Source organism: Hyperoodon ampullatus (assembly GCF_949752795.1).
Source record: "Hyperoodon ampullatus genome assembly, chromosome: 14".
Lineage (NCBI taxonomy): Eukaryota > Metazoa > Chordata > Mammalia > Artiodactyla > Ziphiidae > Hyperoodon > Hyperoodon ampullatus.
The window spans coordinates 23881578-23942525 of record NC_136927.1 but is presented as its reverse complement, the minus strand read 5'-3'; the positions used below and the strand labels follow the sequence as shown (position 1 = coordinate 23942525).

At 54.0% G+C, this 60948-nt stretch overlaps 4 protein-coding genes across 4 annotated transcripts in view; all 4 read right to left on the bottom strand.

Annotated features, from left to right (window-relative positions):
- Window positions 1–3965: 3965 nt before the first annotated feature.
- On the bottom strand, window positions 3966–8238 carry ELOB (elongin B). The gene is made up of 4 exons (XM_079718353.1): window positions 8181–8238; window positions 7925–8059; window positions 6525–6630; window positions 3966–4125 (listed from the first exon to the last, which is right to left on the bottom strand). The coding sequence occupies exons 1-4, from the start codon at window positions 8181–8183 to the stop codon at window positions 4013–4015; spliced, it is 357 nt and encodes a 118-aa protein (XP_079574479.1). The 5' UTR covers window positions 8184–8238; the 3' UTR covers window positions 3966–4012.
- A 6135-nt stretch (window positions 8239–14373) lies between these two features.
- On the bottom strand, window positions 14374–17538 carry PRSS33 (serine protease 33; the record flags this gene model as incomplete). Its single annotated transcript, XM_079718983.1, is given in 11 exon segments — window positions 14374–14532; window positions 14733–14902; window positions 15094–15112; window positions 15116–15184; window positions 15188–15235; window positions 15239–15362; window positions 15590–15678; window positions 15682–15717; window positions 15719–15753; window positions 16184–16287; window positions 17528–17538. Coding segments are annotated over 11 exon segments (864 nt in total).
- Window positions 17539–21210: 3672 nt separating this feature from the next.
- On the bottom strand, window positions 21211–32011 carry LOC307063014 (testisin-like; the record flags this gene model as incomplete). The annotated part of the gene is given in 7 exon segments (XM_079718982.1): window positions 21211–21488; window positions 30322–30502; window positions 30506–30605; window positions 31322–31487; window positions 31702–31728; window positions 31817–31833; window positions 31896–32011. Coding segments are annotated over 7 exon segments (885 nt in total).
- Window positions 32012–57112: 25101 nt separating this feature from the next.
- Window positions 57113–60948, bottom strand: part of PRSS22 (serine protease 22) — a gene marked incomplete at its 5' end in the record, with an annotated part of 4124 nt that continues 288 nt past the window's right edge. Inside the window, 5 exons of the mRNA XM_079719609.1 lie at window positions 57113–57575; window positions 58163–58320; window positions 59394–59671; window positions 59915–60086; window positions 60496–60522. Of these exons, the coding sequence (XP_079575735.1) occupies window positions 57315–57575; window positions 58163–58320; window positions 59394–59671; window positions 59915–60086; window positions 60496–60522 (896 nt within the window). The 3' untranslated portion in view covers window positions 57113–57314. The remainder of the gene's footprint in view (window positions 57576–58162; window positions 58321–59393; window positions 59672–59914; window positions 60087–60495; window positions 60523–60948) is intronic.

Here is a 60948-nt window from a genome sequence, read left to right as displayed (position 1 = left end):
CTGACCAGTCCCGATCTTTGCTTGCCCAGACCACCCCTGTAGCAGGGTCTCAGTCCCTTTCCTCTGGAACGGTGGCAAAGACCACATCCTCTGCTGGTGACCACGATGGCATGCTCTCTGGCCCCGTCCCTGGGGTGTTCCACCCAGAGGGTGGGGAACCAACTGCCTCTATGGAGGCCCAGCAGCCTTCTGCTTTGGCTGCCCTGCAGCCAGCAAAGGAGCGGCGGAGTTCGTCCTCCTCGTCCTCCTCTAGCTCCTCCTCTTCATCGTCGTCGTCATCGTCGTCGTCCTCCTCCTCCTCTGGCTCCAGTTCTAGCGACTCGGAGGGCTCCAGCCTTCCCACTCAACCTGAGGTAGCACTGAAGAGGTGAGGGGACTTTTAGAACTCTTCTACGGGGAAGGTTTTGGGGATGGTTGGTGGGGGTGGGGAGGGAGAAGCCCTATCCAGAGGTTCTTGGCTCTTTGAGGAGGTATGGGGACCATGATCCTTAAGCTGGGGGTAGAAGAGAATGCCGGGGTGGGGGTTAACTGGGGGGAGGAATGGGACAGGTAAAAGTCTCCGAAGGTTAATTCTCTAGAGGATAATGATAAGTTTTCCGTCTCTACAGAGGACAGAACTAGAGGAAATGGACTTAATTTTACAGCAGGAGGGATGGCAGTTAGACCTCAAGAGGAACTCCCTGGGCTGGAAGGATCTTCAGAGGTCATCCTATCCCTCTCCCTGCCTCCAGGCAGGACGGCCCCTCCCCCCAGCCAACCCACACACACAGAGGCCTCCCCACGCTGTGGCTCTCCTCTCTGAGGACGGAGAGGACGGAGACCACCCAGCCTGGCTTCCACACCTGAGCCCAGGGACCTTATTCCTCCGTCAGGGACATTCTTGAGGTTTAACCTTGATCCCTTTTGCTGTGGGCCCCAGCCTGTTGCTTGTGTTAGCAGAGGTTGGGTCAGTTGGGGCCACTGCTCTCCAGAGAATGCACTCACTGGCTCTCGGCTTGGAGAGCTCCCAGGACCTTTCTCAGGCACCCCTCCCCCACTGCCGTTCCTCCAGGCCAAGGAAGGTAGGGTTGGGGCTGGGGCAGCTTGTCTCCTTGTGACGCCCTCTTCTCCCACAGGGTCCCCAGCCCCGCCCCAGCCCCAAAGGAGGCTGTTCGAGAGGGCCGTCCTCAGGAACCGACCCCAGCCAAGCGGAAGAGGCGTTCTAGCAGCTCCAGTTCCAGCAGCTCCTCCTCTTCTTCATCGTCCTCTTCTTCCTCCTCTTCTTCCTCCTCCTCCTCTTCTTCCTCTTCTTCGTCTTCCTCTTCTTCCTCTACTTCTTCCTCCCCCTCCCCTGCTAAGCCTGGCCCTCAGGCCTTGCCCAAACCTGCAAGCCCCAAGAAGCCACCCCCTGGCGAGCGGAGGTGAGTGCTTGCCTTGCTTGAGAAGAAAGGGGTGGGGTGTGACCCTGGGTTGTGAGATCCCTTCTGGACTGTGGTGTCTGCTTGTACAGTAGGAGTTGGGCTCTCCTCTCCCTGCTTACTCTGTTGTGCCCTGTTCTGGCAGAGGGCTGTCATCCAAGTGGGTGCTCAAGCCAGAATTGGGGAGTCCTAGGTTCCTTCCTCTCCTTGCCCCTGACATGCAGCCTGGTCCCAGGTTCCAGGGATTCTAGCTTTTAAGTCTCCCCGTTGCTACTGCCAGGGTCTGGCCACCGTCATCTTCTCCCGACTCTATCCACAGCCTCTTCCCTGTCTCCCTGCCTCCACGCCATTCTCTTCCACACGTAGCCAGAGGGATCTTTCTAAAACGCACATCTGGTTACTCCCTTCACTCCACAAATCCTTCCGGGACGCCCTGTGGCCTGCAGGATAAAGCCCCACCTCTGCGGGAATGGCGTGTGAGGCTCTTCACCAACTGGCCTTGCCTGCCCTGTGTTCTCCTCTCCTGCCCGCCCCCACACATGCCCTGTGCTCCAGCCACACTCAGCAGCGCCTTGCAGTCTAAGGAGAACCCCATGCCTTTGGACATGCTGTTCCTCCTGCCTGGAATTCCCTTGTCCGCCTGGTGAACTCCTCGTTCTGCAAGACTCCGCTCAAACAGCACCTTCAAGAAGACTACCCTGCCCCTTCCCTGCCCTGCCCCATGTCTCCCTCCCCTGGGTCCCCAGACCCCATGTACATCCGTCCTGCGGGGCTGCGTCCCACACGTGGGGCCAAGCGAGCCTCCCTTGGCCTTCCTTCACCATCAGACTGAGCCCCTCCAAGGGCAGGGACTGTCTTTATCTTTGCCTCCCCCGCTGCACCCCGTGCCCCGCCTGTTGGGGTACTCGGTGGATGGTGTGCGGGCGGATGGGTGAGTGAGCGGATGAAGGTGGGTCTGAGGTTGGCCCTGCGTGGTATGAGGTTTGGTGGTCAGGACCTGGGGCGGGGTGGGGGTGGTCCTGAGTGCTGGTTTGTGGGTTTGAAAGAGTGTGGCACTATGGGGACCTACTCTGATCCCCAGGTCCCGCAGCCCCCGGAAGCCAATAGACTCCCTCCGGGACTCCCGGTCCCTCAGCTACTCGCCTGCGGAGCGCCGCCGCCCCTCACCCCAGCCCTCACCGCGGGACCAGCAGAGGTAGGGTTGCCAGTGCTGTCCTGCCAGTAGCCCAGTCTGGCCGCCACTGATTTCTGCAAAATAAGTTCTAAGGCTCCAAGGCACCAAGGGTTGGTGGTGTCCTGTGTGTGGTCTCACGCCTGTCCTTCATTGTAGCAGCAGTGAACGAGGTTCCCGGAGAAGCCAGCGTGGGGACAGCCACTCCCCGGGCCACAAGCGCAGGAGGGAAACACCCAGCCCCCGCTCCGTGCGGCACCGTTCCTCCAGGTATGTGTCTTTGTTACACTCTAGGGCTGGGCTCACTTCTGAGAGCTCCAGGGCTGGCTGGGGCCTCTGCATTGATTATTCTCTTCCATTTCAGGTCTCCGTGAATCTTTTTTGGGGAATTCCACCATACCCCAAGTTCTGGAGCCACAGGACGTGCCCCCTTTCTCCCCAACAGAGCCGTGGGAGGGGGTCTTCGTCTGCCCTCCCCCCCAACCCTGGCAGCATCCTGGGGGGAGGGCTCCCTTCTTTCCCTCCCTCTTCCTTTTTTTTTTTTCTTCTGTAAAATGTTAATCTCTGTGAGTTTTTCCTGGTTCACGTGTTTTGGGGGGTTTGGGGTGGGTGGGAATGAGAATGGGAGTTGCGGGAGGGGAGCATACAGTTTGGTACTCCCAGGTCTTGACTCAGCAAGGATCTGGGAGGCACTGCCCCCCTTTTAGCCCCGAGTTCTTGGGGGGATGATGGTTTGGTACTTGCGGACCTGTGTGAGGTATACCCGGAAAAAAGGGGCAGTTGAAATTAGTTGGCTCCTCCTGGCCTCCCAGTGAGGTTGTGGCCCCCTCCCCCCCAACTTTTCTTCACGTTTCTTAAAGGCATTTTGGTTTTTTAAAATCTGTACAGCAAGAGCAACTTTTTCTGTCAAATAAAGATGAGAAATGCAGGAATTGGGTCTATAGATTGTTTATTATGGGTGGGAAGAGTTACTTAGGAGAGGAGCTGCCCTTATTCTGTGGCTGCATCCCCCTTGCAAGGGGCATACCTTGGAGGAGCCTCATGGGGTGGCTCTAGGCTGTGGATCCCCCACAGAACCCACTCTCAAACCAACATGCTCGTTCCAACTGGGAGCCAGCATGCTCATGCTAGGAGGGGGCCGGCCACTCTGAAGAAACAAAGCCTCTAAACCTTTTGTCCCCAGGCTGAGCAGAAGGCTGGCCTGGGGGCCCTGGGTTCCTCTCCCCATTATGGCTTTTTGAGGGGTAGGCTGGGCTGGGAGTTGGTAGCTGGACTCAGAGAGCTTGGGATGCAGCAGGCTGGCCTGGAAGAGGCTGAGGGTGGGCCGAGGTGGGGCACACCAGTGAGGTGATGCCTGAGTCGGGAGAAGGTGTGTAGAAAGAGGCAGCAACCAGGTGGACACCCAAATCTTTTATTGGGGGGGTAGGGCGGTTGGGGGGGCCTCTCACTGCACAGCTTGTTCATTGGCGCTGCTTCCTGAGTCCTGTGGCTTCATCACATCCGGCAGCTCAGGTGGGCTGGAGAAGGGCTCGATGCGCAGGGCCTCAAAGGCCTCATCTGGTGGAGAGGGGGTGGCCACTGCAAAGTGAGTCTCCCGCCCTTACAGAGCCAACCTGACCCTGCTCCCCTCCCCCAGCCTGGCCATGCTAGGGCCCTCAGCCTCTGGGATTGCATCCACCTACAATCTCCCCCATCGCCTTGTTCCCTTCATACCTCCTCTTGCTTCTCATCATACTTTGAATAAAATCTCATCGTGTCGTTATGTCTCTCCACATGTCTCCTTGTGGTCCCCATGTTCCCAGGTCAACCTCTTTCTTGCCTCAAGGTCTCTGCATTTGCCACTCCCTAGCTTGACACTTAGAGTGGCTGTCTGCCCTGTACAACCACCCACTGTACATGCCCAATGCCCTGTGCATCGCCCTGGGAACATGTAACCGCTAGTGCGAATGCCCTGTTTTTCTCTTGACCAGCTGCTTTTCTACTAGAACAGCAGCCTCAGGAAGATTTTCCCTGTCTCATTCCTGCTGTTACTACAGCACAGATCAAATGAACACAACTTTTTCTTCTACGTGGGAAACTTCTCTCCACCTGGCTCATCTCAACCAATTAGGCTCCCCAGGGGAAGTCAGTCACGTCTGCAAAGTTTTAACTTTGGGGGTTGAGAGGCTGCACCTGGCCTCTAGTGGGGAGAGGCCATCTTTCGTAAAAGCCAGAGATGCTAAACATCCTGCAATGCACAAGACAACCTCACCCAGAATCATCCAGCCCCAAATGTCAACAGCGCTGAGGTGAAGACACATGGCCCAGCTTAATAACGAATTCATCTTCCAAGCCACAAATCTGAGTGACAATTCTTGCCTTCATCACCTCTCCCCATTCTTTGGAAATAAAGTCTGGAAGATGCTATTTAACACCAGACACTATCATATCTCCCTAACTAAGCAAACCACTTTGGGGGTGGGGAGAGACTCGTCTCTCTGCACAAGGAAACAACTACCCACCCATAAGTGCGTTTTTGCAAGTGGAAGCAGACGGACTACAGTCCACAGCCCCTATCAAAACAGCAATGACACACCTGAGGTGGTGCCACCAAGGGTCCACAATCTATGCCATAAGTGGGGGTCATGGGGAAAAACCACCTCACTGTGCTGTGATTTTTTTCACCTGCAAGATGGTTGATTAGCTGCAAGTCTACAGCATGCCTTTGTTCAAATTAGAGGAAGAGATACTTTCTCTGGAAGAATGCAGCCTGGCCCTGGCTTAGGAAGAACAGATGTGCTTTCAGCCCTCCCTTACCTGCCTCAGGGAACAGCCTTGTATAGTACCCACCCTGTACAAAGTCTGCACCAGCCCCTCACCTGTCTCACTGTCACTGAGAGTTGAGGGAACCCACACAAAGGCCTGTAAGACTGCCTTTTCCTGAGCACTTGCAGGGCCTGGGGTGCACGGGGGCTCACACTGCCTTGCTGTGAGGCTGGTCCCAGTGTCATACTCCTTTATGGAGACAAACTCCAGTCTGGGAGGGGTGGGGCGTGAAGTAGCTGCCCGAAGACACAGCTGCTGAGGCCTCACATAGTTTATCCTTATGAAACTGAGAAGTGCAGCTAAGGCTATATGCTCCCTCCTGGGCCCTTGCTACATTTTCTTACAAGAAGCTAGAAAAATAACTCCCTGTAACTTCATCCAGATTTACCCAGTCATTCACACAGCCCCTGGGTCTGTCTGCAGCTGTGAAAACACCCTATAACCCCTGTTTAAATTTCCAGAGACAAAGGATAAAATTTAAATCCTTTTCTTGGCAAAAGGAGCAACATAAACCGCCCCCACCCCTCAGGTTTCTAAACTTTGGTCAGGGTGGAATATGGTTAAGGAGAGTACAGGCTCTGGGGCAAGAAAGGGCTGAACCTGATCTAACCTCCCCAGGCTTAGTTTACTCATCCTTAAAATGATCACAATACAACTCTGGCCTGTACAGAGATGCTGGGGGAGTAAGCAATGTACCACGGAGACACTGGCTGGCATGGTGCCCAGCTCAGACAAGGTCCTGGCAGCCTGCATCTGAACTGTGGCCTCCCACATGACTGCCAGCAAGCCTCGGCGTCCATGTCTCCCAAATGCGGATGGCAGTGCTTACCCCTCAGGGCTATCAAGAGGATTAGACGGGACAACAGAAATAAAATGCAGAGTGCAGGGCCAGGTGCACAGTGAGTTCTCTGTAAATGTAAGCTGGTACTGTGACTAAGAATCTTTGAATCCTCCATGAAATGGGCTTCAGTTTCTACAAGTATCTCATGTGCTTCTCATTGTTTTTAATGGGGAAGCAAACACTATTATAGGATATTGCCTGCATTTGGTGAACTGGGAGACATGGTCCAGGAGGCTTGGAGGAACAACTGCAGGCTCCCTGACCAACCCCCTTTCTTTGGCCATTTCCACCCTGTCGCTGCCCCTCTCACCTGCCCTGAAGGCTAGCCCCACAGTGGCTGGGGCCTGAGGCCGTGCTGTCTGGCTGGTGAAGCCACACTCGCCCAACGTCTTTCCGTCGTCCAGAAGCTGGTCGTCCTGAGGAGAGAGGCAGGCAGGGTCTCAGAAGAGGCCCCAGGAGGGGCAAGTCCCAAAGACTTCTCTGGTCAGCAACTACACTGAAAGTCAGAAGATGGAAAAGAAACAGCCCCAAGTAGGGCCCAGAACCACCCGAGTATATCAAACAGTTTCCAGGACTACACCCAAGACTTTCCAAATCAGAACCTCCCAGGGTAGGGTAGGGATCTGGAATCTACACCCCTGCAACTCCAGGTGAATCTAATTTCAAGTGTCAGTGACCCCATCTGGCCACAGGCAGACCTGGTTGAATCCCAGCTCTACCACCTTGCACAAGGTGGCTGATCTTTTTGATGTGAAGTTTCCTTATCTGTAAAATGGGAGTTATTGGAATTCCCAACTCATAGGGCAGCCAGAGGCTTCAATGAGCAAAGGACACACAGAAAGCACAGAGCACAGCAAGTGAAACAAGCTCAGGCAGTAGGAAGGGTCCTTATTACAGAAGCCCCAGCAGGTAACAAGAAGAAAAGGCCTTTAGAGACCAAGTGGGTGAAGGCTCAGCCTGGAGCAAAAGATCAGTTTCCCAGTTTCCACCCAGAATCAGATCAAGGAACTTAGGTGAGGGACCTCACGTGCCAGAAACTTGAAATGAGGGGCCAACAAACAGGACTCCCCAATGAAAACCCCAAATCCCACGACATCCTTGCTGGATAATTGCAATTGGTTTGTAAGGGGGAAAGGGGCGGGGGCTTTTGGAACATCAGCAGTAAGTTGGGGAGTAATAAACAGTTGTTGGGTGAAGAACTGGTGGGACCTGACTCATCTCAACACCCTCCATTTCTCCATTTTTTTGTATTAAGGCGTGTCTGGGGCGGGGGGCGTGTGAGAGGCCTGCACACGATTGAGCATCGGGGTTCAAATCCTGACTCTGCCAACAACCTTGGCCTCGTTAAGTGGCCACCTCCGAGCCTCAGTTTCCTTAACCGCAGAGCAGGGAAGTCAAGGGCCAGCACGTCGCGGGTGGGACCGCTGTAGGGATCAGATGTGACGCTGACCCTCGGCGCTCAGCATAGGGCCTGGCGCGCGACTTTCAAGCCATCCGAACGGAGACCCCCGGTGTAGCGAGCACTATCGGGGCTTCATCTCCCCGAGTTCGAGCAACGGCCCCACGTGGGAGAGTTCCGGCCCGCGGCAGCCGGTCGCTGATGTTTACATCAACGACGGGGCCGCCTTGCGCCCACGGCCAGGCTCGGGCGGCGGTTCCGAGCAGCACGCTCCCCCAGCCCCCGGCCGCCCGGAACCGACGGGACCGCACCTTGTACAGCCGCTGCTCGTCCGGCGGCCGCTTGAGGATGCCCTCGACGATGCGCTTTAGCTCGAACACAGTGCTCGACTCCTTGGCGTCCGTGAAGATGGTGGTCTTGTGGCGCCGGATCATGAGGAACACGTCCTGGGGGCGGCGGGCCGGGGTGAGCGCGGAGCCCGGGCCCCCCCGCACGGCCCACCGCCCTCACCGCCCCCGGCCCCGGCCCCGGCCCCGGCCAAGCGCCCCTCCCCCAGCGCCCGCTCACCATCGCGGCGGCTGCCTCTCCCCCTCGACGCGCCGGCGCGGCCGCGCTCCGCCCCGTTCCCGGCAGCCCGCGCGCTGGCCCCAGCGTGCCCCGCGCCCCGCGGCCCCGCCCCATGGCCGCCATTTTAAGTAATCCGCAAAGGGGGCGCTACGGCGGAGCCTCCGACTGCGGACTGGGCGCCGTGGCGCGGGGCGGGGCCGGTTGGCGGAGTGGCGGAGGTAGTGGGAGGCCGACAGGGACCGAGCACGGGAGGGACGCAGGGCGCGGTGTCGCCATCTTGGGTGTGGCAAACCGAGTTCCCCATGTTGATGCAGTTTAGGGGACTCTCGTCCTTCTTGTGGGGAATGTCAGGGACTAACTTCGCAAGCCTAGGGTGCCTCACAGCCTAATGAGAGTGAATGAATGATGTGTCTCGGTCATCAGGGCGGCAAGACATTCACATCTCAGCGAGACCTGGGCTGCCAGGTTTGGGAGTGTGACTCATGATTATGGGGCTTCCTGGCACCTGTTTTGAGGAGATGTTAAATTCTGGATCTTTCGGCCGCCGTATCAGGAAACAGCCCCATGTCCCTGCTCTAGCCTTGGTTGTAAGGATTATTTAAACCAGTTTACCGAGGCTTTAGGGCCTGTAAGGATCCTTGGAAGCTGCTTTTGGGGTTAGGGACTGTGTAAGCAGTTCTTTGCAGGAAACCGCCCTCAGCAGGAAGCCCCTTTTCTTGTCACTTTAGCAAAGCTATATTGTAACTAACTTTTTTTTTGGGTGGGGGGGCATACTGCTCACCACGTGGAACTTTAATTCCCCTGACTAGGGATCCAATCCCCTGCCCCTCTGCGTTGGAAGGTGGATTCTTAACCACTGGCCCACCAGGGAAGTGCCTGTAACTAACTTTTTTTTTTTTTTTTTTTTTTTTTTTTTGCGGTACGCGGGCCTCTCACTGTTGTGGCCTCTCCCGTTGCGGAGCACAGGCTCCGGATGCGCAGGCTCAGCGGCCATGGCTCACGGGCCCAGCCGCTCCGCGGCATATGGGATCCTCCCGGACCGGGACACGAACCCGTATCCCCTGCATCGGCAGGCGGACTCTCAACCACTGCGCCACCAGGGAGGCCCTGTAACTAACTTTTAAACCAGGCACTGCCCCTCCACCCACCCCATGTTCTACCCATCTCTGGCCCAAGCACACCTTTCAGATCTTTTAATTACACAATACCTTGCCAAACTAGTTGGTTCTTTAGAGAAGTGAGCAAGTATTTAACAGATGACCAGATCTCTTCCCTAGCTTTCCCTTCAGTAACCTGAACAAACTGTGTGACCAAACTGTGTGAACAAGATAACATCTAGAGGAAGAGCCCAAGAAGTTGACGAGCCTGCATTCAGTGGAGGGATGGCAATAATTCTGACCCACTGTCTCAAAAATTAACTGAGATTATTTCCCTTCTGCCCTTTAAAAGTTTCATGGCCGAGCACAATCTGTGGAGGTGGTTTTTGGGGGACGCTGAGTCCACCATCTCCCCAGATTGTTGGCATTCTGATTAAAAGCACCTTTCCTTTCCCACCAACATTTGTGAGTATGCAATTGATTGTGAGCAGCCAGCAGCAGGACCCCCATTTGATAACAAGGCCTGGCAAACATCCTCGGAAGAAGCAGCATGCATGGCCAAAGTTGGTGTTCACGCTTCCCAGGAGGAGGGTGCCCTGGGCAACTGCCCGCCTTTCTGCCCAGGTCCACTTAGGCTCCAGAAGGGCCTATGGACTTGGTTTCCCTCTCTGGTTGCCCTTCGTACCTACTGACAGCCTAGGCCTCCCTCCTTGGTAGTTGGATGCTCTCCTGTGTTGCCCCAAATTACAGTTATACTAGAGCAAGAGAAGGAGGCTTTTCTTTCAAGCTCTCCCAGGGAGAGGGAGAACCTCAGCTGAGTCATTGCTGGCATGTGCCAGAGAAGGCATGCCGTGGCACCCAATGAGAGATGAGCCAGTGGTGACCCTGGATGCTGAACAGCTCAGCAGTTGTTGAGGCCACAATTTGAGGATTCTTTGGAGTGGGTGGAATCTGAAGATGCTGCTGCCTTGGCCCTGAATCAAGCTGGTGGCTAGCCACGCAGGCTCTGGGCTCAGACCTGCTGGGATTCATATCCTTGCTCTGGCACTGAGTGTGCAGCCTTGGGCAGTTAACCTCACCAAGGCCCAGTTTCCCCCTCTCAGAGATTGGAGAATAACTGTTTGTAAAGTTTGAGGAGCCTTGCTGTAAGCAGATAGGGTGGTGGTGGGGGTCCCTGGAGAGAGAACCCAGCATGGTTTTGACAGAAGAGAAGCCATTTTTGGCCTAAGCCACTTTGTGATCTAAGCCTGGCCTCATTGCAAGCCCTTTTATGAATATGCATGTACCCTTAGCCTAAAATTCCCCCAGTTTTGCTGTTCGGGGAGACACTGCTTTGGGAAAGATCCCTGGTGTTCTCTTCACTTGCTGCAAGTAATAATAAATCCTTCCTTCTCCCGATCTTTGGCTTGGTTGTGTCTTTTCGCTTGGCACTCACCAAGAGGCAAACCCAGTTTGCAGGTAACATCACCAGGAGTTAGCACTCAGTAGATGTTTCCTAAACTATAGCTATAGTTATCACTTTTGACGTCTGGCCTCTGGCTCCTCAGGAGTCCTTTGAAGTCCCTTTCCTTCCTGGGACTCCTCCACACCTGTGCCTCAAGGCAGCCCTTTCCCTCAGATGGGATCTCTGTGCACCCCATTGTGCTATGGTGGGTGGGTCGGTTGCAGGAGGTAACTGCAGTCCTCGTGTCAGTGAGTACAGTGACACCTCCTGCAGTGGGAATGGGGTCAGGAGAAGTTTGAGGGAGGAGCAGGGGCTGAGCCCCCAGCCCCCCAGTTCTGTGGTCTAGCTGGGTGCAGGCCCTCCTTCCTGGGGGCCATGACAGACAAAATGGGAGTCTCAAGATGGTGGTGGGTGAGCCAGCTGGCCAGCTGCTCTTGCTTCTCTGCACAGGAAGTCCTCCTGGGCCCTTTCTGCCCCTGTGGCCTCAACCACCCAGCGCTCACAATAGAGACCCTCCCTGGCCTCCAAACTAAGCCTGTAGGATATCAGCCTGGTGGGCCTTCTCCTTTGGTCTACTTAAACTTTTTAAAGTGTTGATTAATAAACAGTAATTGTCAATCATCACTCGTTACTAGTGTGCCTCTAGTTGGGTCATACAACTGGTTTCATTTCTATGAGAGAAGTGACAATTCAGTGTGGAATTAGAGTCAGTCGCCCAGATTCAAATCTGGTTCCACCTCTTGCCCGCTGTGGGTCTTAGGTCATATTACCTAGCCTTTCTGGGCCTGTTTCCCCACTCGTGAAATGGGAACACCTCTCGGGTGTTCAGAGATCAGCTGAGAGCCCATCAGTGCCTGGCACAGACTGCGTGCTCACTGGGCAGAACTGAGTCATTTTGACTCTCCCAACAGCCATGATAGGGTTGGTGTTACCAGTTCAGATTGTAGATGGGGAAACTGAGGTTGAGTCAGTACTCCTGGGAGAGGCTGGGCCATCTGGTTGCAGCTCTACCAACTGGAGCCGGTGGGCAGCTAGAGAATGCTTGCTTGGACAGGAGCCTGATGTCCTGTCCCCAGTGGGTTCTGAGGACTATCCTCACCGCCCCAGGGGCTCCCTCCTGGCAGGTCAGGCAGCCGTTGTGAGGCCAGGGGCAGGATGCTACTGATGCAGGGCCGGGTCCATACTCCGCCGCCACCACCCCCCCCACCCCGCCCCAGCTCCAGGCCCAAAGACCTTGCTGACAGGCGGGATGCAGCAGCACAGGGTGCCGTGCCACTGAGCCTGCTGGACAGAGAAGAGCTGTAGCTTGTCCAGCCCTGTGAGGCTGCCACAACAGGAACGAGCAGAGAGGAGGCGGGCCTGGAGGCCACACTGTTGGAGTGGGAGGAAGTGGAGAGAACCAAGGCGGTAATACCCTCTTTACCACCCCCAGCTGCCTCCAGAATCAGACCACCTGGGTTCAAATCCCAGTCTACCGTCTACCAGCTGTATGCCTTTGGGTCTGTTTTCCCATCTGACAAATGGGGAAACCCCCCTCACAGAGTGTCTAGTGAGAATCTCATGAGATGGTGCAGCAGAGCTCTCCGCACCGTGTCTGGTGAGGGTTTAACGAGGAGCAGATTTCTGCTCATTCCCTTCCGTGGGCAGCCCACCCCCTCCACTTCTAGGACACTGCTGCTTAGCTCTCACCTTATGCTTCAGAAACACTTGGCTCTGGGACTTCTCTGGTGGTCCAGCAGTTAAGACTCCACGCTCCCAATGCAGAGGGCCCGGGTTCGATCCCCGGTCAGGGAACTAGATCCTGCATGTTGCAACTAAAGATCCCGCATGCTGCAACTAAAGATCCCGCATGCTGCAAAGAATATCCCGTGAGCCTTAACCAAGAACCAGCGCAGCCAAAGAAAGAAAGAAAAGAAACACTGGGCTCTGAAGGGGAACCATTACTCTAATCACGGCAGGTCCAAGACTGAGGCATCCTGGCTTTCAGTCCCTGGCTTGTTCTGGTCTCAGTACATTGGGAGGCATCTTGAGGAAGTTCTCTGGGCTGGCCCCCGGCTGAGGGCGGGATGGAAGGATGGCCAGCATTACCCAGCAGGGGCAGCCAGGGTCCCACCGCAGATGTGCCCACAGCCTTTTGCCTGGCCTGCCACAGCCATGCCCTGTTCTGGGTACCCTGGTCCCCAGTGACCCCACCAGGGGCAGCCAGTAGACGGCCCTCAGCCTAGGGGAGACAGCAGCCCGGAGCTCCCTCACTGCCCAGTCCACAGCCCCACCCTCCCAGCCTGGCTTGGCCCAGCAGTGACCACGTGCTGCAGCCACTATTTCCCCTGGGAGGAAAGAAGGGAGGGAGATGAGGCTCAGGCCTGTGTGGCAGCAGCTGCACTTGGTCCTGCCCAGCCAGGCTGCCCCTTCAGGGATAGCCTCCCCTGTCCCCCCTTTCCCCACTGCCCCGTCAGCTCCAAAGGGGGGCTTCGGAGTTTCCAGGTTTTGTTCCGGTTCTTGTTCTTTCTGCTGTTCTAGAAACTGAGCTCTGTCTATAGGGATGGATGATCCTTGGCCTGGGGATGAGGAGACGGCAGAGAGGGGATAGGACACCAGGTCCCAGCACATGAGGGTGGTCAGGGAGCTGGAAGGGCCTAGGCCGGTCTCCAGATGCAGGTGGGGGAAGGGGACGGTCCTGGGCCTGGGGGCCTGGCCAAGGCTAGGACACAGCCTCAGACTCATCCAGGGCATGGATGGGGGCAGTGGCAGCAAAAACAAGGATATCAGAAGCTATGGACAGGCCTATCTGGGGGCTCCTGTCTCCTCTTGGCAGAGGGCATGATGTCAGGTGCCCCAAACTCCTAAGACCCTAGAATTCATGGGAAGGCCAGGCCTGGTGGCTGGCGATCTGCCTCCTGGGGCACTTTCACTGAAGTGGGGCAAAATCTATCTGAGTTTCCTATTGCTGTGTAGCAGATGACTACAAACATAGCAGCTTAAACACTAATTTATTAAACCACAACTCTGCGGGTGGGCTAAACTGGGTTCTCTGCTTAGGATCTCGCCGGGCTGAAATCAAGGGCTTGGCCTGTCAGGGCTCTCATCTGGAGGCTGGAAGAGTTGGCTTCCAAGCTTGTTCAGGTTATCAGCCAAATTCGGTTCTTTGCAGTTGTAGTGCTGAGGTGTCCCTTTCCCTGCTGGCTGTCAGACAGGGGCTTTCTTCAGCTCCTTGCCATGTGGCCCCTCCATCTTCAAAGCTAGCAATGGACAGTCATTTCCTTGGCGTTGAATCCCACTCATATTTGAGTTTCTCTGACTTCTTCCAGAAAAGAAGGGCACACAGACCAGACCTAGCACTGACTCACTTGCCTGTCTTTGAGTGCTCTAACTGGAGCTCAGGGGGTTAAATATGAGCAGGAAGGGAAGGGAGGGAGTGTGAGACGCCGGGATACTCGGGAGGCTCCTGGAGGAGGGTTGGCAGCTTGGGTTTGGTGAGCCCCAAGGAGGAGGCAGGGGATAGACAGATGAATGGATGGGTGGATGGCCCCTTAACATTATTAGGCCTCTAAGCCCTAAGTCAGAAGGGGCAGGGTGGGGGCATGTGTAGATCCCCACACAGACCAGGCAGCTGAGGGACCCCAGAGTCTGGCTTCAGGTCAGTTACACTGCATCAGAGGCTGAGGCGAGCCTGAATCCAAGGGCTGTAAGTGGCCACACTGGTATAGACACCTGGACGGTTGGGCAGGGCACAGCCCTTGCCCCAGCTCACCACACCCACTAGGACCCAGCGCCCAGACCTCATGCAGGTCGGGGGTCCTCCAGAGTCACACTGCAGGAGAAAGAAGAGCTTAGGTCCCAGCCCTCCAGGGACTTTGGGTCCCAGGGCTGCAGTCCCCCAGGTGGTGCCTCTGGGTTGGGGTCCAGGACACTGAGCCCTGGAGGTGGTACCTCTTAGGTCCTGGGTTCTAAGGAGGTAGGGTGCTGGCCATAGGAGCATGGACTCCAGAGTTTCCAGGCAGCTTCTCACACCTGGCAGGCATCCTTCTGGCCCTCGACATAGCCGGTGCACAGGTTCCCTGGCAGCACGATGTGCTCGGCACGAGGAACATTGGTGCCCGTGTGGTAGAGGAGGTCACAGGTGCGAGTATCCAGCAGTGGCACCTGTACTCCCTGCAGAGGTCGCCACTCTGGGAGTGGCACTGGAGAAGAAGGGGGACTTCTAAGAGCTGGGAGACAGTGAGGTGGAAAAACTGTGAGGATGTTTGGGTCCCTGGAGGTCACGCTGGGTCCTGGATTGGGGCAGTGAGGGGCTGGGATTCCTGGTCAGAGAGAGATGGAGAGAGATCGTCTGTCCCACCCCAATGCCCCAGTGCCCCGCCCTCTGCCTCACCTCCTGAGTGGAGGCTGCCCTAGCCAGTGACCCAGCATGGTGTGCCTGGTGGTGGGCAAGGCCCAGGCTCAGGCAGGCAGATGGGCTGGACTCATGTGCTCAAGGGCACTGGGCGGCAAAGCTGCAGCAACGCCAGGTCTCCTCAGGCCCTGTCCTCTGAGTAGTCCGGGGGCAGCAGCACCCTCCGCATGGGCACCAAGAGAACATGGGGCGAGGCGGGACCCAGGTGCAGTGCCCCGAGGCGCACGCGGTACTCAGATGGCAGCGCCCTCCGCCCTCCGGCATGACAGCGGTGGGTCTAGTTAAAGCAGCTCCTTCTCCACCCCCAGTAGGGCCCCCGTCCCCGCCACCCTCTCACTCAGAGCCTGGGGACCATGCTTCCGCCAAGTGGAGCGCCCCCTTCCGTGGGTCTTGCTCCACCCGCCCCTGCCCCCCTCGACGTTGAGCCCTCAGAGTAGGGGAATGCTCCTTGTCCAAGCCTGGGCTGCCTGCTCACCTCAGGAAGCAGTGTGCTGCCGTCAGCACCCACTGGGGGGCGGTAAGCGAGCCCACACACACATGTGCCCCGCGGTGCTGGATGCTCGCCTACCTCGGCCACTCTCCGTCCTGGGTGTCTCGGCCCCCCCACGATGAGACTTGACACGTGAGGCTGCCCGCAGGCTGTGAGAGGACAAGGGGAACTCAAGGGTGAGCAGAGGAGCGGGGGGACTGGGAGGAGGATGGGGGCAGGGAGACACAGGGCTAAGGTTGGGGGGGGTTGGCACACTGGAGGAGGAAGCAGGGAAGGGACTGGATTATGGGTTTGGTGTCAGATAACAGGGTGAGGGGAGGGAGGTCAGAGATTCGGAATGAGGGTGCCCTCTGGTTGGAGCCTGCAGAGAGAGGAGGACGATCTAGCCCCCCCGGAGGCCCTTTTGTCTTCCTTTAGACCCTGGTTGGTCCCAGACCTAGCCCTGTGGCCCAGGCTCTATGCCCTATGCCCAGGCCCCAGAGACCACCCCTGCCCCCCACCCACTGTGAGATTTGGCCACCTTAGGTCTCCATACAAGCCCTGGAGCCCAGCCCCTCCCCCATCTTGTATTTCCATTGCCTGACAGCTGCTCCTGCGTGCCCCCCACCCCTAGACCCCGCAGCCCCTGGATTCTGTTCTCACTCTTGCAGCTGGTGTCCTTGCTAACTGGGCTGGGGGATGACCTGGGGGCTTAAAGACCCAGGAGGGGGTGGGGGCCTGGCCAGGAGGTAATTAAGGAGTTCAGGGCGGGGCTGTGGCTTCATCAGCCCAGCCTTGAACAAAGATGCTTTGAACAGTGCTTTTGAGGTGGCAGGAAAGGGACACCTGGGTTTCTCAAAGGAAACCTGGCTTGGGCCAAGGTGCACAGAACTGGGGGCAGGAGCCTGTGCCCAGCCAGGCAAGGGGGGGTGGCGATGTGGGGTGGGGATGAACGGGGGTGGGGGTTGTTTCGGTCAGGCCATGAAGCTCCAGAGGCTCCTTGGCCGCTCATCTCTGAACCTGATCCTACCTCCTGGCTCCTTGCAGTGCTCAGTCCCTGGGGCTTCTGAGCGGCATTGTTCTGTCCAGAAATCCTGGCCGGGACAGCCTCATACAGAGCCCAGACTCCAGGCCTTGCATAGCACCCCCCAGACCCAGCTCTGCACAGTTTTTTTTGTGGGGGGAGGGTAATGAATGTCTTATGAATATCTTGTTTAAACCTGGCAGCTCTCCTCGCGTAACCCTAGAGGCAGGAGCAGACTTGACCTTGGGAAACAGTCTCCTCTTCAATTTGGGGTGGCCAGGACAGCAAGGCTGCCGGTCTCGGGTGAGGCTGGGAGATGCTAGGGACAGGGCTCAGTTGGCGGGCTGGGCCTGGACTGTGCCCACCTCCCAGAAGGCTCTGGAACCTCCTTCTACCAAGTCAGCCAGCAGCCCTCCACTTGGTTCTTCCTCCTGGGGGCCTCCCTGCCCAGCACACCTCCTCTGCCACATCACAGTGGGAGTTGATGTGCGATAGAGGAGGTTTGATTTGTTTGTCCTCCCTCCATGAGGCAGGGTCTGGGTCTCTGTCCCTGTCTTAGCTCAGGCTGCCAGAACAGAACACCACAGACTGGGGGCCTTAAACACAGCTTATTTCTCACCATTCTGGAGGCTGGAAGTCCAAGAACAAGGAACTGGCAAGATGGGTTTCCCTCTGAGGCCTCTTCTCTCGGCTTGTAGGTGGCTGGCATGTCACTGTGTGATCAAACGGCCTCCTCTTTATGTCTGCTGGGCATGGGGGTGGTGCTGGTGTCTGTTTTTAGAAGAAGGACATTAATCCTATCGGATCAGAGCCCACCCTTATGACTTCATTTAACCTTAATTACTTCCACAAACAGTCACATTGGGGGTTAAGGCTTCAACATATAAATTTTGGAGAGGACACAGACATTCAGTGCATACCAGTCCCCCATGGCCTGAACAGTGCCCAGCACAGAGTGGGCACTGAGTATTTGGAAGTGAAAGGGGCCAGCAGGGCAACATGCTGGGAGTGAGGGTGAAGGATTTGAACGAGGGGACCCAGAGGCGAACCAGCCCCAGCCCCAGCCCCTCCACTCGAAGTGAGGGAGGGCAGCCTCAGGCCTGACCTCTGCTGTCCACGCTCTAGGAGCAGGCTCAAGCCCACGCTCAAGGACTCTGGAGTCAGCTTGTGGAATGCCCTCCCTCCAGCCCTGAGACCTTGGGAGAGTTTCCTCTTCTGTAAAACCCGCCTCCCAGGTGGTTGTGAAGATTAAGTGGGTTAGCCCACGCAGAGCTTGGAATAGTGCCTGGCTGATGTAAATGCTATAGAAGTGCCACAAGAATAAAAGAAGCACCTTCCCCAAGGCTCCTGACCTTTCGTTACCCTGGATTCAGCTGCCATTAGAGGGCTTGGCAGGAATGGAGCCAGGTGGGCAGTGTTCCCCTTGGTGCAGAGTTGGGGCAGCTGGAGAGGCAGGTGGGAGCAAGAGTGACCAGGGACCCTGGGAACACACAGCTATCTCTGGGGATATGGGCCAAACCTTGAGAGGGGAGTTCACTGGAAGGCGGGATGGAAGGAGCTGCGTGTCTGCCTGTTGCAATTTAGGTGAAGCGGGAAGCCTGGAGGACAGACACCTGGGTGCAGGGACCAGGAAACAAATTCCCACTGAGAAACTGGCTTATGGTGGGAGGATCTGGAACTGATTGAATATTGGACAATCAAACCTGAGAGGAGTAGGAAAGGAACCTCTTTCCAGGGGCTCACCCCAACCCAGCCCCTGTCTCAGATTGAGAAACTGAGGCACAGACCCCTGCTGGGCCCACATGCCCTTCAGTCCCACCCTTGAGTCACACTGCAGAAATGGCCCCTCGACAAATGTCATCTACTTGCCCTTCTCACAACTATCCTTCTCAGGGCCACAGCTGAGTCATCCCCACCTTTTTCTGGTGCTGGACCTGTCCCCACTCCCAGGGGAGGGCAAATGACCCAAACGGGGGCATCAGCCCACCATGTCCTCCAGGTCACAGTGATTGATCAAGAGGTGACACATGACCCCAGACCAGCCAATCAGAATCCTTCCCTGGATTTTTACCCTGGAGGAAGGAGAGAGGACCCCTTGGGGCCCAGGCAGGGGGCAGCCACAGCTGCAGCCACTGGCGAGGACTCTCAGCTGGCCTGAGAGCCTGCAACCTTCCAGGCTGAGAAAGAGTGTCCTGTGGAGCTGGAGCTCCTCATTCCAGTCATCCTCGCCCTTGGTGGGCTGTCCTTTACCCTTCTAAAGCAACTCTCCTTCACTCATGCTGGCACTAGGGGACTCTTTTGCTTACAACCGAAGTCTTTAAATGCCGAGGATGAAAACAAAATAACAGTTCAATAAAGGTGGAGGGGAGGTGTGCCCTGAGCTGGCTGCCCTGTCAGTGTGTTTCAGTATGGCGGTGCCCAGCCCACCATCTGCAGCACAGAACTCATCTCTGACGAGTGCCCAGCCCTGCCCTTGGCCAGATCCCAGGGGCACCCTGTAGACCTGGCAGCAGGAGGAGGTGGGAGGGGGTGGCCTTACCAGGATCCAGGTGGTGTGCTCACTGATGTCCCAGCAGAAGCTGGGCCCTTTGGGATGGCCACAGCCAGACCCCACACCATGCTGACCCAACAACTAGGGGTCATCCAAAGCAGCCTGAAGGGGGACAAAGGTATAGGGTGAGCCAGGCCAGGGGGAGGGGCATGCCGTGGCACCTGGCTGGAGTCCTCTTGAGCCTCTGGGTAGGTGGCCCTGAACAGGACCCTATGGGTGGACGTGCGCCTGGGCGGGCTTGAAGGTATTTCTGTGGATGAGTCTCTCACATGGGCACTGGGCCACCAGAGGCTACTCTGCCTGTGCTGGAGGAGGGGCAATGTCCAGGCAGGCCTGCAGGGCAGCGTCACAGTGTGGCCGGTCTGGGGCCAAGCGCTTAATAGGCATTAAATCACACCGTCCTCCAGTAACACATGAGACACCAGGACAGTGAGTGTTCTGCTTGGGGTCAACTCAGAGGGCCTTTGGGGGAGGTGAGTGGGGGCACCCTCAGGTTTTGGCTGTTGGGGAGGGCAGATGGGGGGAGTGGAAATCTCAATGCAGGTGAGTCTTACAGGAGACCTGGGAGACCCCACCCGCCTGGTACCTGCTGGCCCCTGAGTCAGGCCATGCAGTGAGAGGTGGACACAGGCCCTTGTGAGCTGAGTGACTTGAATGGTTCTCTCACCTTGCTGGGCCTCAGTTTCCTTACTGTGATGAGGGGGAAGAGAAGCTCCAGCCTTGCAGGGCTGCCGAGGGGCATGAAGCCTGAGCGTGGTGTCCTACAGCCTGTGTGGCTGTCTGGGTGGGCAGAGGCGAGGAGGGCACCCTCCCAAGACTCCTCCACCTGCCTCTTCACAGAGACCAGCTCTCAATCAACCAGAACTTCTCATACCGTCTGCTCTCATAGCACCTCTGGATCTCATGAAAACAAGATCTGCCCGAGCAGTTCCAAGCAGCCCAAGTCGGCCCCGCTGGCCTGGTCCCTTGGCCATGCTGAGGCTGGGTTCTGGGACCCCAGCGCTGGGGCGGGGGTGGTGGTGGTGACATGATTGATGCTGCCCCTCCACCCAGGCCACCTATGGAGCTTGGAGCCCCCATGCCCCCAGGACAAGCCTCAACCACAGGGAGTCAGGAGAGAAGGGGCCATGCCAGGTCCTTGTCCCCCACAGGCAATGCTGAGGTGTGTCCCCGTGATTTCTCAGGGGATCCCGGCCAGGCAGTGCCTCAGCTGCCCACAAGGGTAACCTCATCTGGGCAAAGGTCATTGGCTCTCACCCCTCCTGCCTCAGTTTCCCCACTCTTCACTGAGGCTTCTTGGTATCGCCTCCCAAATAAATTACCTGCACCCTTGTCCTGGTCCCGGGTCAGCCTTTGGGGGACCGTGGTGAGACCAGGGGCATCTGGCGTCTGTGTGGTGGGGAACACGGCATGAGCGCTGGGGGTGTTTGGGGGCGTTTCCTCCACTGCACCCCACTCCAGCCTTCCTAGCCCCCAGGGACCCTGTTGCTACTTATGTCCTCCTGTAAATTATCTTCTTTTTTTTTTAATATTTATTTATTTTTTGGCTGCGCCGGGTCTTAGTTGCAGCACACGGGATCTTTGTTGCAGGATATCTTTAGTTGCGGCATGAGTGTTCTAGTTCCCTGACCAGGGATTGAACCTGGGCCCCTACATTGGGAGCACAGAGTCTTAACCACCGGACCACCAGGGAAATCCCTATAAATTATCTTTCTGATTGAACTAACCTGAGAGGGTTCTGTTGTTTGCAACCAAAGCCTGTATAGCACAGATGGGTGACGATGGTTTAGGAGTTAAGGAGTGGTCTTAGGGTAGATGGGACGCGGGTAACAGTGAGGGTGTCCAGGAATCCACCCAGGGCCATAGAACGTGGTGCAAGGCATCAACGTGAACATGCACACGTTTATTAGCAAAGGGGACAGAAGGGGACTGGGCCTGGTCCAGCAGGCAGTCCTGCCACTGGCGTGCCCCCAGCCCTTGGCGAATGTGTCTGGAGCTGCAGTAACTACTGCACCCTCATGGGCTTATGTGTGCACAGGCCAGCTACAGGAGTCAGGGAGCCCAGAGCAGAGCGAGGGGCAGCAGCAACTGAGACAGTTCTGGCCTGGGTGTGCTGCGGCCCACGAGCATCTGAATCCAGTTGAAGTAACTACTGACATTGGTGTAGATGCTGGCCCGGTTGCGCCTACCACAGCCCACTCCCCAGCCCACGATTCCAATCGGAATCCACAGTCCATTCTTTTCACAGACCAAGGGTCCGCCTGGGTCACCCTGGGAAGCAGTGTGGGTGAGCAAGACCTGGGGTGGGGCTGGAGGGGCCAGTGGAGAGGCTGGTAGAGCAGGAGGGGCTGTGGAGCTGGGCAGACTGGCTGCAAATCCCACTCCTCCCCTGGAAGCAAACAAACCTCAGTTTCTGCATCTGCAAAGGGGGGCAATAGTCTATCCACTCAATTTCACATAAGGATCAAAGGAGGAACACTTAATGTAAAACGGGAAGCTTGTTTTATAGGCTGGATAAATGAGGTCTACAATGATTTTCTCATGAATATACTCTAAGGGTGGATTGGTAGGGGTCAAGGTGGTTGCTCTCAGGCCCAAGATTGGGAGGGGTGGTACCCAGTTTCAGTATGGCCCTCATTGGGGCAGGGGTACTCACTTTGCAGGTGTCAGTGTTGCCATCCTCAGAGCCAGCACAAATCATATTATTACTGCTGTGACTGCGGTAATCAGGCTGATGGAACGGGTAGGAACACCTGGATTTGTTTATGATGGAGACTCACACTTCCTGAAGATTGTAGGGAGGTAGCAGGTCTGTCAGGGGTTGAGGGTGGGAGAGAGAAAGACAACAACCTTAGCCTCTCCTCTGCCATCTGGGGAAAGGGGGTATGAAGGGGAGTGGACTTCCTGGAGTACCCACAGTACCTGGGACATTGCCCTTGATTCCTCTGTTCTAGTCCAGCACCCAGCATGTGGTGGGTGATGAACAATATCACAGAAGGACCCAATGGATGGACAGGCTGTCACAGCACCTCCCTGAGGCTTGGTTTCCCTCCCTGTAGCCTGCAGATGACAGGCCCTGCCTGAGCCAGTGGGGAGAGACCATGGCTGAAGCATACACAGGGGGAGGGGCTGATGCAGCTGACCTTGTTTATAATTAGTATAGCTGCAGGATCCAGGCTGAAGTTTTCCCAAATTTGATGAAAGATATGAATGTACACATTCAAGAAGGTGAACAAATTCCAAGTAGGATAAACACAAGGAGATCCACACTGAGATACATTTTCATCAAAATATCAAAACACAAAGACAAAGGGAGAATCTTGTAAACAGTGAGAGAGAAGCTACACATCAAGTATAAGGACGTTCAACAAGATTGACAGCCACATCCTTTTCAGACACCCTGGAGGCCAAAAGGCAGTGCAATGACATATGTAAAGTGCTAAGAGACTAAAACAGTCAACCAAGAATTCTAGATCAGGCAAAACTATCCTTCAAAAAAAATGAAGGTGAGATTAAGATATTCCCAGATAAGCAAATGCTGAGAGTGCTCATCATTAGTAGGCCTGCCCTACAAGAAATGGAAAAGGGAGCCCTTCAGGATGAAATGAAAGGGCAGTAGCCAGTAACTTAAACCCATAGGAAGAAATAGAAAACACTGGTAAACGCAACTACACAGGTAAACATACAAGCCAGTATTATAGTTTTGGTTCATACCTTTTTTGCTATACAATTTAAAAGACAAATGCAATTTAAAAGACAATAATTGTAAATCTGTTACACAGAGATTGGTTACAAAATATATAAAGATATGGTTACACAATATATAAAGATGTAAACTGTGACAATAACAACTTGAGAAGAATAGAGTTGTATAGGAACAGAACTTTTGTATGCTATTGAACCTAAGTTGATATTAATTCAAAATAGACTGTTATAAGTTTAAGTTATTAACTGTAATCTCCAGGGAAACTGCTGAGAAAATAACTAAAAAATATACAGAACAGGAAATGAGAAGGAAATCAATACAGTACACTAATAAAAATCAAACACAAAAAGGAGGAAATAAGGAACAAAAAAGATATAAGACTTAGGTATAGATATAGATATGATATAGATATAAGATATCTATATCTTCTACATCTGACAAAATATAGAAAACAAATTGAATAATGGTAGAATTAAATCCTTCCCTATCAGTAATTAATTTTAATGTAACTATTAAACACTCCAATTAAAAGGCAGAGATTGGCAGAATGGATTAAAAACAGAGATCCAACTATATCCTGTCTACAAGACAATAATTTTATTATTTTTAAATTTTTTTATTTTTAAAAATTTATTTATTTATTATTTTTGGCTGCATTGGGTCTTCTTTGTTGCATGCGAGCTTTCTCTAGTTGTGGCAAGTAGGGGCCGCTCTGTTGCGATGCACAGGCTTCTCATTGCGGTGCTTTCTCTTGCTGCGGAGCACAGGCTCTAGCTGCACGGTCTTCAGTAGTTGTGGCACATGGGCTCAGCAGTTGTGGCTCGTGGGCTCTAGAGTGCAGGCTCAGTAGTCGTGGCGCATGGGCTTAGTTGCTCCGCGGCATGTGGGATCTTCCCAGACTGGGGCTCAAACCTGTGTCCCGTGCATTGGCAGGCAGATTCTTAACCACTGCACCACCAGTGAAGCCCGACAATAATTTTAGACCCAAAGGTAAATATAGGTTTAAAGTGAAAGGTTGGAAAAAGAGATTCCATGCAAATAGTAACCAAAAAGAGCTGAGGTTGGTATACTAATGTCAGACAAAATGGATTTTCAGTCAAAACATGTTACAAGAGTCAAAGAAGGGGGACTTCCCTGGTGGTCCAGCAGGTAAAACTCTGTGCTCCCAATGCAGGGGGCCTGGGTTTGATCCCTAGTCAGGGAACTAGATCCCACATGCATGCTGCAACTTAAGAGTCTGCATGTTGCAACTAAGAAGTCTGCATGCCACAACTAAGAAATCCCACATGCCGCAACTAAGTATCCCGCATGCCGCAATGAAGATCCTGCATGCCGCAACTAAGACCCAGCGCAGCCAAAATAAATAATAAATAAATATTTTTAAAAAGAGTCAAAGAAGGACATTATATGTTGATAAAAGTGGCAAGTCCTCAAGATATAATAATTATAAATATCTACACATCTAACAACTGAGCCCCAAAATACATGAAGCAAAATTGATGTAACTGGTGGGAGAAATAGACAGTTCTACAAGAACAGTTGGAAACTTCAATGCCCCACTTTTATTAATGGATAGAACAACCAGAGAGAAGATCAGTAAGATAACAGAGGACTTGAACAGCATTATAAAGCAGCTAGACCTAAAAGACATATACAGAACAATCCACCCAAAAAAGAGCAGAATACACATTCCTTTCAAGTGGATGCAAAACATTCTCCAAGATAGATGACATGTCAGGCCACAAAATAAGTTGCAATAAATTAGAAAAGATTGACATCATAGAAAACAGTGGATTGAGGCTAGAAATCAATAACAGAAGGAAAACTGAAAAATTCACAAATATGTGGAAATTAAACAACATACTCCTAACCAATGGGTCAAAGAAGAAATCACAAGGAAAATTAGAAAGTACTTTGAGATGAATGGAAATAAAAACACAACATACCAAAACTTATGGGATGCAGCAAAAGCAATTCTCACAAGGAAATTTACAGCTGGAAATGCCTATGTTAATAAATGAGAAAAATCTCAAATCAACAATCTAACTTAAGGAACTAGAAAAAAAAAAAGAGCAAATTAAACCCAAGGGTAGAAGGAAGGAAATAATAAAGAGAGGAATGGAAAAAAATCAAACTAGGGAACAGAAAAACAATAGCGAAAATCAACAAAACCAATAGTTGGTTCTTTGAAAGATCAACAAAATTGACAATGAAAGTGGGGACATTATTACTGGCCTTAAAGAAAAATTAAGGACTATAAGTGAATACTATGAACAATTGTATTCCAACAAATTATATAACCTAGAGGAAATGGACAAGTTCCTAGGAACACACAAAATACTAAAACAGACTCAAGAAGAAATAGAAAATCTGAACAGACACATAACAAGTAAAAAGATTTAGTCACTAGTCGGAAACCTCCCAATGAAGAAAAGCCTTGGGCCAGATGGCTTAAATGGTGACTTCCATCAAACATAGGAAGAAATTAACATCAATCCTTCTTCCAAAAAACAGAAGAGGAAGGAACACTTCCTAACTCATTCCATGAGACTGGCATTACTGTGACACCAAAGCCCAAGTAAGTTATCACACACAAAAAGAAACTATAGACCAACATATATGGCAAAAATGGTCAACAAAATACCAGCAAACTGAATCCAGCAGCATATTAAAAGAATTCTACACCACGACCGAGCGAGATTTATCCAGAGTGCAAGGTGGGTTCAACATACGAAAATCAATCAATATAACATACTACAGACTACAGTAATAGAATGAAGGAAAAAAAAAACCCCACATGGTTATCCTAATTGATGCAGGAAAATCCAACACTTTCATTATAAAAACACTAAATAAACTAAGGATAGAGAGAACTTCCTTAACATGATAGAGATCATATGTGAAAAACCCACAGCTACAGAATTGTGAAAGACTGAAAGCTTTCCCCCTAAGATCAGGAAAAAGACAATGATGCCAGTTTTTTGTCACTTCTATCTAACATTTTACTGGAAGTTCTAGTCAGAGCAATTAGGCAAGAAAAGGAAATAAAACACGTCCAAGTTGGAAAGGAAGAAGTAAAACTAGGTCTATTCACAGATGACATGATCTTACATATAGAAAATAATGAAGAGTATACAAAGAAGGACTAGAATTAATAAATGAATTCAGCAGATTTGCAGGATCTAAAATCAAGACATAAAAGTCAGTTATATTTCTATACACTACGAATGAACAATTTCAAAAGGATATTAGAAAAGAAATTTCATTTTACGATAGCATCAAAAAGAATAAAATAGTTAGATTTAATTGAGGACCTGTACACAAAAAACTACAAAACATTGCTGAAAGAAATTAAAGAAGACATAAATAAATGGAAACGTATCTTCTGTTTATGGACTGGAGACAATATTATTTAGATGACAATACTCCCCCAAAGCAATCCACAGATTCAATGCAACCCCTATCCAAATTCCAATGGCCTTTTTAGTGGAAATTGACAAGCTCATCTTCACATTTAGAGGGACTATCAAGAGACCCCAAATAACAAAACCAATATTTGAAAAAGTAAACAAAGTTGGAGAATACACACTTCCCAATTTCAAAACATACTTGGAAGCTACAGGAATCAAACAATGGGGTCCTAGCAAATGGATAAACATACAGACAAACGGAATAGAATTGTGAGTCTAGAAAATAAACCCATCCTTCTTTGGTCAACTGATTTTTGACAAGGGTGCCAAGATAATTCAGTGGAGTAGAGAATAGTCTCTTTAACAAATGGTGCTGGGACAACTAGATATCCAAATGCAAAAAATGAAGTTGGACCCACTACTTCGCACCATAAACAAAGATCAAGTCAAAATAAATCAAAGAGGGCTTCCCTGGTGGCGCAGTAGTTGAGAGTCTGCCTGCCGATGCAGGGGACATGGGTTCGTGGCCCGGTCCTGGAAGATCCCACATGCCGCGGAGCAGCTGGGCCCCTGAGCCATGGCTGCTGAGCCTGCGCGTCCGGAGCCTGTGCTCCGCAACGGGAGAGGCCACAACAGTGAGAGGCCTGCGTACCGCAAAAAAAAAAAAAAAAAAAAAAAAGAATCAAAGATATACATATAACAGCTAAAACTATAAAACTCTTCAAGAAAACATGAGGGTAAATCTTCATGACCTCGAATTTGGCAATGATTTCTTCGACATGACACCAAAAGCAAAAGCGCCAGAGAAAAAATAATCTGAACTTCATCAAAATTAAAATATTCTGTGCATCAATAGATACTATCATGAACGTGAAAAGAGATGTGGTCCACGAGTCTTGGCTCAGCCCTGCATCTGAAGTGCTCTTCCCCCATCAACACCAGGGACTGACAACATGGAACAACCTGGAAGGAAGGAGCTATGATGCCTCTTTCGAAGAAACTGAAGATTTAAGTAAGAGGATTCAAAACACAACCTTCTGACACTAAAGCCTACCTGTTCTGCAGAACTTCAGCTAGGTCTTCATTTCAACTCTCAAACCTTTAGCTCTTCATCCTTTTCCTGGAGATTATTGCCTCTTTCCTGGCATCACTTGGCTCTCTAAGCATCATGAACCCCATTAAGCCAGCTGGTCTTACCCTTAGCTACATATTAGATTCACCTGGGATGCTTTAAAATATCCCAATGTCTGTGCCACATCCCAGACCAATTAAATCCATGGAGTGAGACCCAGGAACCAGTTTTAAAAAAAAAAAAGAAGAAAAAAGGAAAAAAAAAACCCCACCGAATAGGAAAAAATATTTGCAAATCATATATCTAAAAAGGGTCTAGTATTCAGAATATATAAAAACGATTACAACGTCACAACAAAGACAACTCAGTTTAAAAATGGGTTGGGGGGCTTCCCTGATGGCGCAGTGGTTGAGAGTCCGCCTGCCAATGCAGGGGACTCGGATTCGTGCCCCGGTCCGGGAAGATCCCACATGCCGCGGAGCGGCTAGGCCCGTGATCCATGGCTGCTGAGCCTGCGCGTCTGGAGCCTGTGCTCAGCAACGGGAGAGGCCACAACAGTGAGAGGCCTGCGTACTGCAAAAAAAAAAAAAAAAAAGAACCAATGGATGGACAAACTGTTATAGGTTTCCCTCTCTGTAGCCTGCAGATAACAGGCCCTGGCTGAGGCCCCGGGGAGAGACAGGGGAGAGACCGTAGCACTCCTGAGGGCAGGGCTAGTGCAGCTGAGATGGTTTAGGATTAACACAGTCCAGCGCCCAGGTGCCTGAGGAGGTGGGGCAGCCCTGGTGCACTCTCTCCCCATGCATTTGCGCATGCCCGGCCCCCCAGGATGCAGTTCGATCAAGCCCCATTCTCAGGTAAAGAAAGATTCAGGAGCAAGATTGCCCTCCCCCACCCCCAGCAAAGTATCAGGGAACTGCCAGAGCCTGATATGAACCCAGATCTGTCCAATTCCTAAGTCTGGGTCTGAATCACCTCCTTATCCTGCAGAGGATGGTGACCACAGTAACACTGAAAGCTGGTCTGTAAATAGACCTTCCTGGCTGCCGGGCGCTCTGCTAAGCCCTCATGTATGAACGCTTTTAAGCCTCAGAACTACCCTCTCAGGTGGGAGCTATTATTATGCCATTTTACAGATGAGGAAGCTGAGGCACAGTGAGATGAAGTGCCTTGCCCAAGGTTTCCCAGCTAGTACAGAGTATATCAGGTCTGGGGGGTGGGGGACAAGAAGTCACCTTCTACCTGTGAGAGTGAGGGTTCAGGCTGGGGCTGGGTGTTACCACCTGTCAGCCGTGGGGAGGGAGCAGAGTCTGCCTGGCTAGGCTCCTTGGCTCACACCCGTTCAGCCCTTTGGGCCCAGGCAGTCTGCACAGGGGCACTTTCTCCAGCCCCTTCAGGTGAAGGGAAAGGACAGGGCAGGTCTCCTGTCGACTCCTCTATCTGCCCCCTGCCAATTCCAGGCGTGCTACCCTCTCCGGGCCAGTGAGCCCTGGCTTCTCCATTGAGCCCTGGGGGCTTGGGCAATTTCCATACCTCTCCAAGCTTGCTCATCTGTAAAGGAGGTATAAAAATGTTCCCAGCCTCATTGGCAGGTAGGCTCCAGAAGGAAGATAGTCCCTGGAACACAGAACAGTGCCAGGGACACAGAGCACATGAGAGGAGCTTTATCTATATGGTTGCTGTGGTTAAGGGTGAGGCAGGGCCACGCTGGACCAGGGAGCAGTATGAGGCGCCATCCAGTCCATCAGGCTAGAGCCCCCGGAGCCCCTCTGGGGGGGCTGTGTCCAGCGGTTTCAGAGGATTGTGGTGAGAGAGAAGCAGGTGGCAGCTCATGACAGCGCAAGGAGCCCCACAGAGATTCAGTGGGGGGCCAAGGCTGGAGCATGGCTTGACATTTCAAGGAGAGAAAAAGAGCTGGCACTCCAGGACAGGAGGCCACTCTGGCAGGTGCAGAAGGGATGAAGAAGCCAGAGTGGGAGGCTGGCTGGCGGTGGGGGTGGTGGTGAGCACCCTGCTGGGGTGGCAAGGCGGCCTTCCTGAAACAGCCCTCCCCAGCCCCACCCCTGCAGGCTGGGGCTTCGGGCCTGGGCCAGCGAGCTACCCTCTCTGGCTTCTGGCGAGCCACCCTCTCTGGCTTCTGGCGAGCCACCCTCTCTGGCTTCTGGCGAGCCACCCTCTCTGGCTTCTGGCTCACAGTATCCGGAAGGGAGGGGGAGCTGAGTGTGTATACAGAAAGCACTGCTCTTTAGCGGGGAGCAAGAGTGGAGAGCCACGGACTTCCCTGGTGGTCCAGTGGTTAAGACTTCGCCTTCCAGTGCAGGGGGTGTGGGTTCCATCCCTGGTCCGGGAGCTAAGATCCCACATGCCTCGTGGCCAAAAAAACCAAAACATAAAAAAACAGAAGCAATATTGTAACCAAATTCAATAAAGACTTTTAAAAAATGGTCCACATCAAAAAAAATCTAAAATTAAAAAAAAAAAAAGAGGACTTCCCTGGTGACGCAGTGGTTAAGAATCCACCTTCCAATGCAGAGGACACGGGTTTGAGCCCTAGTCCGGGAAGATCCCACATGCCACGGAGCAACTAAGCCCGTGCGCCACAACTATTGAGCCTGCACTCTGGAGCCCGTGAGCCACAACTACTGAGCCCGCGTGCTGCAACTACTGAAGCCCGCGTGCCTAGAGCCCATGCTCCGCAACAGGAGAAGCCACCGCAATGAGAAGCCCGCGCACTGTAACAAAGAGTAGCCCCCGCTGGACACAACCAAAGAAAACCCGTGCAAGACCCAACGCAGCCAAAAATAAATAAATTTATATTAAAAAAAAAGAGTGGAGAGCCAGTGTGGAGAGGATGCTGAGCAGGCCAAAGAGGTGATACTGCCAAGGTGGGGGCCACTGAGGCTGGTGCAGCTAGAATGAGTGGACATGACATTGCTGCCCTCCCCCGCCCCAGACCCATCTGTCCCCAGCCTCACCCTGATCTTCTTCAATGTCCCCCCAGCTGGTCACCCAGCAGTCAGTCTGGTTCTCAAACTCAGAGGAGGAAGCCATGAGACAGATGGGCTGGATGTACTTGGTGTAGGTAACGGAGGAGGACAGCTTCAGCAGGCCGATGTCATACGATGCAGCCTCCAGATAATTGGGGTTCAAAAAGATCTACTCCACGTTGTAACGGTTGTAGTAGGCTTGCAGGTTCCAAATGGACGGTGTGGCAGACAGCTTGCCAAACTGGACCGACCATTCATAGGGATCTCTGTTGCTGGCAGGGGAGGAGAAAGCCGTCAGGGGTCCTCAGAGGGAGGGTGGGCCACCTGAGCACACCTGGGGCTGCTCCCTGAGCAGAGACCCCCAGGCTGCTGCGGGGCCCACCCCAGACACCATTAGCAGGTCTTTCTTCGACCAAAGAGGCCAGGGTAGAAACGGGGAGAGCCCAGACAGCCCCAAACAAAGTCCCACACTTGGGGACTTGGGGGGTTGGCAGGAGGGTGCCACCTCATCTGGCCAGTCAGTCAACCACCTGTCACCTCCAAGAGCCCTTCTCAAAAGGTAACGAGCAGGTGCACGGGCGTCACAGCAGGCTGGGCTCAAAACAGCTTCCGGGGCCACTGTCACCACAGGCCAGGCTCTGTGTCCAGCACTTACTTCAGCCCATTCCTCCCCCGGCGGGGGGGGAGGGGTCACCTCCGCTAGGAGGTGGGGTGAAGAAGGTGGAGGTTGGTGGTGCCATCTGGGGACAAGTGAAGCGAGAAAGAAAAGAACAAGACAAACAAATGTGCGTGGGAATGTTCTGGGAGGTAGAAACCGCACAGGGCTTCCTCCCGGAGCGCCCTGGGGGACTCGCGTGGGTGCGTAACGGGCTGCAGCCTGGACTGGGCCTCAGGAGCACACGAGGGCCGTGTCCACGTGGGGCATGCGCGCAGGTCCTGGTGCAGACCCAGGGCCCAGGGTCAGCGGGCTGCCTGCCCCCAGACTCACTTTTGGAAGCAGTGCGCGGCCGAGAGCACCCAGCGGCGGTTCAGCAGGCTTGCCCTGCAGTAGTGGGAGCCCCATAGGCGCAGGCTGCCCTGCCGCGGCCAGTGCCCAAGCTCTGCATCCTTTCCACCCACTATGCGTGTCGGGACAGTCCGTTGGCCACATGGCCCTGGGATGGACAGACAGACACCAGGTTGAGCTGCGGGAGGCAGGCCCACCCCGTCCACCCTCACCCACCGGGTGGGAGAAGGGAAAGAGCGCCCCGGGGAAACGCGCGTCCAGGGGTCTTGCCGCCCGGGAAGAAGGGGACGCTGGGGACCTGCCCCACGTGGTCCACAGGCGCCCGCCCCTCCCCCACACCCAGGGGGGGCCCCATCAGTTACATGCGAGCATAGAAGAGTTCTCGAAACCTGGGGCGGGGAGAGGAAAAGATGAGTCGCCCTTCGCGCTCCGGCTCAGGTGCCCTGCGCAGGGAAGCGCGCCCCCTGGACGCCTTACCTGGAAGCAACAGGTCCCTATCCCGCAACGCTGCGGGGAGAAGAGAAAGTGAGCTCCCCTTGGTCTCCACGCGCCCCACCTTTCCCCCATCACCCCTAGCTGCGCCGGCAGCCCCCGCCTCAGCTCTCCCTGCCTCTCGATTTCGACCCGCACCAACAGTTGCGCAAGCAGCAGCGCCCCGACCTGCGCGCCCATGGCCTCTTCTTCCCGCCGCCTGGCGCCCCCTCTGCTTCCGCCAGCTCCAAGGCCCGGTTGGGGCGCCCCCTCGGGGAGAGGGAGCCACGGGAACCCTGGCCACCCCCTTCCCTCAGCTTGACCTCTCTGGTCCAAGGGCTGTTTGGGAACCTGGGACGTCACAGTGCCCCGGCTTTGAACTTCTACTGGGGCTCGGTCCCCCAACTACGTACCTTGTTATGGCCCAGGAGTCAGTGTACCCAGACGATCCCTTTCTTGTCTGCGACCCTGGGGGCCTGGCTGCCCCCCATGCTGCCCTCTTTTCTACCCATTCCTTCCGCTAGGAAGGACCAAGGACCTGCCCCACAGCCAGGACTCCCGTGAAAGCACATTAGCAAGTCCTCACTGAGACCCCCATTGGGGGTCTCGCACTGTTGGGCTAAGCCAGGAAGAGAAGACCCCTCACAAGCCTTTCTTGGGGAAATGATGATCTTGGGTCTTGTCCTTCCCTGTGCGGCCTCAGGCTAGTCCCCACGTGCGGCCCAGGCTGCCCCCTGGTGGCAGGCCCCGGCCCCTTTTATCACCCTCTTCAGGATTCAGTCTTGAAAGTTGAAACTTCCTTTCACAAACTTTCTTGCCCTGGGTCCTGGGGGGAAGGAAATTGCCAAAGAAAGGGAGAGAGAGACGTCGCTGGGTTGTTCATCCCAGCGCCCCTGTGACCGGTGACTCTACAAACTGGGAACCTGGGAAGGCTGTGCCTGCTTGGTGCCCCTCTGTGTGTCCTGAACACTACCCGGGATGTGGAGGTGTTCACGGAGTGATGAGTCCCCCAGCATTGGCTTCTTGGGGTCCCTCCAGGCAGGGGAGCCAGTCTAGACTTGAAGGAATATCCACAGGTGTGTATCCCCCTCGGGAGCCCTGTGTCTTGGGCCCAGCCCGGCAGCACCCTCAGCAGGGCCTGGGTGGTGACTGCCGAGGGAATGAGCCGCTGGAGGCAGGAGCAGGCAGAGCAGGTTACCTGCCTGGCCAAGCGGGAAAGAGGGTTCCCAGATGGTGTCCTTGACCCGGGCACACTGGTGGAGACAAGGGGGAGACGCCTGATGCTTGGGGACAACGGAAACTTCTGCAGAGGATGAAGCCAGCCTGTCAGCAAACCTCCTGGACTTCACACACTGCAGAGGGAACAGTGGACATGGGCTCTGGCTGGTGGACACAGGGACAGACTGCGTGCAGCAAGGGCTGGAGTTTTCCCCTAAGAAGGTCCCCCTCTGTGGCCTTTGGCACCGCAGCGCTTGTGACTGGCCAGTCACTGTGAGCTCCCTGGATCAGGGCTAAGTCTTGCTCCTTGCACAAGATGAGACACAGTGCCAGCACCTAACTTCCAGTGCTGTGGGGACAGCCCAGGAACTCCTCCTCCCCTGCAGCCTGAAGGATCGCTTAAGCCGCAGGTCCTGTGCAATCCTCGGGGCTGCCTACGGCTCTTGAGAGCTCTCTCCTCCCTCTGACCACCTGCCTGTCTCCTGCCCCTACTGTCCTTTCCTGGTGAATGCCATGCCTGCTCCAGCCTCGGGCCGGCCTCTCCCTGCAGACCCCTCGTCCAGATGGTCACGCAGCAGGCTTCTTCTGGGCCTTCAAGTCTCAGTGCTAATGTCACCTCCTCAGCTAGGCTTTCCCTGTCCCCCTCCCATCTAAGGCCAACCCCATATGCCCCCACTGACTGTCCTTCTCACTGACCTGTTGTATTTCCTCCCTAGAACTTAGCAATGTCCAAAATGATCTTGTTCGGTTCTTTGTGTGTGTAGCTGTCGGCTCCCTCCAGGGACTGCATGTGACACACCCAGTGAATGTGGAATTGAAGGGCTGATGGAGGACCCAAAGGGCCCCACTCCTGCTCCTCTGCCCTGAGCATCGGCCAGCAGGGGTCCCCACTCACACACACAGGGTCCCAGCCCTGTGCTCCCTCCTCCAGCTGCCGGCTTACATTTCTCCAGCCAGTTCCTGGGCTCCCCTGGAAAGACCGGGGCTGGGGAAAGAGGTAAAGAGCAAGCCCAGCCTGGCCCCGAGCCCTCACCGTCCACGTCAGGGTGATGTGGATTCCCCCGCAGCCCTGCCAGGAACCCCAGGATATGTTACTGCTCTGCTGGCCACTGAGCCAGGGACAGGGCTTCTGGGGAGAGTGGGCTCGGGCAAGCCCCGGGGTTTGCAGCCCTCAGATTCCCAGTCTGAAAAATGGAGGTAACAGTAATGTGCACCTTGCAGGGCTGCTGTGAGCATCTGGTGACGCCCTGTGGTTAAGCTCCTACACATGGAAGATACTTTCTCATGCATCCCTCTGGGGATGCAAGGCACAGGGAGGATCACCAAGGCAGAGGAATGTCCTTCCGCCAGCTAGGCTTTACTGCCTCTCAGACAGACACGTCTGCAAAGGCACCAGCCCAGCACTGGGCGCTGGAAACCCCAGTTCCAAGAGTCCCAGAAACCACCCAAGGAATCCTTGAACGTGGGTGCTCCTTGAGACTCAGCCTTGAATGGTGGGTGAGAAGCAGGTTCTGTCCCTGGGGGTCCACAGGGTGGCAAGGAGGGAGAGAGGGCATCTTGGGGCCCCCTGGGGACACATGAGACACAGATGCTGGGCCCAGGGCTGTGAGGTCTGAAGAGGGATAGATGTGGGTATGGGGAAGGGGGCTTGTCATGGGGCTGGGTGTGGGGGCGGAACCAGAGAAGGTCCCTGGAGGACAGAGGATAGGTGGATGGTTGAAGGTGACTATTGGGGAGGGTTTGGGGAGTAGGTCCCTGCAGGAACCGCCTGCTACACTCTTGGCAGGAAGCAGAGAGAGAGGGCATGAGTTGGGGATGCAGAGTCTGAGGTTGCAGGGCTGACTGCCCAGATAGGCAAGGCAAGCCACAGGGAGACGGGGGTGCCCCCAAGCAGTCCCAGAAGCAACAACAGGGCAAAGATAAGATCCTAGCAAGGCTTGGAGAGAAGTTCCTGACATCCCGAGCTGAGTTCCAGGTTGTGCTGACAACCCATGTGGTGTAGACGCTGACGTTGGTGGAAACACCCAGCCTCTTAGGGAGCCCACAGTGGGATCCCCAGCTCACAACCCCTGTGACAGACATGACCAGTGTCACAGAACAGGGAGCTGTATGATCAAGAAAGGAGAGCTGACCAGCCTTGGGCACTGCAGGGAGAAGGAATGTGGGAGACTTTTCTGATTCCTAAATTTTTTCCACTTCTCAAAAAGCTAACATATGACCCAGCAATCCCACTCTTAGGCATAAATCTGGAGAAAACCATAATTCAAAAAGATGCATGCACCCCAATGTCCATTGCAGCAATATTTACAATAGCCAGGAAATGGAAGCAACCTAAATGTCCATCAACAGAGGAATGGATAAAGATGTGGTACATATATATAATGGAATATTACTCAGCCATAAAGAGGAACGAAATAGCGCCACTTGCAGGGACAAGGATGGACATAGAGATTGTCATACAGAGTGAAGTAAGTCAGAAAGAGAAAAACAAATATCATATAATATCACTTATATGTGGAATCTAGAAAAATGGTACAGATGAACTTATTTGCAAAGCAGAAATAGAGTCACAAATGTAGAGAATAAACTTATGGTTACCAAGGAGGGAAAGTGGGGTTGGGATGAATTGGGAGATTGGGATTGACATAGATACATTACTGTGTATAAAGTAGATAACTAATGAGAACCTACTGTATAGCACGGGGAACTCTACTCAATGCTCTGTGGTGACCTAAATGGGAAGGAAATCTAAAAAAGAGGGGATATATGTGTACGTATAACTGATTCACTTTTCTGTACAGCAGAAACTAACACAACATTGTAAAGCAACTATACTCCAATTTAAAAAATTTGTTTTAAGTACCCATTCTTCTCAGTTGACCCTTGCATCAACCTAGCCTGTAGGCAACTCCCCTCGAAGGGGCTCGCTGGGTCTCTGAGCAGCCCCAAATGGTTGGTTTAAACCAAAATCATGCTCAGTGAATACTCAGTACTGCATTATTGCTTTTTCCCTCTACCTAATCTCTTGATTTCTGATTTAAAAGTGTGGATTTATTAGTTTATTGAGTATTTAGAACATTTTTTGCTTTATGTATTTCAAAGCTCTGTTATCGGGGCATAAAGGCTCATGCCTCTTACATCTTTTCAGTGGCTTGTAACTTTTATCAATGTAAAATATTCCTATAGCTCATTCTTAAGACTTCAAGCCTTGGGTTCTATTTTATCTGCAATTATCTGCTATGTGATACTCCACAGCCACTTTCATCTTTTTTGCAATTTTTCCACCAATATATATTCTTAAATCAAAACAAAATTAAAAGAATACATTTATGGGCTTCCCTGGTGGCGCAGTGGTTGAGAGTCCGCCTGCCGATGCAGGGGACATGGGTTTGTGCCCCGGTCTGGGAAGCTCCCGCATGGCGCGGAGCGGCTGGGCCCGTGAGCCATGGCCGCTGAGCCTGCGCGTCCAGAGCCTGTGCTCCGCAACGGGAGAGGCCACAACAGTGAGAGGCCTGCGTACCGCAAAAAAAAAAAAAAAAAAAAAAGAATACATTTATAAAGAAATTACAAGAAGTTAATTTTCTCAACCTATTTATGCTTGGCCTTTATTGGAACAGACTTGCTGGAATCCTTGTAAAATAGTAAAGTACCTCCACTAACAGTATTATGGATTTTTGTTATTGCAAAAGAAACATAAGTTTCATATGATTTACTGACACCTTATGGGGATAAAGGCACATCCTGCCTGCTTGAGATTGGGTTTTTTTGGTCCCAGAAATTACGTTTGAGAGCTCCTAGATTATCAGAATTATGTAAGAGCCAGTGTATTTCATAGTAAATCTGATTTAAAGACATCCCTATTATTCAGCCATAAAAAAGAATGAAGTAATGCCATTTGCAGCAACATGGATGGACCTGGAGATTATCATACTAAGTGAAGTAAGTCAGAAGGAGAAAGACAAATACCATATGATATCACTTATATGTGGAATCTAAAAATATGATGCAAATGAACTTATTTATAAAACAGAAATAGACTCACAGACATAGAAAACAAACTTATGGCTACCAAAGAGGGAAGGCGGGGAGGGAAAAATTAGGACTTTGGGATTAAAATACACACACTACTGTATATAAAATAGACAACCAATGAGGAACTACTGTACAGCACAGGGAACTATACTTAATATCTTGTAACAACTTATAATGGAAAAGAATCTGAAAAAGAATATATATATACACGTGTGTGTGTGTATGTGCGTGTATAAAACTGGGACTTCCCTGGTGGTCTAGTGGTCAGTGGCAGCCTGGGCCCTAGGAGCCTGTCCAGGGAGACCAGTGCAGGGCCAGAAGGAAGGGTACCACTTTCTGGACAAAGCTGCTCTCTGCTCCCTTCTGCCCACTAAAGGCTGGCTGTCAAATGAAGCCCCCAAGCCCCCTGCAGCCACGACCATGGGCAGGGCTGCATCTGTTGCAGGGTAGAGACAGGGATCCTGACTTTGTGGGTGAAGGGCCACGAGTTTCAGGTTTTCTGGGCCATAAAGTCTCTGTCATACCTGACCAGCTCTGCCTTTGCAGCCTGGATGCAGCCCCAGACGATATGCAAATGAATGGGCAATAACACTTGTTTGTGGACAATTGCATTGGCATTTCATGAGCTGGCCACGAGTCACATTCTTCTTCTGAATTTTTTCTAACCATTTAAAAATATAAAAATTATTCTTACCTCACAGATGGTGCAAAAACCAATGGAGGGCTGGATTTGGCCTTTGGACCATAGTGTACTGACCCCTGGCCTAGGGATGTAAGTAAGGAAGGTGACAGCTAGACAGGGCCTCCACCCTGACCCCAGGCCGCCCAGCACAGCCATCTCAATGAAGCCAATGTCCCCAGTTCCTGGCAGCCAGCACTTCCGAGTGAGGCTGTGAACACACCAGACCATGCTCTGCACCTCTTCTCCTTGTAACCACACTGGGGGGTGGGGGTTGGTTCAGGACACTGTAGTCTACGCCCAGCCTGTTTCCTGTGGCAACGTGTCAGCACAGCTGTGGGGTCCATTTCTTCTCCAGGCCTGAGTAGTTTACCGCCACAGCGAGGACACCACCATTCATGGAAACTGTCACCTAGACGGACAGGTCTGTTGTGTATTATCTTGGGCGATTCCAAAGGCTGCTCAAAGAATAACCTGCATACCTGACCACAGGTGTAAACCTTTTGGTGTTCAGGCCCCTGGATGGAGAAGGATCTCACTGAATTCTCGAAACACCTGTGAGGGGGGTCTATTGCTACCCGCATATAACAGAGGGGACAATTGAAGCACACGAGGGTGACATGAGCTCCCCAAAGGGCATGCCTAGGAAGTAGGGAAGTGGAGATTCAGACCTGATCTGGCTCCAGTCCACGCCCACAGTACCGCTATGTTGAGGACTGTGACCCCATGGCTCTTCCCAAAGGTCAGGGAGGCCGTGCAGACAGCCTGAGCTCCATCCAGTCACAGAAAGCCTGGGCTTGCTGTACCAAGAGGGTCCCCAGATCCCCTGCCTTCAAGAAACACCCCATTCCCTCCCAGATCAAGTCTGACCCCTCAGCCTTGCCCAGGAGCTCTGGGGAGAACTGGCCTGGAGAATCACCCTGTCCCCACCCACAGCGCCTCCTGTCCTGTGTCATTGCTGCTGGTCATCCCATAGCCCATTCAGCCCAGTTCATCCCCAGCTACACCAGACCCAGCACAAAGGAAAGATCTCAGACATCTTCCAGTGACAGGCCATGGAGGGTCAGCACCTGGGGTGTCTCTACCACCTGGCACCAGGCACTCAGAACTGGACTGTCCACTCCGGCTCTCTGAGGGCCAGAGGGCAAAGGCCAGGGTACCCAGGGCTCTGCCCAAGCATGAATAAGGCCCTGGACCAGGTTCTGCACGAGGTAGGAGTCCTGGGCCCCATGAAGCTACTGGGGGCAGCTACCCTGAAGCACCCCTGTGGGGTTGAACCCCGTTTGGTCAAGCTGGAAAGGGATCTCAGGAAACCTCCCCCACCTCCAAAGTCAAGGTCAAGTGCAGGTGCCCAGGAGAGAGACCCATAGGTGACAGCAAAATGCTTGTCACTGTTTCATTTTGTTTGTGTAGGCCACAGGGCCAAGACAGTAAACACAGCACGTCTGGGATCCTCCCCCTGGATGGCTCTGGGGATTCCTCCAGGAAGAGCCCCCACTGCCCAGCTCCTTTCTGTCCCCCTGGTGGCCCCTTTGTTTCTTCATTCTGGAGGGGGGCCCATAGGGCCCAGGAGGGTATAAAGGGCCAGGTGGAGGGCGCCCAGGCACAACAAGACTCCCCAGTGCCAGGACTGGACCACAAGACTCTCCAGGCCAGGTAAGGTGGTGCCCCCTGCCATGGATGGGCCAACGAGATTGGGTGGGGCCCCTCTCTGAGAGTCAGGTGGCCTGTTCTCTTCTCTCCAGGAGCCCTTGACTCGCCAGCCAGAAGCCATGCTGCTGTGGCTGACCCTCACCCTCCTGTGGAGCTCCACCTGCTGGGCAGGGAGTAAGTCTGGCTGGGTCTCCCCCCTCCAGCCCATCCCCCTGGAGGCCACCCTCACCTCCCTCCATCCAGGACCTGGGGTCTGGGCCCAGCCCTTCTCACAGACTAACTCTAGTCTCAGGCGTGTCCCATTGTCTGGAGGGGGTACACCCTCTTCTGGGCAGAAATAACCATGTCCCTGTGTAGTTTTTTTTCTTTTATCCCACCTGGTTCTTCATCTAATAGAGACGTACGGGCCCGGAGGAGGATGGCATTTCAGTACCTTTAAAGACTATGAAAATGAAATCACTGGGGTTCGAGTGTTTATAAGTGCTATCGGCATATTTAAGAGGTGAGTAGGAGCAGGGCCATGGAGCCCCTCACTGTGTCCCAACTGCTGCCCCAGTCTTGGGAACAGGGGTAGTGGGGCTTAGGGCCCCTTCTCCCAACACCCTCACTGGGTTCCTGATGACTCTATGAGTTCAGCTGAGTCCTTGGAGTCCTGGAGCCACCAGCCATCACCTTTTTTTGTTGTTCCTTTTCCTCTGCTGCTTCCTCTCCTGCACACCAGCTCTACCCCCTTCTCTCTCCTCCTGCAAGTCCGGCCTCTGCTTCCTGGGTTGATCTAAAGGGAAGGGTAGATGATGCTTCTCCCTACTTTGTCCTTTCAACTCAAACTCAACTCAACCATAAATGGTCTCTCAGTTTGAGAATACCTGATGGGAAAAGTAGGAGAAAGGTCTGCCCAGTTTAGGGTCAAAGAGAAAATGAAGTGAGGGTCAGAGTGGACCACTGATTGAATACAGGAAGTACATAGAGGCAGCAAGCCCAGGGTCCTCCACTAATGATGGGGTGGGGGCATTGCTCAAGGTCTGGGGTGGATCTTTGCTCTGCATTTACTGGGTCCCAGGGACCTGGGAGAGGGACTGGGCCAGAGCTGCAGGCACTAAAGGGGACAGAATGTGGGTGGGGCCAGATGAGGAGGGGAGGCTCTGGGACAGGCACCAAGGTCGGGGAAGGTCACAGATAAGAGTCGTCTACTTCTCAGGCCTGCCACCTGGACTTGTTGGAGTGATTGGGGCTCCGAAACCTGGGTCCAGGGACAGCTCCCTGCTCTGAGTCATGACAGTAGCTGGCACCTCCTGAGCGTCATGGTGACTGGGTACCTTGTGGAGCTCTCCTGATGGAAGGTCTCAGTGACTGCTCCCCCAATCACTCCCACTTTGCAGATGAGCACACTGAGGCTTGGAGATGCTAGGTAACAAGCCCAAAATCACAGAACTTGAAAGTGGCAAAGCAGGGGATTGAGATCAGGAAGGCTGTTTCAGGCACCCAAAGTCACGTGCTCAGGGACTTATGCTGCAGTGACAGGGCTGTCCTTCTTGCTGGTGACCAGGGGATAGAGGACCTGGGGGTGGTGAGTCACCTGGATCCCGGGCCTTCAAAGCTCCCCCTTCTTCCCAGTATCCAGGTGAGGTTTGGATCCTCCTGGAGTGAAAAATATGGAGTCTCAGGTGCGAAGCCCCAGGAATGCCTCCCGCTGCCAGGTTAACACATTATAGGAATCTATGGCTCCTATAAGCTTTTCCTCCAGCACCTGGTCATATACACAGACTTTGAGTGCTGGAGAGGAAGCACTCTCCACATTTGGAGAGGAAGGTGGCAGGACCTTTTTTGACTCCCCTGGTAACAGTAAGGAGGTGCTCACTGGACTCTTTGGACATTACGGGCTCCTGGGCATTTCCAGTATCGGCTTTGAGTGGGATTATCCTCTAGTAGCCTTGAACTCTGTTCCACCAAATAGACCACAACCTAAAAGAAATGAGCGCTCCTGGGTCTCCAGGGCTGGGACCTGGGTTACCCTGCTGAGGCCATCTGGCTTGTGGTGGGCTTCATGCACAAGGGAGTCTGAGTTGAGACCCTGAATCAGAATCCATCAATAAGTCAAGCTTCTGAAGCAACAGGGCATCCAGGCATGGTCCTTGAGTCTGGGATAGAACACAGCCTTCTGAGCTTGTGGAGAATGAGGCCTCCAGGGCGGAGCTCACTGAGCAGAGCTGCAGGACGAGGCAGGAGGTGGGTCTGACACCCCAGGCCTCGGTGATTTTGCCCAGGATGCTAGGTCTGCCCATGCAGACCCCAGGCTGATCCCATAATCTATGAGGATTCCTGGCTCCAAGGATGCCCCATCCCCCACTCCCTGCTGCAAGCTCATCCAGGTGGCCTGTGCCGCCCAGGCTCAATTCCAGGCTTCTCTGAGTGTACAAAGGGCTTCAGGGAAGCCTTTCTGAAGGAGGCAACATCTGAGCTAAGTCCTAAAGGCTGAGGGAGAACTGGCCAGGTGGGGACAAGGGTGGGGGGCATTGCAGACCAAGAGATCAACATGGGCAAAGGCCAGAACCAGGGGTAGTCAAGCACAGCACTCCTTGAAGAGTGGTCATTTGTTATAGCTTAAAGGAAAACTAAAGCAGACCCCAGGCCTTTCACATTCTATCAAATGTATCCATCAAACTGCAACAGCCAAACACTCAGCCATGGTGCAAAGCGCCAGGCCCTGTCCCACCTCAGCTCCCTGCCCCAGCAGCCCTAGAAGGACAGGACGTCTATTGTCCCCATTTGCAAAAGGAGGAAACGGAGGCCCAGAGAGCACAGTGGCTCAGCCTGTCACATAGCACTAAGTGGCAGAGTCGGGATTCAGGTTGAGGAAGTCTGGCTGCAAAGTCTGGGCTCAGAACCGCAGACCCAGCAAAAGTTTCCTAACGGATCCTCATGTCTCTTTGTGATACTCACTGACATGTTCCTCTTCTCTAATTCTAATTTTACATGCTGGTTGAGAGTCACTTAGTGGTTCTTAACCTGGAGTCTGGGAATTCAGGAATCCATGAACTCGGATCAGGAAAAAAGCACTGATATTTTCATTGTCTTCTACTGGAAACTTCATGTTTCCATCGGTAGAAGGGACCTGGGACCCCTCTTTAACAGTGCCTGTGCCCTCGTCATATCAATCACAGTTGTCCCAGATAGCTTGAAATTCACACTCAGCACTGCTTCCAAATTATGGGTGTTTGTGTTTTGCTTTTTCCTTTTTTTAAAAATTTTGGTCACGCCCCATTTGCAATGCAGGATGGTTCCCCGACCCCAGGGATCGAACCCTGTCCTCCGCAATAAAAGCACCAAATCCTAACCACTAGGCCACCAGGGAACCCCCAGATTTGCCTTTTCCTGAATCAATAATAAAAGCACAGGTGTTCATAGGACACTTGTAAGGCACGTGTTAACAGGTGTATCTGCAGCTGCTTTGCGGGACGTTCCTTTCTTCTAGAATGTGTCAGGAGAAGGCAGAAGGAAGGAACCAGAAAGGGCAGTAAAACTCACAATGGAGATTTTCCAGTCTTAGGCTTGGTTAAGGGGAATCTCCAGCTCTTTGTCTGCGCCGTGCTGAGTATGGTCTTTGCTGAGGGCTTAGCAGGCTGGCAGCTCTTCTACATTCCCTCCTCCCCAGGTGGGCTCCCCACTTGTCACAAGGGGTCGAATAGGTGACAGCCTGTCCCCCTGTGTGGCCCCCTGGGGAGGGGGGTTGGGTTGTGCTGAGCTCTGCATGTGCCCATTAGCTGGGGGACGTTTGCAAGAACCAGGGACAGGGAAGAGGGCTGAACGCTGGCTGGGAAGAGGCCGAGGAGCCAGGGGTGCCTGGAGCTCAGCAGGGGTCTCCGTGGATCAGGGGCAATGGGGTGTGGCAATGATTGCCTGGCTCAGGACTTGTCCCTGGGGTCCTGTCTGGCCTTGGCCACTATCTCCCCTAGTGAACTCAGGCAAGGTGCGGGACCTCTCCGAGGCTGCTTCTTCAGACACAGTGGGAATAAAGCAGTGATGTGATGTCACCAGGATCAGGACACTAGTCTGGAGGCCTGATCCGAGTGATGCTCCCCCAGCAGTGTTATCCCACAAGTCCTTGGACGGGGCAGTGGGATTAGACTTTTAATTTACTTAGAAGAGCACAAGCAACTCCACCTAAATGAGGGAGGGTGGGGCCTTGTCTCCCATTTTCTCTGCAGCCGGCCTTCTGTTCCGTGCAGTTGCTTCTGTGTCTCCAACCCCTTGGGGGTCACCTAGGGCAGAACCTGCCTGATTTCTTCCTCCTCACGTACCCAGGGCTCTGTGCCTCTTGGGTGTTTCAGAGCAAACATCAGTCCTGGAGTGGGGTGGGGGTGGGGGGCTGGAGCGGGGAGTGTGTGGCCGGAAAGTCCGCCTCCCTCCCAGCATCTGGCTGAGGTTTAGGGCGCACTGGAGCCCGCGGTAAGGAGCCCCCAGCAGTAGCGGGCCAGAGTCCCTGCGGTAGACGCGCTAGAGGGTCACCCGGGCGGCCTGCATCCGGCACCTGCGCTGAGTCACCAGCAGGGGGCGCCAGGCCACCATCGGGTACCGCGCGGGCCTGCGGTTCAGCGCCCACCCTCCCGCCTCCCGGCGGCCACTCCCGTCCGCCAACGGCCAGCACCTGCTCCACTGCCTTTCGGGAATCGGCTTCAAGTGGGGATTTGGCCCCGAGAAGCCGTCCGCCTAGTCGGCCCGCCGCGGTGACCAGAGAGCTGACGACCCGCGCGGGGACGCAGGACCCAGCGAGGCCCAGTGCGGTCCTGAGCTGGTCTCGGGTCCCACCACGCGCTGCTTCCTCGCGGCCAGGTGGTCAGGACCAGAGGCCAGGTGACCCCGGGCTGGTACCAATCGGCAAGGCCAGAGTGATGCTGAATGCCCGTGTTGAAGAAAGGTTCTGCACACACGTGAGCCCGCCTGATTCTTGCCCCCAAGGGGATTGGCTCCAGGCGCCCCCAAGCTCCCTGGCCCCGCGCACTACGAGGGCCTTATATCCTGATGACCGGAGGTCCTGAGAACAGCGTCTCAGGACGCTGTCTCCACCACGCGTGACTCCGTGGGGCCCGGAGGACACCTCAGTGTTTGCAGTGGGAACGATGAAGGAATTCCCAAGAACCGGCTCCCAAATAAGGATGAACTGTGCCCAGGACGGTGCTTCGCAATTAGTCCCCACAACAGCCCCTGAGCTGGCGCCACGCCTGCTCCGCCCCCTCCCTCCCCTCCCCCCACCCGCTCCTCTTCCTGCTCTCCTCCAAATGCTCCTCTTCTCCTACCTTCCCCAGTCTAAGGCAGTGACGGCTGTGGGGATCAGTGCTGTCACTCTTCCCCTCAACACTGTCCCATTCTGACCCTCATTGTTGCCAACCAGGAGGCACTGGGAGGCGACCCCCTCCCAGCTGCCAGCCCCAGGAGAGGTGGGCCCCAGAAAAGGGGTCGAGTCTCCTCAGTACTGGAAACATTTCCCTTTTAGCAAGTCAGGGGCAAGGAATTAATTACGCAACAAAAAGGAACTGGTTGCTGCTTGTGAAAACTGCTTTCTGTTGCAATGTTTTGTGTACGTGTGTGAGTAATTCTCCTGTGATTTGATTTATTCCTGCAACGGGGGTGGATGGATGGAAGGATGGAAGGATGGAAGGATGGAAGGATGGACTGAAGGAGCACTAGCATCCATCCTGCACCCATGTGGGGCCGGGCCTAATGCCAGGTGGTTTCACAATTGTTCTCTCATTTAATCCTCACAACACCTCTCAGGTGGGTGTTAACATCCTATCTTTACAGATGAGGGAACCCAGACTGAGAGAATTGATGTAATTTACTCAGTGGTTGTGGAATTTAAACCCACTATCTCTCTGCCCCCTGCTCCCCTGTTCAGATGTTCATCCAGTGCCCATCTGGGTGCCATCTGGGGGGAGAGATGTCCTTTCCTGAGTGTCCCCACACACTTCAAAACTCACACAGCAAGCAGTCTCCCTGCAGGTTTCCTTCCGCTGCTCTGGGAACTCGGGGCCCAGAACTTACCCGGACTTTGGCAGAGCCGGCCTGGCCCCTGTGATCTCCTTCTCAGTGGTTCTACAAAAGTTAAGAAACCAGGCATGTGTCAAACCTGAGCCCTGGGGTCCAGGCTGACAGAGGGACGGTTTATCCTGGGCTTGGATCCTGCTCTTCATCTGGCCTTTGGTCAGAAGTCAGCCTGTCAGCCTTTGGAACATCTGCGTACATTCTAACCCCTTCCTTATCCACATCCTGGCTGAGCCATGGAGGGTCATTTGTTTGGGGGCTGTGAATTATTTCCTCTCCACAGCACTGAACTCCCAGCCCCTAACCTGTCCCTGGACAGTGTCACTAGTCCCAGGCCCACCAGAGGCCCACCAGGGTGCAGGGACCACCGGCCAGCCATCAGGGGGCCCTTGAGAGACATTCAGCTGTGCAGCCAGGGTGGTTGGGCAGCCAGATGCTGAGAGGAGCTGCTGGAGGTGGGGCAGCCCCTCCACTCCACCCCACCCCCAAGAGGCCCCAAGAGAACCCTCTCTATCTGTTGCACCAAGCCGGGGTTGGGGTGGAGTTTTATAAGCACAAGTGTCAGTCTTCCAGATCCTTTGCAAACACCCTCTGGAAGTGGCCAGGGAAACAGATGACAAAGGGGCTGGTGTGTATATCACAACCAAGGTCAGGCTGCAAGATCTCCGTGGGTTTTGCTCTTGGTTCAGGCTCCTTCCTCCTCACTCACCATCAGCACAAGTGGGAGGTGGGGTGGGGGGAGGAGGCACCCCTGGCTGGGGGAACTGAACCCTTTCTGCTGTCTTTTGCCAGCAAATGTGGGGTGCTCTGAGGAACACACACACACAGACAGATCACATACACACGACACACACACAGATACACCCAAACAGACACGTACAGAACGTACACAGACACATAAACACACACATACATGTACACAAACATATAGATGCACAGAGACATATACAGACACACACACACAGACACATACACAAATACAGACACACACACAAACATACACACACAGAAACATAAATGTGCACATACACATGAGGTGTTTTGCTTAAGTGAAGGACCAGCTATTCCAGGAGTCACGATGCACCAGAGTCACTTTGAGCTCTGGGGCCTCAAGCGCCTGGGCTGTCACCTTCAAATCCCCAGTCTGAGGTCCATTTTTTCTGTCACCTTTAAGCCTCCTGAATTGCAAATCCCACCAGAAGGGTGAGTCTGGACTGCATCACTCAGGGTTCACAGGGCCCCAAGCAAGAGTAAGGCCACCGGCTCAAGCAGGGGCACAGCGTGGAACCCAGAGGTGCTTGAGGGAGACTTTGCCAGTGTTCCCCATCCAGTCTGTATAGGTTGGCACATGGGTGTAGACACCAGGCTGGTATGGCCCAGCGCAGCCTGATTCCCAGCTTACGGTCCCAACCTGGATCCAAGCATCATAGATGGGACAGAGCAGTGGCCCCCACAGTCACCCCAGGGACAGGGAGGGCAGGAGCCGAGCACGAGGCCTCCCAGGGCCCATGGGCCTGCGCACCCTCTGCTGAGGCCACAGGGGCTGGGCAAGGATGCTGCTTCCTGTGGACGCTGGGATGTGGGGGTGGGGACCGAGTGGGGACACGAAGAACCTGGAGGGTGGGTGGAAGCCGCCGTCGCCTGGCAGGAGTCTTTTTTCCCATCACAAAGAGGCACAGAACATGTCATCCTGGATGAGGCCCTTCCTGGGGAGGCTGGGCTATCCTAGGTGCTCACCTGCTAGTACGTCTCCCAAACCCAGATGGGCCCAGCCACCGCCGGGAGGACCCGCGCTAGGACTGGATCTCCTGCCCCTCTGCCCACCCAGCTCCTCCCACCTCCCAGAGCCAGGAGGCAGGGGCTGGGGCAGTAAGTTCAAGCCCCAGGCATCTGCCTGGGAACTGAGGGCCCTACTAATCTCCCAGCCTCTCAGCCTCAACTGCATTGGCTCCGCCACGGGCAGAATCCAGGACACCGGCCCAAGGCCCCCAAGTCCTATGCGGGTCCCTGTGGTGAGAAGGCTCAGGGAGTCTAACTGCACCAGGAATCTGTCCCCTGGTCCACCCCTGCCCGTGGTCGAGGGTGGACAAGGAGACTGTTCACAGACACGGAGGCCAAGTTGGGATGGGAAAGGGAGGGAGCGACCCACCTGCCTCAACACAGTAGAGCTGGGATCCGAACACCCAGGAGGCGCTGATGATCCCACATGCCAGCTTCCAGGGATGATGGCGCTGGTGAGTGTCCCCACTATGTCGGCACCAGGGTCTGTGTCCCCCGGGTGGGCCTCGGCCGCCCCTGCCCTCCAGGAGACTCTGCAAGACCAGCAGGGAAGTAGCAGTGGGGGATGCCCTCCATGGAGCCCCGAGCTCCGGGTGTGCCCGCCGCCCAGCAGGGCTGAGGGGCCGCCCTCACTCGTCTGCAACGGCAGCCACAACCACTACCACAACCCAGTGACAGTGGTGACAGCACCCACAGTGACCACAGCAAAAGCAGCAGCAGAAGCAGTAACAACAACACACAACCACGTGAGTCAGGGCATCTGTTTAGCTTCCTGCTCACACAGACCCTGAGTCCCGCATCCAGAGCCGGGTGTAGAGATGCCTCTTCACTCTTGCTGAAGACGCCGTCCTGTTTAGTAAAGCGCAGCTGTTCCAAAGCACACGATCAATCAATCAATAAAGACCTAGCAGGGAACAGACGCAGGTGCTGCCTCTGCAGCTAAGGAGCCCGTGGCCGTCCTCCACCCATCCCACTCACCCGAAGAAGCAGTAACGCCCAGGGCGCCCAGCTGAGGTGGGTGAGGGAGCCCCCACCCACGTGCCCCTTGAGGCCATCCTCAGCTTACCTGCTGCAGCCACAGTCCTTCCTGGGTCCCTTGGTCTCCCACAATCTTCCCAGCATCCCTGGAGAGGCCCCACCCCGGGAGAGACCGGCAGGTGGGGACGGGGCCCAGCCTCCGCCATCACATGTGTCCCCTCCTCTCAGTTTCTACTCCAGCACCTCCTACGCACACCCCACTGGCCCTGGACCCTTGGCTGGGACATCCAGGGCTGGGCCAACCTGGAGGCAGCATGTCCCCGAGGGCCCCTAGGAAAGACAGACCAGGGAGGCAGGGTCACCATTCTGGCCATAAAGTCACCCCCCTCTGTTAGACCAGGAGTGCAAGAACAGGGCGAATCCCAATTCTTCTGGTCTGGGGGAGGCCACCCCAGATGGAAGGAGCTTCTGGGTCTCCTCCTTGATTCTTCCTCCTCCCACCTCCCCAGGAGGCTCGCTGGCCCCCCAGGGCCAGGCCTCTGCCCCTTGGCCCTGTCCCAGCCATCCAGAAAGCTCCCCAGAGGATGACAGAGGCAAAAGACCCAGACCCCATAGGAGAGCAGAGGGGCCAGTGGGGGGCAGGGCAGCGGTCAGCAGATGCAGCAGCAGAAACAGGCGGAGGCCTGGCCAGCCACATGACTCTCCACCTGCAGACACTGTTTGAGGGTCAGCATCCTTGGATGGCACCCGAGGGGTGGTTGGTGGGTCCCTCACCGATGGCAGTCACCCGGAGCCCTGGCTGGGCAGGACCTGGCCCGCTCCTCACTGGCAGTCCTCTCGGACTCCTGTCCTGTCCCTTCCAGGGAGACAGCTGAGAGGAGGCTGGGGACCACAGGGCCCATCTGAGACCAGTCCCTCCTAGGATCCAGGGTCGGTGGAGCTGGTCGGGCCTCCCCAGACAGAGACGTGAAAGCCACGTCATCCTGCAGGCAGCCCATCACCCCCTGTGTCCAGGAGACCTGGGGTCCCCACTTACTGCTAAGGGATGGCCACCTGGTCTCCCTGTCCCACCCAGGGCACGCGAGGTCTCCCTGTGGACCGGCCACCTCCTGACTCCCCTCTTCCCAGAGGAAACTGCAGCTCACGGAGAGTAGAAATCTCTGAGTTCATGGTTAATCCAGAACAAAGCCTTCACTTTTTATTTGTGGAGCAGGACAAGGCAAGTTGAATTTAGTGAGTTTGACATTATTAGAATTTCTCTGATGATTAGGGACAGTCCCCACTGGGTCAGTTAGCAGAAATTAAACCCAAGGACCCCAAAGGCAAATCTCCTGAGTGATGTGCGTCAGTGGAAGCATCTAAGGGCTGGAGCTCAGCAGGTGGCTGAGGCTAGATGCTCCTTTGAACGTAGCCACCTGGGTGCTCTGCTCGTGGGAAGGGTGACTGGTCTCTGAGTGCAACCTGTAAGACCTGCAAACTTAGACCTCACGTGCAAACCAGGGCGGGCTGGCAGTGAGCTTGTGTATAGTGTAAGCAGGGCGAGCGGGAGGGCAGTGTGAGTCAGACTGCAGGCAGGAGGTGTGTCCACCTGCGTCCCCACTTGACCTTGACCCAAGCAGTGGAACCAAATTGAAGGAATAACACGACTTTCCAGTTCTCACAGGACTCCTCCCTACGGACCGAGTCAACCTGTAGGATTCTTGGATAATTTCTGGGCAGAATGGGGTGGCCTCAAGAGAGAATAGATTTCTGCTAAGGAGAGAACTCAGTGCTTGAGTGAATAATTAGAAAAACAAAAGAGATGTGTCCACATTGTCCACCAAACTGATGACATAGACCATACTCATTACCATTACCATTAACTCAAGAAACATTTACTAACATCTGCTATTTTTCCAGGACCCTTTTCTGGACACTGACTGTATCATGGTGGATAAGGTAAAGGTCTCACCTTTCATAAGCTCAGAATATTTCCTGGGAAAGATAACCAAGTAAATAGACAGTAATAAGAGAACATGACAAATGCAGGGACAGAGGCTTACCTTCTGGTTATGTGTGTTAGGGAGGGGATGATAAACAAGGAACAAATGGAATAAATTATATATATTAAATAGTAATAAATGTGCTGGAAAAAGAGAAAGCAAGGAAAGGAGCAAGAGTGGAGGGAAGGAACATTGTAAACAAGATGATGACATAGTGACATCTGAGTAGAGATTTGTAGGAAGAGAGGGAGTGGCCATGCAGTCCTGCAGGGGAAGAGGAAACGGTAGGTGCAAAGGCCCTGAGGCAGGAGCATGCCTGCTGTGTTCCCAAACACAGCTGGGAAGCCAGAGAGACTGGAGCCCCACAAACAAGGAGGAGAGACATGAGAAGGGAGGCTGGAAAGATGACATCATTTACTCTGAGTAGGGTTTGGAACAGAATGACAGGATCTGACTTAGGTTTTAAGAGAATCACTCTGGCTGCTGTGCTGAGAACAGCCTGGTGGGAACAACAGCCAAAGCAGTGGGACCAGTTAGGAGGCCATGACAGAAATCTGGGATAAAGAGGAAAGTCGCTTGGGATGGCGTGGGAAGAAGTGGCCAGATCTGGACATATTTTGGAGACAGGATAGAACTCACAGGATGTGCTGATGGCTTGAATTTAGAGAATGAGAGGAAGAGAGGCATAAGGAAGATGCCACAGTTTTGTGCTGTTGGGGTTTTTTAAATCAGTTTTATGGAGGTATAGTTTACACAGAGTAAATTTCACCATTTTTAATAAATTATAGCCCTATGAGTTTTGATAAATGCATCCAGTCATGTAACCATCACCACAATCAAGATATAAAGCCAGGGCTTCCCTGGTGGCGCAGTGGTTGAGAGTCCGCCTGCTGATGCAGGGGACACGGGTTCGTGCCCTGGTCCAGGAAGATCCCACATGCCGCGGAGCAGCTGGGCCGGTGAGCCATGGCCGCTGAGCCTGCGCGTTCGGAGCCTGTGCTCCGCAACGGGAGAGGCCACAGCAGTGAGAGGCCCGCGTACCGCCAAAAAAAAAAAAAAAAAAAGATATAAAGCCAGTTCCATCACTATTAAAAAATCCCCCTATGCCCCTTTGTGGGCAATCCTTTCCCCACCCCAGCCCCTAGCAACCACCCGTCTGCTCTCTGTCCCTATAGATTTGCCTTTTCAACAGTGTCGTATAAATGGATTCATGGTGTGGAGCCTGTGGAGTTCAGCTTTCTCCCCTCGGCATCATGTGCTTAAGGTTCACCATGTTGCGGGGCTTCCCTGGTGGCACAGTGGTTAAGAATCTTCCTGCCAGTGCAGGGGACACGGGTTCGATCCCTGGTCCGGGAAGATCCTACATGCCGCGGAGCAACTAAGCCTGTGTGCCACAACTACTGAAGCCCGCTCACCTAGAGCCCGTGCATCACAGCAAGAGAAGCCACCGCAATGAGAAGCCCGCACACTGCAACGAAGAGTAGCCCTTGCTCGCCACTAGAGAAAGCCCATGTGTAGCAACAAAGACCCAACGCAGACAAAAATAAAAGAGGGATTTCCCTGGTGGTGCAGTGGTTAAGAATCCGCCGGCCAATGCAGAGGACACGGGTTGGATCCCTGGTCCGGGAAGATCCCAAATGCCACAGAGCAACTAAGCCCTTGTGCCACAACTACTGAGCCTGGCTCTAGAGCCTGAGAGCCACAACTACTGAGCCCGCATGCCACAACTACTGAAGCCTGCGCACCTAGAATCCATGCTCTGCAACAAGAGAAGCCACCGCAATGAGAAGCCCACGCACCACAATGAAGAGTAGCCCCCGCTCGCCACAACTAGAGAAAGCCCATGCGCAGCAACGAAGACCCAACCCAACCAAAAATAAATAAATAAAAAATAAATAAATAAATTTATAAATAAAGATTTAAAAAAAAAGATTCACCATGTTGTGTATAGTTTGTTCATTTTTGTTGCTGAGTAGAATTCTACTGAATGTATTGACCACAGTTTGCTTATCCATTCACCAGCTGAAGAAACATTTGGGTTGTTTCCAATTTTTGCCAATTCTGAATAAAGCTGTTATAAATATCTGCATACAGATTTTGTAAGAATATGTTCTCTTCTCTCTTGGATCAGTCTTAGGAGTAGGATTGCTGCATGGATGTTCAACATTACACAAAACAGTCAGCATGTTTTCCACAGGGGCAGTACCAGTTTGCACTCCCACCAGCAACACGTGAGCATTCCAGGAGCTCTGCATCCTCTCCAACACTTGGTGTTGTCAATACTCCAAGTTTCCCAAACTGAGCAGTTAGAAGGAAGGACTGCTGCTTTGTGCTGAGATGGAAATTCTGCGAGTGGAGCAAGTTTGAGAGGGAATACTGAGATTCATTTGGGGTCACCTTAAGGATGAGATGTCTATATGATATTTACAAGGGGATGTTGATTAGTTGAGTGGACATGCAGGGAGAGAACTCTGGAGTCACCTCTATGGATGGTGTGTAGAGCTATGACACCAGATGCTATCACCCATGGATACAAGTAGGTGAAGGAGGAGAGAAGCCCCAGCTCTGATGTTGGGGCATCAATCACATAGAGGTTTGGGAAATGAGGAAGAACCAGCAAAATAGACTATGTTCTGTGAAAGTGATTATTCCCCCCCTCAGTAAGAATTGAGACAACTGTGTCCCTGAAAACTGGTACTTGTCCTGGTTTGCCTGTGTGTGATTGTTTAGTAGCTGCCAACAGGAAATCAGACCCACAGGCCCATTGGGTCAAGGTCACATGGTGATGCAGATGAACACAGCCCCCACAGTCTGACACACACCACCTTCCCCCATGCCCTGGTTATGCTCTTACTCACTAGCTGCCTGCCAGTCTGCCTAGTGTCATCATGTGAGGTCTAAGGTTGCAGACCTTGAAGGTCATACTCACAGGCCAGTCATCTTTCCCATGAGCAACTTTGTGATACTATGAGCACAACGACCTGGGCACAGGTAGCAAAGTTTGGCTTGGAGCTGGGAAATCCATTGTCTCCACCTTCATGTAGAATCCCACACTCCCCAGGAAGTCTGGGGAGCTTGGGGAGCTTGTGCCCTTGGTGAGGAGACTGGTGAGCTCATTAGGGCACCATCAATGGGGTCATGGTGAGACTCCTTCAGGTGCCTCCCAGGGCAGCAGCACTGACTGGGAGACTTCAAGCAGGAAAGGGAGAGAAAGAAAATACTTGCTCTTGAGTAAGCATGATATGAAAACATGAAACTAACTGGGACACCCTCTGAAGGTCCAAAGCTCTTGTGGACAGGTATGAGCTCAAAGCCTTCATAATTTAGATAATTTAAATGTGATTTGATTGTACTGACGAAATCTGACATACTGTTACCATGATAACAAACAGTGTTTATTGAAAAAAAAAAAAAAAAAAGCAAAAAAGTTTTCTGTCAATCTAAAACTATTCTGGGGGCTTCCCTGGTGGCACAGTGGTTAAGAATCCGCCTGCCAATGCAGCAGACACAGCTTCGAGCCCTGGTCCGGGAAGATCCCACATGCCGTGGAGCAACTAAGCCTGTGTGCCACAACTACTGAGCCTGTGCTCTAGAGCCTGAGAGCCACAAGTACTGAGCCCACATGCCACAATTACTGAAGCTCACACACCTAGAACCCATGCTCTGCAACAAGAGAAGCCACACACTACAACGAAGAGTAACCCCCACTCGCTGCAACTAGAGAAAGCCCAAGCGCAGCAACAAAGACCCAATGCAGCCAAAAATAAATAAATAAAATTAATTAATTAATTAATTAATTAATTAATTAATTTAAAAAACGATTTTTCAGAATAGTTTTAGATTGACAGAGGGTCTGAAGCAGTTATATCAGTTACAAAGGCATTTAGCTGCAGTAAAAGAAGATCCGACCAACAGTGGCTTGAAAGCACACAAGAAGGATGGAGGTGGCTGTCTAGGATGGAGGCAACTTCTTAACCATGTCCTCACACCCGCAGCTTCTGAATCTTTGTTCACTGTCAATTTAGGTGTTATTCAGCTCATAGCCTCATGGTGATAAGATGGCTGCTAAGGATTAGGCATAACATCTGTATCCAAGGCTAGAAGAAGGCAGATGGTGGGAAAGGATAATGCCAACTGAACATGTTCCTGTTATCAGGAACAAAACAAAGTCTTCCCAAGAAACTACCCATCAGACATCTGTTTCCACTGGGACCTTGTGGGAGACTGTGGAAAGGAACATTTAGTTTTTCCAGTCTCTAAGGTGGAAGAAGGAAGGGAGGGGTATTGGAATGGGGTTATTGGCTTAGCCAGCCAAAGGAGTCGGCCACCAAGGGAGCTCATGGGGTTAGATGTGATTTACACACTTGTTCTGGTTGCAGAGTAGAGACGAATTGGCAGGTCCCTGGCGTGGGAGTGAAAGTCTTCTAAAGAATTAAAGATCTGAGGAAGGAGCATGTGGAGGAGCAGTAGCCAGACCTCGCAGCCTATGACTAAGGCACTTCCATTGTAAGGACATGGGTCACTGTGGCCAGATGGCGGCACCCTGCCCTGGGGGAGGTAAGGAGGACTCTCCCTGGGGCTGCTCCATGTGGGGGGTTAAAGGTGAGTGGAGGCACCTGCTGGGAGCCCAGGTTGGTGTGCCGGCCCCTCCCACTGGCACTTCCCCTTAGCCCGACAGGCCAAAGGGGCTCCGTGTGCAGCCCCCAGAGGCAGGAGGTGTCGGCGGAGCCGAAGCAGTGATGGCCCCCACCCCCGCCCATTTGGGGCTTGCTCCTGGCCTGGTTCCAACCAAGGGGCAAACAAGCTCTCTGCGATGCCAGTGTGGACCCCACCAGGGCTGGACTGACCACATTTCCACCTCCTGGACCCCCCACCCGACTGGGGAGGGAGTCACTGGAAATCTTGTCACACTTTGGAGCTGAGGCGGGCTCCCCACCCCATGGCCCAGCCCGTCTGTCAGGCTTCTTGGGGCTGTGGGAAGGTGCCTCCGGCTCTGGGGCTCCCTGGAGGGTGATGGCCAGCTCAGAGAAAACCCACCCTCACCTGAGGGTCCCACATTTACGGGGTGACTTCTCAGCCCCAGCAGGTGTTTCTTTTGTTTTCTTTAATTTTATTTATTTATTTTATTTTATTTTTTTTGGCTGCATTGGGTCTTTGTTGCTGCATGTGGGCTTTCTCTAGTTGTGGAGAGCGGGGGCTATTCTTTGTTGCGGTGCGTGGGCTTCTCATAGTGATGGCTTCTCTTGTTGCAGAGCATGGGCTCTAAGTGCACAGGCTTCAGTAGTTGTGGCATGTGGGCTCAGTAGTTGTGGCTCACAGGCTCTAGAACACAGGCTCAGTAGTTGTGGCACACGGGCTTAGCTGCTCCATGGCATGTGGGATCTTCCTGGACCAGGGCTCGAACCTGTGTCTGCTGCATTGGCAGGCAGATTCTTAACCACTGCGCCACCAGGGAAGTCCCCCCAGCACATGTTTCTAGGTGTGGCCTTCTCAGGGGCTTCTGTCAGGAGGCCATTGGAAGCAGAGGTAGAGGGTGGTGAGAGACAGGGCGTGGGGGACACTGAGCCACAGAGGCCAATGGCCAGAGACGGAGGCAGAGAAGGAGTGAGGGGACAGGGACAGGACGTTGGGGAGCGAGGAACAGAGGAAGAGCCTGGAGGGCAGAGGGGGAAATGGAGGCAGCAAGGAGGGCAGTGAATGAGGCACCGGTGGAGGGGTATGGTGGGGGGGCGGAGACTGAGTCCAGAGAGGAGAGTAAGTGGACAAGGGAAGCAGAGTGACAGGTAAAGCGGGACCAGGTCACAAAGGGGAGGGGCCTCACCTGAGCCACCTGCTCACCCCCCAGCTGGTTCTTAGGCCAGCGGGAGGCCAGGTTAACGTTTGTTTGTTAATAAGACCAACCCCACAGCACTTATTAACATGGGGGTAATCAAAATAATATGAACAAAAGTTTTAGAACAGTGCTCGCAGTAAAGGATACCAACCAACCAAACCACACCTGTGCTGCCTTCTCAAGCTCACTGCACTGATCGTTTCTAGTTGGAGACCCTGAGGCAGCCACTCAGCTCTATCCTCTGCACAGCTGGACCTACTTGTCTTTCTGACTGTTAGAAAAAAATCTCTCTCGCACATACTCATCAAACCAACCACACAGCCCTGCCTGCACATTCGCTTGTTTCTGGGAAGCCCAGGTGGGGCTGATGGGGTACAGCGTCCTGGGCCCTGGGAGAAGGGGCAGGGCTGGTCCAGGAGGCCAGAGGCCTGGCTGCAGGAAGGTGGGCGCTGGGAAACGGGAGCATTAGCTCGGTCCCAGGCAGACCCCAAGGTGGCCTAGGACTCAGCTCTCAGCCCCACTCCGTGGGGGCAGGTGAGGTGACTCAAGCCCCCACAGAGACCTGCTGTCTCATTGTTTTGCTCCTTCGTTCCGGGGGGAGGATTCACAGAATCGGCAGTGAGTCACTGGCTGAGTCAGCTCCTGGGGAGTCCTGGCTGCCTCAGCCCAAATCTGAGACACCCGGCTCTAAGATGAGGGAGGGTGGGGGACACCCCACTCTCGTGTGTGTTGGGGGGGTTCTCCTAGCCAGCCCTGTTTCGGAAATTCAACAGGCAGGTTGGGGACCTGCCTGGACCTGCAGCCCCCAACACCCACCTTTCACGTGGGAGAGCTGGGCCTCCCAGGTTGCTGGGCCTCCTGTCTCCTCTCCATTTGGTCTCCCTGGTGGCAAGGGGTTACAAAAGGACAGTGCAAAGGTCAGAAGTCAGGATGTTGAATCCTAGGTGGGCAGGACACCTGGGTCCCTGGCCAGACCACCATCCAAACTCCTACCTGCCAGCCCCCGTTTTAACCCCGACTGGACCCTGCTTCCCAATGTTCCCATACCCGAGGGAAAAAACAGGAACTGGTGAATAAATAATTTATTGAAATTGGAGGAATAAATAAAACGTGTGGGCGGAGTTACAAATAACTGTAAAAACCATTAACATGTATGTACACAAAGGCGCTCCGGGCCTCGGGGGTGGGGCCTGAGCCCAGGGCCGGGGCGGGGCCTCCCCGCGGAGGAGATACGGCGCCGGCACTCGGGCGCTACCCGAGGTAGACCGCTTATTTACAACGGAGGAAACAGTACGTGGTCTCCCCAGATCCCTAAACCCCGCGGCTCCGGGCGGCCCTGCGAGCTCGCCGCGCCCCCAGAGCCCGTCCCCGGCGCCCTGTGGGCCCGCTACCCTGCGAGTGCCCGCGGAGCTGCACCCCTTGCACGAACTTCTGTACCCAGGAGCGGTGGGCGGCCAGGCTGATGTAGACGCCGGGCCGGTTGCGCTCCGCACAGCCCTCGCCCCAGCTGATGATGCCCGCCAGCAGCCAGGTGCGCTCGACCTGGCACATCAGGGGGCCTCCGGAGTCGCCCTGCGGAGAGGAGGGAAGGTTAGGGACCCGCGTGGGGCAAGCGGTGAGCAGAGCCCAGGACCCGCGCCGCAGTGGGTGGCAGTTCCCTTCGCGGGGGACCATTTCTCCGACCTGGGGGCCGCGGCACCCTAACCAACGCCACCAGGACCGGGAGGGCGGGGAAGGACACACTTCCCAGGCTCACTTCCGGTAAGAAGCACTTTGCGCTAGACCTTCTCCCTCACAGCCCTGGAGGCAGGGAGGATTGTGACTTGCTTCACAGTTGAGGAAACCGAGGCTCAGAAAGAAGAAAACCGATCCAGCCCGGGTGTGGACCATTGCACCGTCCCGCCGTGCTCCACCACAGTGGTGGAGCTGGAGCTGGCTCTGGGGGCCAGGAGGGTGCCAGCTCCCTGAGAATGGGGTCAGGCACACTGGAGGTGCTCAGAATGTTTGATGTATGAACGGCTGAGCCAGGCTGGGGCCGGGTTCTGTAGGCATCTATCTAGGGGGACTACCAGGTCACAGCCGATTCTGGGAGGAGGCCCAGGAGCAGAGGGGTGATGGAGCTCAGTGGGGCAGGGTTGGGAAGGAGGTGTTGTGCTCACCAGACAGGCATCCCGCTCCCCCTCCAGGTAGCCGGCGCATAGCATGTCCTCCGTAATGGCGCCCTGCCCGGCTCCCCGCCAGTACAGGCGGCTGCAGACTGCTGAGTCGATGATGGGAACCTTTAGCTTCTTGAGGGTCTGAGGGTGGGGCAGGGGCACTGGGAGCAAGGAGGAGAGAGTCAGGCTTGGGAGACTCTCCTGGTGGCCTCCTCAATTCCCTCCTCAATTCTCTCAGCAGCATTTCTCAAAGGTTAAATGGATCAACTCTGTCAGGCTCTCCCACAATGCCTGCAGAAAGCCCAAATTCCAGGACTCCACTCTGGACCTACTGAATCCCAAATTAATGTGCAGCCTGAAACTCTGAATCTTTAATGAGATCTCTGATGCCAATGAGATGGTTCAAACCAATGGTCCAGGCTTGTCCCACCTCAGGCACTACTTTATCCAGCACTGGTACTGCTACAGACTAATGGCCACTCAGTGTTGAATGTTATTGGGACTTGAGGGACACCCCCACCATCCCCTAGGGGGATTGACCCTAGGGTTGGTCTGTAGACCTTCCCCAGTTCATAAATCCACCTTTCACAGGAGCCCCTAAGAATGACCGTGGGGAGGCTGGCTGAAACTTCAGAGTCAGTGGGGTCCCCAGATGCCCAAACTGGTGTCATTTCTCTTAATTCTTCTGGAATCTGGTTAAAGTTCCATATATATATGTCACTGCTTCTCTGCCTCTTACTTTATCTAATCTAATTTGTGTTTCTAGATGAGGTTTTCCAAACCTCCAGACTTGTTTTGCCAATTATATTTTACCATTTATGGAGACTGCATTTTCTCCTGGGAATTTTGCCTGCAATTGTGTCATGATGCCACCAGGGGGCGTTTATTCCAGACTTGGAATCTTAGGGCTGTTTTCGTATTCACCTGGTTCAGCTTGGTCCCAGACACCTCCTCTCAGCTATTCCTATATCACTTAATATGTTGGTTGATCTGGCATCTTTGCCTCAGAACACAGCAAAAGGTACCTTTTAACTAGAAATGATCTAGAACTATCCACCTAGGCTTCTGTGTCATCACACCTCTGGGTCACAGCCTGTCCTTTCTTCTATCTGTGTCATGCTCTGCCTCTGGCCTCTATCCTTTGCTGCCCATGGCACCTGTATCTCCCAGTGTCCACCGCCCTCTGTCCCCACCCACCCCCACCCCCCACCCCAGGGTGGGAAAGAAGCCACACCTCCATCGTGGATACTCCCCCAGCCAGCAATCCAGCAGTTGGTGTCCGGAAGGAGCTGGACGGAGGAATCAGGCAGGCAGATGGGCAGGATGCGTTCAGAGAACTGGATGGCATGCTCCAGGCGCACCAAGGCGATGTCAGCACGGGCGCCTTCCTTCCAGGAGTACACAGGGTGGGACTTCACCCAGGCAATACCCACCTCCTGGGACCCTGGGCCGGGGTTCCCCAGCTTCCAGGCCCCCAGCAGCACAGAGAACAGGGCTGGTTTGTTCAGATCGCTGGAAGGGAGAGGGAGGGGGTGGCATCAGCCAGGAACCACTGGGTGGTCAGGAAGCATCTGGGGAGGGTTTCTGGGGGAATGGCAGGCATATGAAGGCCCCTGGTGAGCAAAAGAGGCTTCTGGGGAGAAGCAGGGACTCTCCTGAGGGACCCAAGACTGGACTGAGGCCTGGAAGCTGGGGCCGTGTGGGCAGCCTGGGGTCTGGGGAATCGAGTGGAGGGGACCGGCTGAGCGTATGTACCCTTTGAAGCAGTGGGCGGCCGTGAGCACCCAGTGGTTGGTGAGCAGGGAGCCTGCACAGAAGTGGGTGCCATTCTTCAGGATGCTCACAAGCCAGGGCCACTCAGCATCGGTGCTGTCCTCACCACCCACGATTCGGTTCAGGTGTTGGGGCTTTCCACAGGCTGGGCGGCCTGGCGGAAGAGGGGCCGGTATGTCAAACCCTCAGGCACAATCCTCATCCCTTCCAGCCCCCCTTCCCTGCCTTCAGCACTTGGGCCTGTGCTCCAGTCTCCTCCCACCCTGGCTCCGTCCTTTGCTGCCTCTTCCCCGGCCCTTCCACCCTCTGCCCTCCCCTCTGGCTCAGCACTTGGTCCTCTAGCCCTTTTACCTTCTCGGGCCGCTCACCCCCTCCTGGGCCTCTCTCCTCCACATCCCGACTCTCTGGGCCGCATCCCGACTCTCTGGGCCTCTTTTCCTGCTCAAACCCCCTCTTGCCCCACTGCCTGCTTCTGACCTGTCCCCCACAAACAGACACACAGACACTACCCTGCCCTTCAGGCTTCCTCCCTCCCCGCTTCCCTGAGGGCAGCTCTGACTTACCAGCTGTCTTGGCAGCAGCTAGGGTGGCTGAGGGCAAGAGAAAGAAAGGGTCAGGTCGGTGGAGGGGAGCCCTGGTGCCCAGCAATCCTTCCCGGTGGCTCAGTCCCTGGGGCCCTCCAGGCCACCCCAGGCGGGGCATTTCCTGGAGCCTGGGCAGGACGGACAGAAACCTCAGGCCCTCGCTGTGAGCTGCGGCCTTGGCCTCCCTGCAACTTCCTGTCCAGCCTGTGCCCAGGCTCCATCCAGCCTACCTGGGGGTGAGGGGTCAGCTCCTGGGGTGTCTCACTGGGGTAAGAGTAAGAACCCCCCTCCCAGGCCGGAGGTCTGGATGCCGCTGCCCCAGCAGTGGACCATGCAGACCCAAGAGACAGGAACGGGACGTGAAGAGGGTAAATAACAAGCAGAGCTGAGCACACTGAGCACTGACTGCGCTAAGCCCTGTCCTGGGCCCTG

Coding starts and splice junctions, on each gene's coding strand:
- ELOB (XM_079718353.1), bottom strand. Junction 6,631..7,924: donor ACGAGCAGCGGCTGTACAAG/GTGCGGTCCCGT, acceptor CTCTCTCCTCAG/GACGACCAGCTTCTGGACGA. Junction 4,126..6,524: donor GGGGCTAGCCTTCAGGGCAG/GTGAGAGGGGCA, acceptor CCTCTCCACCAG/ATGAGGCCTTTGAGGCCCTG.